The following is a 72,089-nucleotide window of genomic DNA, read 5'->3' on the forward strand; positions in this document are numbered from 1 at the left end:
TTGTAATTGTGAATTGTGCTGAAGACACATCTTATACTAATGTTTCATCATTCTCATTTACAACCTGAAATTTATTAATACTAAATTACTTACTAGACACCATATCGCTTGACAAAAAAGGAGGTACATATCCAACGTCAATTTTTCATTACCTTCATATTCTAAAAGAGTACTGCAATTAATTTTAGTTTTTATTTTCAAAATCTAAAAGCTAATCAATTATTTTTAAAGACGTGTATGATACTTCATAGTACAAATGCACTATTTTTAACAATTCCAGGAGGTGGACTTTAAAGTTGTATCCCTCTATATGCATTTAAGGTGACTTCATTGGATAGGGCCTTGAAAAGATAAGACTTAATTCTTTTTTACTGCATATATGATATTTGACTTTTTGAAATAAATATTTTAAATGAAAGAAAATCCAATAAAATATTTTTAAAACTCTGATTGGTTAACCTATTTTATCAGTGTGAATAAAAATGCCTTTTAATTTTCAATCATTTAAAAAATGTGTCACCCCTATATTTGATGCCAGACACTTTTTAGACATATATATTTAAGATAGTGTTTAGTATTATTAAGTGCTTAATAAACACAACAATAACACCTTTATAAGTTTAAGATAATTTAAGCTCATGGGGACTCAAATCAGGTCTAAATTTTCAAACTCCTTTGCCTCCATCTGAAACTGAAAGTATCTGTCTAAACCCCAGAAAGTAATGTGATTAAATAACTAATTTCAATAAAGGAGTTCAGGCCGGGCGCGGTGGCTCACGCCTGTAATCCTAGCTCTCTGGGAGGCTGAGGCGGGCGGATTGCTCAAGGTCAGGAGTTCAAAACCAGCCTGAGCAAGAGCGAGACCCCGTCTCTACTATAAATAGAAAGAAATTAATTGGCCAACTGATATATATATAAAAAAAATTAGCCGGGCATGGTGGGGCATGCCTGTAGTCCCAGCTACTCGGGAGGCTGAGGCAGAAGGATCGCTCGAGCCCAGGAGTTTGAAGTTGCTGTGAGCTAGGCTGACGCCACGGCACTCACTCTAGCCTGGGCAACAAAGTGAGACTCTGTCTCAAAAAAAATAAATAAATAAAATAAATAAATAAATAAAGGAGCTCAGAAGACCTACAATGCCTCTCCCTTCCATCCTGTTTAAGGGAGCCTACCCATTTTTAACTTTACATTACAGGAAATTGAAGCAGCTGTTCCCATGGACTCACAATCGTTCACATTTCTTTCAAAAGGGAGGAGGATGCTTTCCTTCAGTTCTTATGAGTGCTTCCTTGTCTGTTGAAATATCAAAGTGTTGATTTGGGACTCTCCAGTTCTGATTCAGGTCCATCTATCTCAGTGACAAGAGAGCACAAGAGCTCAGAAAAAATATATTGAGGGAGAAAGGGATTATAAGGTATTTAGACAGAAAATAGAGAAAGTAGTAGAGAGAGGAAAAAAATAAGTTAACACCCTGTAGACACTGTATATCACCCTCATTTCCTTCTGTGAAATTGGCAGGTACAATACATGCCTGCAGCACAGGTGCACTTTTTTCCTCCCATACTTTCTCTGACAGCAGTAACAGCTCAACTCTCTGCTCGGAGTAAGTAGCTGGTATGGCTGGGAAGTTGTGAAGCTAAGACTGGGAAAGGCACATGGCATTGAATCTAAGGGACTGTTTTGATCCCCTAAGATTGCTCTGTTTATTAGAATCTTTGAAGATTCTTTTCAGTTCTTTCTGGCTAAAGAGTGAAAATACTTGTTACTGACCTTCCCTACCTACAGAGAAATCCTCAATCAGGCACAGTTTTCAGAAGACTGAACACTCTTCACACTGACAAAAGAAAGAATTAGGGTGAGAACAGCAGTAAAAACATCAAGAGGAACTAGTTCTTACATGAGCCAAAGATGTTTATCAAATTATTTCTCAGTCCCTGGTATAGGGTAAATGTTTAAGTGTCCTATCTTCAATCTATATGTTGAAATCTAATCCCTAATGTGAATGCATTAGGAGGTGGGGCCTTTGAAAGGTGATTAGGCCATAAGGGTGAAGACCTAGTAGATGGTATTAGTGTCCTTTTAAAAGAGACGCCAGAAAGACTCCTTGTCCCTTTCTCCATGTGAGGACACAGGAAGAACAACTTTCTATGAACCAGGAAGTGAGACTTCACAGACTCAAGATGCCAGAGCTTCAGTCTAGAACTTCCCACCCTTGAGAATTTTCATAAACTACCTAGTCTGTGGTAGTTTTTCCACAGTACCAGGAACAGACTGAGGCAGTCCCTTTAGTTTAGTATTTTCCTTTCATATCTCTCATGGAATTCCTATATGAAGATCTAGAAACATGTTTATATAGAAAAAAATGTATTACTTTGACTGAGAGTTATAGTCACAACTACAAATTACAAGACTTTGGCTTCACTCTTGGTAGCTGTTTGAAATGTAATTCCTACTAAAATAAAAAAAAAAAATTAGAGAACTAAGGCTTCTTTGGGGATGACTTGAATTTGAAATCAAGTCCAGGTTGCGATCAAGGAAATAAAATTGATATCCAATTGATTGCTACAAGCCTATCATTTTTGGAGTTAAAGAGGCATTATGATGAGCTATTTCTTATATAAGCACAGTGATAAGGGGTGTCATGAACTGAACTGTGTCCCCCTAAAACTTATATGTTGAAGCCCTAAACCCTGATGTGACTGCATTTGGAGATACAGTCTATAAGAAAGTAATTAAATGAGGTCATTAGACTGGGTTTTCATTCAGTACTACTGGTGTCCTTATAAAAGGAGGAAGAGAGATCAGAGTTATCTCTTTCTCTTTGCACAAGCACAGAGGAAAGGCCATGTGAGCACATGGTGAGAAGGCAGCTTCTAGAAGCCAGGAAGAGAGACCTCAGGACAAACTGAATTTGCTGGCACCTTGATCTTGCACTTTCGCCTTCAGAACTGTGAGCAAATAAGTATCTATTGTTTAAGTTATCCAGTCTGTACTATTTTGTTATGGTATTCCTAGCAGAGTAACACAAGGGAAAAAACAGCCATCTGTAAAATAAGCTGTGACTAATATGGGCATTTCCTCACCTTGCAAATGCTTGTATAGAGCAAAGATGGTGTTCAGTGCAGGTTTTGTGAGTTATAGTAAGTCACTGACTTCTCTGGACTTGACTTCCTCTGTAATATAAAGAGATTGAGTTCTATACTTTTTAAGTGCTTTTTTTCTTGCAAAGCCTGTGAATCTATGATCAAACATTTATTTTAGCTTTTTTTCCCTATCCTTTGAACAGCATTTTGAACAAAGCAATAGACTTGAAATAGAGTGTGAATGGGATTTGCAATGCCTTATTGTACTATATATATCTTCCAGTTTTGTTTTAGACCAGTAATATAAAGATGCAAACTATCGAAATACACTCACTAAGTGTATTCATTTCCAAAGGCAGCGGTTACAAATTTTCACAAACTTGATAGCTTAAAACAACAACAATATATTCTCTCATAGTTCTGGAGGCTAGAAGTCTGAAATCCAAATTTAGGCATGACTGTATTTCTTTTAAAGGATCTAAGGAAGAATCCTTTGCTTCTTTCAGCTTCTTGTGGCTTTAGGACAGGGATCCTCAAACTTTTTAAACAGGGGGCCAGTTTACTGTCCCTCAGACCATTGGAGAGTGAGCACTGTGGGCCCGGGATGAGTCGGCTGCAAAGCAGGACAGGCAGCCGTGGCAAAAACACCACACCGGAGGGCTGGATAAATGTGCTAGGCGGCCCACATGTGGCCCTCGGGCTGTAGTTTAAGGACACCTGCTCTAGGAATTTCTTGGTTGTGGCTACATTATTCCAATCTCTGCCTCTGTTTTTACATGGCCTACTGTTCTCCGTGTGTTTCTATGAATATCTTATAAGGGTATTTGTCATAAGATTTATGACCCATCTGTATAATAGAGAATGATATCATCTTTAGATTTTATTTATGTCTGAAAACACCCCTTTTCCAAGTAAGGCCACATTCACAAGTTGTAAGATGTGGGCATATCTTTTGTGGGACCACCATTCAATCTATTACACCTGGGGGAAAAATCTGTTAGAAAAAAGCTTCTTAGGTGAAGAATTAGATTTAAAAAATAAACATTTACTTTTGATTTTGTATGCCAACATTTTAAGCTATATTTAATTTCATGTAAACTTTTTATTTATAGCTAGTAAATTGGTAAACATTATCAAAAAAGATCAAAACAAATTTTAAAAGTAAATTTTTAGTTAAATGAGTTTCTAGAATGATGGGCTTTCTAAAATTTAAAATGATGTCTGTGATACTAAAGGCAACTTAGATTTCTAACAGTCAAAAAGAATTTTGATATGATATTTTTGCTCTAATACTACAATTTTAGTTTCTTTTCTCATTTGCATATAAAACATGTGAGACTATTAATGTATATATTTTTGCACTGGAAATTTTCAGATTTCATTTTTGCCTTAAGTCCTAAAGTTTCCCAAATAAAACCGGAGAGTCTCATTAGCTAGCTATATTAAGATTTTCTGTATGAAACATCTGTTTGGAGGAAGATGGATATATACAAAAACAAACAAACTGAGGGCTTGGGAAAATGTTGTTATCAAAATTCGGCTTCCTTGGTTAATATACATTTACTTTATTCCCAAATTTACATCACTTGGAAAATAAAATACAGTCACGTACCACATAATGATGTTTTGGTCAGCGATGGATAACATATATGATGGAGGTCCTGTAAGATTATGATAGACCTGAAAGATTCCTATCACCTAGTGATGTTATAGACATTGTAATTTCACAGCACAATGCATTACTCAAATATTTGTGGTGATGCTGGTAAACAAACCTACTGCACTGATAGTTGTATAAAAGGATAGCACATACAATTCTGTACAGTATGTAATATTTTATAATGATAATAAATGATTATGTTACATTTATGTATTTATTATACTATAATTTATTGTTGTTTTAGAATATACTCCTTCTACTTATTAAAATAAAGTAATTAACTGTAAAGCAGCCCCAGGCAGGTCCTTCAGGAGATATTCCAAAAGAAGTTGTTGTTATCACAGGAGTTGACAGTTCCATGTATGTACTTGCTTCTGAAGACCTTTCGGTGGGATAAGAAGTGGAGGTAGAAGACAGTGATATTGATGATCTTGATCTAGTGTAGGCCTAGACTAATGTGTGTGTTTGTGTCTTAGGTTTTTTTTTTTTTAAATAAAGGTAAAAACAGGAAAAATTAAATTAAATTTAAAAAATTTTACATAACAATAAGACCAGAGGCCATGCATGATGGCAGACTAAAAGCAGCCCACACATGCTATTCTCAAGGAGAAAACTGAAAGTTGCTAGTGGGTGCCCATGTATGGATAAGTCTTCTTAGAGAGGGCACCGTAAATTATCAGAGAAGCAAAGTGAAACAATTGGAGTGTAGGAGAGGGTGAGAGGATGATCCACTTGACAAAATCAGAAGGCATTCTGGGGGGGAGGCATCCACACGTGGGGAGGGACAGGAGGAAAGAACTCAGGCCTTTTACACTCCCCCCTTCGACACTGTGACCGGAGCTGTGGGGAGCCTCACCAGCACTGCAGACTTCCAGATTGATTAGGGAGCTGCTTGGAGTCTGTGCAATTAGACTGCACCAGAGAACGAGCACAGCAGGGGCCTGGTGGCTTTCTTTACTGGGTTACTGCAGCTGACACCATTCTGAGATCTTGTGTCCAGAATGTCTGGACACAAGAAAGACACTTGTGCTCATCTTTGAGCACAAAGATGCTTGTGCTCACAGGGCTCATCTTTGCTGAAGCCGGCTTCCCATCATCCCTGCTGGACCCAGGAGGGAACAGGGAAAGTAGACACTCTGGAGCACCCTATGAATGGAAGCTGAGTGCTCTTCCCAATTATGGAAGATTAGAACAGAGTGGTCCCTGTACATGCCACCTTAGAAGCTCCTCAGCAACTGCTTTGCTGGAACTTGAGCAGGGACAGAGTCCTAGCAACCTGGCAGGCTGGTCCCAGGGCCCCATCCCCAATTCTCCTGGAAATGCTCAAAAGTTCACTAAACATGAAACAGCACAGTAGATATCCACCAGCGTAAAACTACCCGAAGATTAAAGCTCAGAGCTCTTATAAAGCAATAACAAAAGAGAGGGAAAAAAATCCCAACAAGATAAACACAATAACATGCAACATGATGAAAGAAACAGTATCCCACATATCAATGCTAATACTGGACATTAATGGTCTCAATGCCCACTTAAAAAATGCAGACTGCCTAAAATGGATGAAAAAACAAAACTCAAGTATACGCTGTCTGCAAAAGCTCATCTAATTCATGAGGGCTTACACATACTCAAGGTAAAGGGATAGAAAAAATATTCCATGCAATTGGAAACCAAAAGCTAGCAGGTGTAGCCATTTCATATCAGATGAAATAGACTTTAAATCAAAAGCTAAAAAAAAAAGAGATAAAAATGGCTATTATATAATGGTAAAGGGGGTAATTTAACAACAAGACATAACAATCCTAAATACATGTGCCTTTAACACAGGAAATCCCAGATTCATAAAACAAGTTTTACCAGATCTAAGCAAAGAAATAAAAAATCACAGCAAAATTGCCTGAGACTTCAACAACTCACTGATGGAACTGGACAGATCATCAAAGCAGAAAATCAATAAATAAACACTGGAAATAAATGGGACTCTAAGACAAATGGATCTAATAGACATTTATAGAATATTCTAAACAAAAAGTACTGAATTATTTTCATCAGCATATGGGATATTTTCCAAGATTGATCATATCTTAGGCCACAAAACAAATCCCAGAAAATTTTAAAATATAGAAATTATGCCATGTATCTTCTCAGACAACAATAGAATAAAAGTAGAAGTTAGTTCCAAGAAAAACTCTCAAATCTACAAAAAATCATGGAAATTAAACAAGCTAATGCTGAACAATTCTAGGGCACTCAGGAAATTAAGATGGAGATCAAAAGATTTCTTAAACTAAATGATAAAGTTGACAAAAGTTTTCAAAACCTATAGGATACATAAAAAGCAGTGCTAAAGGGAAAGTTTATAGAGTTAAATGCTGATTTCAAAAAGTTAGAAAATCACAAATTAGCAACCTAATGTCACATCTCAAGAAACTAGAAAAAGAAAAACAAAACCAAAAGCAGAAGAAATGAAAGTTCAAAGCTCAAAGCTGAGCTAAATAAAATGGAAATTAAAAAAAATACAAAAGATAATGAAACAAGAAGTTGGTGATTTGGAAAGATAAATGAAATCAATAGAACAGTATCCAGATTAAACATAAATAGAAGAGAAAAGACTCAAATAATTTCAATCAAAAGTAAAAAAGGAGACATTACAACTGATATTATAGAAATATAAAATATCATCCATGAATACTATGAACACCTCCATGGATACAAACTAAAATATCTACAAGAAATGGATAAATTCCTGAAAATATACCACCTCCCAAGCCTGAATCAAGAACAAATCGAAATCCTGAACAGACTTAGAACAAGTAGTGATATTGAAGCAATAATATAATATCTTCCTCAAAAAAAAAAATCCTCAGATCACAGAGATTCACAGCCAAATTCTACCACACCTACAAAGAAGAACTGGCATCTACCCTACAAAAATTATTTCATAACAATTCCATAGCACTTATGAAGGCAGTGTCATCTTGAAACTAAAGCCAGGAAGGGACACAACAAATAAAAGAAAACTGCAAACGTATCCCTAATGAACACACATGCAAAAATCCTCAATAAAATACTAGCAAACTGAAACCAATAGCACAAGAAAAACATGATTCACCATGATCAAGTGGGTTCCCTGCTGATGCAAAGATGGTTCAACATACGCCTATCAATAAACAGAATTCATATCATAAACAGAAGCAAAAACAAAGTCCATATGATCATCTCAATAGATGGAGAAAAAGCATTTGATAAAATCCAGCACTGTTTCATTATAAAAATCCTCAAAAAAATAGGCATAGATGGAACATATCTCAAAATTATAAAAGCCATACATGACAAACCCACAGCTAACATCATACTGAATCAGGAAAAGTTGAAAGCATTCTATTAGTGATTTTGGACTCCCCCAATATAACTGGGTCCCTGGGCGGTGTGCATTGCATGAGTTAGGAGAGACAAAGATACGAACACAAAAAAGTAAGATGAAAGGGTGTGGGGAGGTCAGGGGACCACCAGTATTCACATGAGCCAGGTGGTACTGACTGAAGTCTAGCATCTGTGAAAAGCTGGTGGGTTAGCAGTGAAGCATATAATCTAAATCTAAAAAATTTGCTCTACCTACTAGTGTTGTGACAATAAATAAAAATGCAGCAGTTTTTGATAAAAATGTAAAGTTCTATATTAAAATACCTAATAATGAGCTGTACTCAATTCTTATGGAAATCATTAAAAAATACTTTTAAATTTTACTTCTGAGTTTGGAATGTGTGAATATGTGCCAAAAGATAAAGTTGAAGAAGAATTCTATAAGTACTCAATAGTCTGTGCAGCAGAATAATGGCATTAGAGCTGATGACACAAACTTACCACACCTGAAGATTCACTCTCAGAGACATTAGTTGACGTAATTAGGTGGTGGAGTGTTCTTGGAAGATAGTCTGGAGAAAGAAAGAGAGATGTTGGGATTAGAAAGCCCAGGATGGAAATGTGGTAACATTCACATTTGAAGCATAAAGAAGACAGAACAAATGGCGAAAGTCACTACCCTAGAGCACAGGAAGAGTGTGCCATGAACCAATCTAGACAAACATTTTAGGGAGAATGAGATACTATTATCAAGTGCATAGACTGGTAAAAGAAAAAAACGAACTGACCAAAAGCTTATATATATTAATATTTTATATATACATATGAAATTTATTCACCTGATCAGGTCAAATCAATTTAATATGATTGAATTAATATGAAAGAAAAGTAGCCAAAGTTGAAACTTTTTTGCTATTTTAACTATTGCTCTATTGCATCTAATTGGACTTGCAACTTTAGAACATGTTATATATATGTTCTCCAGTGTTTTATACATGCATACAGTTGTTTTATGACTTCAGTCTTATAATGGATATAAAGAGAAAGAGAGGGAACTGATGAGGACCTGCACTGAAATGGCACTAGAAATGACATGATGGCAAAATTAGAGGTGTGTTTTTAAAGATAAAAAATGTGGCAACATTTGTAATGGATTGGGTATAACATATGAAGAAGGGGGAATAAAAATGGCCCATTACTTTTTCACCTGAGAAAGTGAAAAAAAGGCACTGGTACAGAGAGAAATGGAAAACTTTGGGAGGAGGGGAAAAAAGGGCAGGTCAGTTGATGAGCCACTTTTGGTCATTTCAAATTTGAGAAAAAGAAAATATGTATCAATCTGCCAAAGACTTCTCCACAAGGGGAAAGTGGAGGCTGGAAAGAAGCAAAGAGTTAAAGGATGTGGATAGATTTATTGGTTAAAGCAGAAAATATTTTATTATACATAACTACATTATAATAGAATGAAAATTTAACCTACATGATAGCTAGAGATTTTTATTGCCTTATTATGAGATGATTCACTCAACTAAGATTCAGCCTAAGCAAAGAAAAATGGTTCTCATTTATTAAGAACCTACTATTATCATTTCTATTTGATGAAAGAGGCAAATGAGATTCCAACTGTTTATGTGACTCTCCCAAGTTAGAAAGTTCTGTCAATGACAAAGGTAAAAGTGAAGCCCATAGGTGCTTGAGACTAAAGCCTGTGCCCTTTCAACTGGCTGGAAAAGAAAAAGTAAATTGGCATATAATATAAAGATGAAGAAGTTGAAATTTGGAGACTTTGTGGCTGGGAGGGGAGCAAAATCAGAAAAAAAATTTTGTTATATATAAAAAAGAAAAACGTATTTTTCTTTTATTATAGCAATTAATTCAACTAAATTAACCTTGTAGGGATACTTTCTTTGAGTAGTACATCATGGAAGATAGTTTTCTGATGCTATTTAAGGTGTTTTATATTTTAGTCCCTAAATAATAAACTTATGAATAAATTTAGGCCTTTTTTCAAGGATTTGAGACCACATCATAAACAGTGAGTATACTATTATGAGAGTCACTTATTTGGTTTATAAAATAAATTTTCAGCGTATTCTAAATTTCCAGACCTTTCCAAGTTACATTGATTTAGTTAGGTCCAATGCCATTTGAAATTAAAATTTAGTAGTAAAATGGAAAAAATATTAAATACCACCAAGACACTTTTCATCAGAAATATAGATTATTATACCTCTACCTATGCAAATGTAGACATAACTTCATTCACCTTGTAGGAAATTCTTAACAACTATGTGCATTAAATCTTATTCTATTTTCAGTATGCATAAAAGCACTCCTTAAGATAGCTCTAACAGCATTATGGGAAAGCATTTTGTTATTAATTAAAATGAGATAAAAATAATAGCCTATAGCTGTGGAATCTATTTAGTAGATATTAATTATATTACCTAGTATTTCTGCTCTTCTACCAAAAGTGTGCATGGTGATCTTATTTGCTATACCTTAGTATCCTGTATGAAACACTGATTTGTCAGTAATTACTATTATTTTCATCCTCATTTTTATACTTTTCCAAAAACAAACATTTCCCCCTCACAATGAAAAATGACACTAATAAATAACTAATACTTCCTATTTTCTATTTATTCATTTTCCAAGGGATAGGTTATTGGCAAAGAGAAGAAAAATACTCAGATCCTAATTATCTCAGGTTCTTCCTTACCTCTAATATACTCTACTCAGATCATTTTCATTGAATTTGATTTAACTTAATGACCTAATCAGTTACAGAGAGAAACAATACCAATATCATGCTTTTAAACATTTTAAATAAGATGCCTATATGAGTTGGGACTCTTAATAGGAAGTAAGAAATTCAACTCAACTAAGTCTCTGGCAAAAAAGGAGACTTTCTTTTTATTTGCTACCAATACCAGAAAGTTTCTTAGGCTAGCACTTGCACAGCTGGGGCCTGGTGCTCAATCAAATCTAGAACCTCCATCATCCGGCTCTCTAGTTGGCTTCCTTGCTTTCATAAGCACCTTTCATAAGGAAATAGATACGGTCAACAGAAGACCCAGGCCTACAGCTTAGCAGCTGGCCAGGACCATTGGAAATCCTTCTGTAAAAAATGTCTTTTTTTCAATCATCTTAGCTGAGGTCTCGGGGAAGGTCTTCATTTACTTGGGTTGGATGAAAGGTCTACTAGCAAGCCATCACTCCAGTCATTTGACATGACAAAAAAAGGGTGTAATTATTGTACACAAGGGTGTACAATAATTACAAATAAAATATTATAATGTTATTTGATTTAGTGTAAATAAAAAATCTCGCATCTTCTTACGGCAAATACATATGTTTGCTCTTGCAAAACGACAACAAAAATCTATGTTGCACTTCAGTTTTCTCTCAGTCAAAAAATTAATAGGCAAGCTCAGTGGCCAACTGCAGTATTGAGTTTATTTCAGAGACGAGGTAACATGATCCCCATGCTCTGCCTAGATAAGTAGTTCTCAGACTTGGCCTTCCACTGAAATTACCCGAGGAGATTTAAAATCCACCTTCCCAGGGTTCAGTGTCAGGGATTCTGATAAATGGATCTGGAGTTTGGGCCTGAATATCAAGAGTTTAAATGCTCCTTCTGGTGGTTCTAAAGTACAGACAAAGACAGCTTCTGTTAATGTTCTCTGCTGCTTTCATCTCAAATCCTTTCAAAGTATTATGAATTAATAAATATTGACATATTTCATGCCTCAGAAAAACAGTTTTTCTTAGTTGACTGAGATAGCATATTTGAAGATGATATTTTTCTGTCTTTTCACAGCACCTTTTGCTCTCCTACGTAGGTTGTAGCCTTTAGCACACTATGTACCATGTTCCTTTTAGCTGCTTGCTTTTATTCTTCTTTACATTAAACTTGTAGCACCTGTGCCCTGTGCACTGTGCCCTGTACTTTTATGTCTGCAACTCTGGTATCATCTGCAGTATTTGTTATTTAGAAGGTACTTTATGAATGTTTGATCCATAAGTTGTTATGGCCAGCTGAATTTTCTATTCTTATAGTTGAGTGTTCATGAAATAATAAATTATTACCTCTGTAGGCTTAGGCTAAAAGAAGACAAACTCATTTTTTTTCTCTCGCTAACTAGAAAACTAGTCGAGATAATTTAAAGTGCTCACAATCAAGCATTGAGTAAATATGTCACCTTAAAATACACACTGTAATACAAAATAATAAGTGAAAAAGTTAAAGTTCTTCTTATATGAACACTATTGGCAGCTAAAAAATGTCATCTGCACCAATTTAAGAAGCCCTACGAAGTGTTTAGAAACAACTAAAACATAATGAATGTTTTATATTTATCCTTACGAACTTGAAATTGGTTTAATATTTTGAATATGATAAGAATTTAGGTGATTTTCTTCTGAATGATGTTTGAAACACTATGATACACAAAATAATACTACTCTTACCAACATGTTAAAACCAAAGAAAAGAAAATGAATTTTCTTTTACCTATGTTTCTTTGTTTCCTTGTTTTTCTTTGTGAATCAAAATTTTAAAAACAATGTTAGGGAAGAACTAACATATATTGAGTGTTTATAAATTTATAAATTTCCAGATTGAAAGTCACTTTCATCAAGTATTAACAAGATTACTTGACATATATTTATTGAACATGTATTATGTGCAAGGCATTATGCTAGATTAATTGACATTTTAAACTTAGTTAATTCCTACAATAATCCTACAAAGTATTGTTATGCCCATTTTGCTGATGAGAAAAGTAAAGGTTGGAAGCATAATAACTAAACAAACAAATAATAAAAATCTTGCCTGATATTACACACCAAGGAGAAGTTTAGAAGTAGGACTTAAATCAAATATGTCTGATCTGAAATCCAAGTTTTTTTTATGTCATCATAAACATAATTCTTAGCATGCCTAAGCATTGCTAAATGTTAGGTCTTTTCCCACTCCCCATCTTCCTCATTCTTAATTTTGCAAGATTCCTTTCATATGTTAAGTGAAATGTGAACTTTCCCTTGCACTGATGGCAAGCTAAATGCACTCTGGAGAACTGTGCACAGGAGGGGCCCTGACTTGGCTCAATCCCCCTCTGAGGCAGCCTTTCTCCTGAGACACGTGCCTGTGACTGACTGTGTGTCACGGCATTGTCACATGTGAGGACAAACAATGAGATTTGTGATCGAGTGACTCGATTGAAACTGAAAACTACAGATTTCTTTCTGTTCTCCTTTACCATATATTTAGGATAAATAGGAAATAATGTTTTATAACTGATTATCTATATGAAGATTTAACAGGTTGATTCCTAATTATGACCTTATATCATCAAGCAAAACACAATTTGTGTTTAATTATGATACTATCAAACTTACTTGTGTGACTTTTGATAAAACATTTAAAAAAATAAATGCACAGTATACTATTATGGATAAAATTCTCCTCATTTGACTTTTCTAGATCAATGATTTAGAATCAGGGGCTATTTTGCCCCTCAGAGGACATGGAGCCATATTTAGAAACACTTTCAGTTGTCACAACTAGAAAGGGGGTGTTGGAAAATATCCTACAGTGCACAAGCCAATTTTCCATAACACAAATTTTGATGGTCCAAAATGCTAGTGGGGCCAAAGTTGAAAAACTGTATGTATTTGCATAATCAAAACCAATATTATATTTCAAATTGATTGCCAACTTCTTTTAGCTACTGTACATAGTGAATTAAAGAGAATAAGGATAAAGTTATTGGCATTTACAAGCCTTGAGAGACAACCATGACTTAAAAGTATAGGAGACAAAGAGAACTTGGATAAGCATTTTCTTAAATATTGAAAGCAGAGAAAGGTTCATAAAAAAGAGGTAGCCAAATTCCATCAGGCAGTGGCCAATACGTCGCCCCAGAAGTTCGTTCTTAAGCAAAGAAAGGATCAAGAATGGCCTTTACCAGTCTTCCATGAAATTTTCCTGGAAGCTGACTTAATGAAGGAAGAATTTTGATGTACAAGTTTATTATCTGATGGCTAGTCAGGGGCAGCCAAAGCCCAGGTACTGACTCATCTTGAAAAGAACAAATGTGACTGGTTAAGACAAATCACCACTGCCCCACACAAAACAACAACAAAAGTTAAACTTTTTGAACTTGTAACTTTTGTGACCTGGATATCTAAGTACTTTATATTTGCTTTTATAATCGTCACCTCACTCTGAAGTAACAGAGGCTTTAACACTCCTTTTTAAGTCAAAAGAGATGTTATCCACAGCAGTGCTTTCCATTTATGAGAACTTAACATGTCTCCTGCCCTAACAGTCTAAAAAAAAGACACACCGGTAGAAAGCAAAGTCATTTGCTGCTGCTTACCCCCAGGAGGAATAAAATCCTGTTCATTATATTATCTAAACTAAAAATAGCATAAGTAATTTACTTTAAACTGAGACCTTAAAATTTAACCATCTAACCATGTCTCTTTCTTGAGAGTACATAGATAACATTTTTTGTGATACATCAGAGGGTTACAGCTGAAAACAACAGCTTCAATTCAGAAGCAGGTATTAAGGTCCTGTCCACAAAATTCTCACTCTCAGATCCCTGTTTCTATATTCAACCCAAATTTTCTATTTTGAAACATGTAACTGTAAGCCAATTTTAGTGGGCTAGAGAAACTGCTTATGCTTTACGGTCATTTCTTTTACTCCTCTTTTCTTAATAGTTCATTCAAATAATACATTACCACAATACAAGACAATCTAAAATATGCAACCCAAAAAAGAAAAAATGAAATTACCCCAAAGACTCAACATCAAAGATAAGCACCGTAAACACTTTTGTGCATATTCTTCTGGAATGGGACATATAAAACATTTAAAGTTCTGTCTCATCCAATTTCACTTAAATATATTGTCAATCAATGAATATATGTTACATCATTTTAATGATACATGGTATTTTTTATAAGCATGAATTATTGTATTAACTTTGAATTTTTTAATTTCCAATATTATAAATGATGTTTTAATGAACTTCCTGTTGCATATATTTCCTGAGGACAATTCCCAAACAAATGGAATTGTTGGGTGAAAGTATGAATTTTTGTTGATATTAAGCAATAGTTCAGGGAATTCCTCAGTCAACAGGGCCAAAAACAGGGCAACCTGCAGGAATGAAAAAAGAGACAGTAGAAGAGAAAGAACAGGGTCAGGCGACTCCAGGCTTTCCAGACCAAGAGGTCTGAGAGTAATTACTCACTCATGTTTATTCATCTCAAGGACAAAGGATCATTGCAAATCATACAAACATGTTCTAAAGACATCCCACAGGCAAACAATGTTCTATAGATTTCCATGACATATCAAAGCTATTGCTAGCCTAACGCTAAACAAGAACATCAATTTGGGATTGCTTTGATTGCAGCAAGGCTAGTTTTCCAGCAGGTTGGGGTTCCTGATTGCAGTCCTGGAGCAGTTTTCTGCCCCAGGAGAGAAACTGTTTTCAGTTCCTCCTGCCCTTGGGATGTCCTTACCATTTGGAAAACAGCCACACCTATGCAGACTGTCACATCCGCAGGCAGAGGTCCTTATGCCAGCAATATCCCTAGGTCACCCTATCATTTCTAAACTGACCCAACACAATAGTTCAACAGAAAGTTTATATGGAGTTTATTTCAGTTTATTTAGGAATTTGAGTAGCTGCATGTTAAAATCTCACTACCACTCTCCATTTTTGAATTTTATTATTGCAATAAAACTTCAAAATTGTTGAGTAATAGTGATACATTTTTGTATACGTTTCTTCTAATTTCTACTAAGTATATTAAATTATATTTTCTTAATAATTTTTAATTTTATGAATTTGTAAGATTTCTTTGGAAATATATAATGATATTGATTTTGTTGCAACTAGTATTTTTTAATCATCATTCATTTATTTATTCCACAAACACATATTAGCATTTACTATAAGTTACACAGTGTCCTAGTAACAAAAAAATAATTGGTAGTAAAAAGCTAACAAGGTCCCACTCTACTGAGCCTACAGTCTGGGAGTTTATTGTTAATTAAATAGAGAATTATTATACAATTATGAATAAGACAAATGCTTTGATGGCAAATATCTCTGTCCTTTGACAATATAATTCAAAACATGATTTAGGCTGAATAAGCTAGAAAACGATTTTCAGAAAACATGATGCTTAGAATGACCTCTGATAGGTGAATTGGTAAGCAGAGAGCATTGTGAGGGACTGACAAACCCAAAAATAAAGAAGTCAAACTTCCCTATATGGTTCTAAGACGGAGGCAAGTTGGTCTCTGACGGTGCAGTGAAAACAGGCACACAAAGCAGATAACAAGACAAAATTACCATCTGGAAAACTCCAGACTAGTAAAGGGTTTAGTATTGCTTTCCCCTAGAAACCACTATGACAAGCTGCCAATTGATGCCAATATGTAAGCCACTCTGGCACCAAATTATAAATTGGATTTTTTTAATTCAAAATATTAAGGGGGTAAAAATGTTTTAAGTCACACGAATTGCTTTTGTAATGCTTGAGTCCCAGCTATAGGTGTGCCCATCACCCAAATAGTGTTCCTTGTACCCATTAGGTACCCTTTTGCCCCTCCCCCGCCCTCCCCTCTCCCCTGGTTGATTACCACTGAGTTTTACTTCCCTCTGTGCACATGTGTGCTTATCAATTAGTCTCAATTTAATAGCAAGTACATGTGGTATTTGTTTTTTGATTCTTGAGATACTTTACTGCTCAGCCCTAAAAAAGATGAATTTATATCTTTTGTAATAATCTGGATAGAACTGAAGACTGCTCTCCTAAGTGAAGTATCTCAAGAATAGAAACTGTACTTTTTAAAACTCTTACTGATGGCATTGGCAGCATTGATATCTTTGAAAGAACTGTGCTTCAGTACAATGGGCAACAAGCCACGCATTAGCTAGGGGGAAGGTTGTACTTCACCATCCAGATGGCAAACTCAACATGGCTAAAACAAAAGTATCTATGTTGAAGAAAGCTTTCTTAGCAGGGAAACTGAAGGTACAGATAACTAAGGAAAAGCTGAAGAGCAATATGCTATCATATTTTCCTGGAATTCTGATAGGTTGATATTTGGGACACTAATGTGTTATCTATTCATTCAAATAACAGACACATTGTTTTCACAGTTTTATGGTCGGATTGACAAAAATAAAAGTAAAGTTCTTTTTTTTTATTATCGAGATTAGCTCTTAGGAATCATTTCTGCAGAATTGGCTGTCCATTCTTCTCAATTCAATGTAGTGCCTGAATATTCTTACTCCCCCTAATTTCTTTCTTCTCAGGATGATCGAAGTAGTTAGCAGGATTATGTATTATCAGTGGTGTGCTGGGAAGTATTTAACAACCAATTCTCTAGAGGGGAAAAACAAAGGAGGCCTGATTTTTAGTGTTTCCAAGTTTGTGATATGAATGTTCCCATGGTGGCCAATTTTGAAGCTTCCAAGTTGACATCACTGAGTACAGAGTTGGAAAGCGATACCCGCCTTTGGCTCTAGTGAGCCGGTTTGAGACAGCTCCACTGTACTACTCTTTATCACTCTGAAATTGGGGAATGCTTGTGGCTTGAATACCTTCTACTGTCCTCACTGGCCTCTGATCTATCTTTTTCTCCTTGATATTGAGAATTGGCTTCTGTCTTTATCATCAACATCAGTGGCTAGTATATTTTTTCTGATTCTATGGAACAGGAAAAGCATGATGACTATTCTGGAGGTAGCATGGCCAACCCCCTGGATAACTCTGCACTAAGTTTGGCTCTTGGTGGCTTTGCAGCTTCTGCCATGGAATCCATAAATCCCATAACAATTTCTGGGCTGTTGGTTTAGTATTTATTTCTCTCTGGGACTTTGATTCTGGAAAGCTTTGGATATTATCCATGCTCTATCCAATATACTGGCTCAAGTGTACAGTTTACACTGTCCAAATTTCTGAGACATGTATCATACATGGTTATATTGACCAAAAGAAAGGAGCAATTGAGTTCTACATGGTAAGGATATGTCTTGACAACTATGGGAAACTAAAAGATAAGTAAATGGGGAAAAAACACAGAAGCTATTTATTTTGAATAGCATGAGAGCTGTAACTATCACCACATATGTTGCAAATATAAAGGCTAGAATACTGTCAACTTGTTGTTGTCTTATAAACCTGTTTAAAACTACATTAAGGATTTCCTTGGCAAGATAAAAGTCTCACATCTTTATTGCTGGTGATGAGATGGTGTCAAGGTGCTAGCAGTAGATACAAGTTTCAATTTTATTAATAATTGGCTTCAGGATTTCAAAGATAGCTCTGATGGAGACATATGAGGCTATATTTCCTCCATGGTGTTTTTTTGTTTGTTTGTTTGTTTGTTTTGTCTTTTGGTATCTGAACAAAAGGTTACATTGACCATTAAAATAAATAATGACTTGTTCAGTGAAGGGATAAACAAAGGAAGAAAGAGAGTATGAAATATTTCAGAGGCTACAAAATAATAGAGGAAAACATTTAGTCTCAGAATAGCCTTATTAATAATTTTGAGGACCCCAAAAAGCTTTTCTGTATTTGGTTATATCTCTCAGTATTTCTACACTGTATAAAACTGATAAAGTTTAAAAATAGTTATTCATTCATTTAAAATATCTATAGTAAACCTCTTAAATGTAAGATAAATAAGATATTTTGATAAATAACTGTTTTCCCAAATAAAAAAATATTGAGAAGAGTGGCACCATTTTATACTTTCGTAAATCTCTTAAATGTCTGGTTTAATAAATAACAGCAAGCGTTTCATATCTATGTCTGTATTCACACTGTTGTGCTATTTTGTTTTCTTGTGTATGTGGAGAAAATCTGGTCTCATACAGCTACCTCTCCATTGAAAGGTAAGGGAGATTTTAATATCTGATATTTTTTAATGTTCTTTTTTGATACTACACCAAAATTTGTCAAGAGGTAATTACTTACAGGTGAATTACCAGGTGGGATCTGAAACCATGTCAATGAAAATTTGTGCTTCGTTAAATTAAGATTAATTGGTCTGACTAGGTGTGTTGGCTCTTACCTTTAATCCCAGCACTTTGGGAGGCTGAGACAGGAGGATAGCTTGAGGCCAAGAGTTCAAGGCCAACCTGGTCAATATAGTGAGATCCCATCTTTACAGAAAATAGGAAAAAATTGCTAGGCATGGTGGCTAATAGCTACTGATGAGGCTGAGACAGGAGGATCACTTGAGCCAAGGAGTTTGAGACTGCAGTAAGCTATGATCGTGCCACTGCACTCCACCTTAGGCAATAGAGCAAGGCCTTCTCTCTTGAAAAAAAAAAAAATTAATTGATCTTTCTTTTATTTTAAATGGAGGATTAACATAATGCCGTCTCTACTATCAGTTCACATAGTTATGCATATATTTCAGAATCTTGACACATTACATTGTACATTTTCAAAATATCGTATTCACTAATATCACCACTGATACAAAAAAGTCTTTAAGTATAGTAATGTGCCGCATGATGATGTTTTGGTTAACCACAAACCACAGACCACGAATATGATGGTGATTCCATAAGATTATGACACCATATTTTTACTATATCCCTTCTTTGTTTAGACATGTTTAGATGTATAAGCACTTACCAATGTGCTATAATTGCCTACACTGTTCAGTACAGTAATATGTTGTGCAGGTTTGTAGTCTAGGAGCAGTGAGCTGTGCCATATAGCCTAGGTGTGTAGTGGGCTACACCACATAGGTTTGTGTAAATATACTCTATGATGTTCACACAATGACACACTTGCCTAATGTGGCATTTCTCAGAATATATCCTCATTGTGAAGTGACACAAAACTGTATTAGGAAGCAGTCATGGTCCTGGTGGCTGATACAAGCTTTTTAACATGCAATTTTTTTCATTGAAAAACCAAATTTTATCATTAAGCAAATACTATGAGTTTTTTCATTGAGGTGATAGGCTCAGTTTTTTAAAAATTTATCTTCTCCAAATCTGAATAAAAATAGTTTGTTCATCACTTGTCCTTTTCCATAAAATGGCGTTTCATGATAAAAAGTTTAGCTCAAAAGTAAAAGTGTCTTGAAAGTGCTTTTCCGCTTATATATAGCAGAATTGTTTAATGTGTATTTTTAATTTTATCATGTGGTATGAAGGAGACTTTTGAAAACATTTAAATAAATAAGTTGAGATTTAATCAAAGTAATAATTTTTACTGTTTCATCAAGGACAGTATTAAGTAAAACTACACTAGTATTTTTTTCATAATATAATTGTGTTGGGAAATACAATAACTTCTAATAAAGCGTGGTACACTGCCTTGATATTTTCTAAGACACAGCAGTGTTACTCACCTTGAGTGTATATGTCAGAACTAAAATGGCAAAAGCATATTATTATTAGAATTGTTTAAAATTTTTAATTATTATAAGTACATAATAGTTGCATATATTTTTAAGGGACATGTGATGTTTTGATACAGGCATACAATGTGTATTAATAAAATCAGAATTTGAATATCCATCACCTAGAGCATTTATCATTTCTTTGTATGAGGAATATTCCAATGCCATTCTTTTATTTATTTTCACAAACCCCCAGAAAGGGACTCAGGAACTTCCAAAGTTCTGCAGAGAATCCCTGTCTAAAAAAATCCCTTATTTTTCCTGCTGCTTCCTCTCTGATCTCATCCACCTCTATTCTCCTATCACTTCCCCCACTCCACCCACATTGACCTGATTTCCGTTTCTCAAATACTCCAGACTTACATTTGCCTTTACAAGCTGCACTGGCTGTTCCCTCTGCTGAGATCTATCTTCTAAGATATCCAAAAGGCTAATTCCCCGAGGGCTAAGGCCTAATTAAGCAATTGCTCAAACATTACCTTATAAATGAGGCCTACCCCACATGCAATTTAAGACTGCAATTTTAAGAAATACAAATTCATCTGTCTTCTATATTTTCTTCATAGCATTTAGTACATTCTAGTGTTATATTTGTTATATCCATTTGTTTTTTTTCTCTTGCCTTACATTAAAACAGAAGCTTTATGTAAACATGGTTTTGCACATGGCAGTTATCAATAAATAATGTTGAATAAAAGGATGAATTATTTTAATTCTATAGCATCCTTTTTCATGAATATAATTGCTCATTTATATTTCAGAACATATTGATAGTATAAAGATTAATACTGTATTTTAATAATATATTTTAAAGTTTCTACACTTTACCATTACCCCTCTAAGTTTCTTCTTATTATTGTTTTCTTTTAATTTATCTTTCTTATTAAAGATTTCTTCAAACACCTGATGAGCTTTTTCTTTCTGTTCATGCTTAATAGTGACACACTTAAAGGCTTACTAGATGTTCTATGTGCGTGTTTTTGTGGTAGGACTTTATTTTAGATTGAAATAAAATGGTTTGTCTGGAGTCTCCCAAGCAGTGATGTAAGCATATCTTTCCACTTCAATAGTCAATTTCTCTAGAGAGGAATTTTCTGATCCTATCCTGGATTGTATACATTTACCCAAGCCTGTTTAGTATACATTTTGCTACCAAGTTGGGAAGATTGCTAGTGATCTTACTCTTAAATGTATAGACTTCAATTCAATCCAGGGATCAGCAAACTATTGCCTATGGGCCAAATGTAGCTTGTTTTTGTAAGTAAAGTTTTATTCAAACACAACAATTCCCATACATTTAAATGTCATCTAAGACTTCTTTCATGCTACAATGTCAGGGTTAAGTAGCTGCAACGCAAACTTTCCAAACTGGAAATCCTAAAGCGTGTTAACTGGCACTTTACAGAAAATATTTGATAATCCTTAATTACTGTTTCTGGTATGGTTCTTCTCAGCTATTATCCATGTTGCCTATGTCTTGGTGTTCAGTCAATCTGGTTTACTTCCATAGCAGTAACATGCATTTATTTGCCTGCTACAAGTTTAGGAAGCAGATATTGTCTTTACTGTATGAGCGAGGACTTGAGAATTAGCTGGCTCATCAAATAATCCTCCTTTTTCAGACTCACCCTCACCTTTGCCTTCTCAGGCAAATGATTCATCCATTCCTATATCTTTCCAGGATAAAGTGATGTAATTACTCTTACTTTTCTTTTTTCTTTATTGTTCTTTTATTCATTGCTACTGTAAGGCATTTTGGATCTTATTTCTTTTTCTGATAAGACAGTTTTTATGTACTTTAGTGATTCTAAGAATGCATTCACATCTCTGGTTGCTTGATTGGCCTTTTCTAGTGTTTTTGTAAAACTCTTATTTTTGTTTTCTGGGTAAAATATATATAAAAATTATATTCAATCATCTATTATGCTTAATTTGAAATCATTATTACTACTTTTAATTTTATACATTTTAGATATTATTTTTAATTTGTAGACCACTTAATCTTGAACCAACTTTCTATGAGATCTTTTAAAAATTCACTTTTTGAAAAAATTATAAGCTTTCATCTGTAAGTATTGTGTGTGTATGCTTAATTTGTTAAAGACTAAGAAGGCATATGTAAATTTGCCTTACAAGTTTATGAAGTTGTATTTTATATTTCCCAATGGTATGCAATTTAGTGAATAAAAATTCATGACATTTTTAACTGGACCATTCACTTCAACAATAAAAATTGGTTCCTGGGACCCATTTAATGCTTAAAATTTTTATTGTGCATAAAAGGAAAATAGAGCTTTTATTATGAAAAGCTCTGGATCATAGTTCTCTCTCTCCTGTTCTCCGGGAGAACTACTTTTAACTTAGTAATACTGTTTGATATTTTGATATTTATATTATTATATCTCATATATATTATTATATATTAATATATCTTATATATTATTTGTTTTGAGATTTATAAGTTATACTAACACTTATATATAATTATCTTTTCTGGCAGGCACAACAATAACCCCCAAAAGCTGATTGCCTTAACCTCTGAATCTGTTAATATGTTTACATACATGTCAAATGGGACATTGCAGATGTGATTATGTTTAAGAATCTTGATATAGAAAGATTATTCTGAGGCCTTGAAATAATAATGTTGAGAAGAAAGCAGAAGAATATAGTAATTACTTTTATATGTGAAAACTTTGCTTAACCTTAGTTAGCATATGAAACAAATATCACAAAATTGAAGAAAAAAGGTAAACTGCACTGGATAGAGCTGGAACCCATTCTGCTAAGTGAAGTACCCCAAGAATAGAAAAATAAGCACCACATGTACTCACCAGCAAACTGGTTTCACTGATCAACACCTAAGTGGACACATAGGAGTAACATTTATCGGGTGTCAGGCAGATGGGAGGGGGGTGGAGGAGATGGGTATATAAATACATAATGGGTTCGATGAGTACCATCTGGGGGATGAACATGGTTGAAGCTCTGACTGGGGGTGGGACAAGGGCAATATACGTAAACTAAACATTTGTACTCCCATAAGATGCTGAAATAAAAAAAATTGGTATTTATCAAAAACCACTCACTATTAATAGAATGGAAAGGAAAGTCACTGTGAGAGAGAAGACATTTATAATACAAATAATCAGTAAAGGACAAAGATTTGGAATATGTAAAGGAGTCTTAAGAATCAATGAGAAAAAGAAAAAATACCAAAAAATGGGCAAAAAGAGTGTTCAGTCACTACATAAATAAGCATATAAAATGCTAAATATACTTCATTATTCAAGGAAATAAATGCTATAATGTAATACCACTGCACACCTGCCAGAATGGTTACAATGAGAAAAACTGACATTAAAGGTATGAACTAGCACGGGAAGCAACTGGAACTCTCACTTCTCTGGAAATTGTAAAAATTCGTACCACCACTTTGGAAAACAGTGTGGAGGTACCAGAGTAAAATAAATGCTTACCCTATGAATTAGAAATTCCAATCCTAGAAATATTTAATAAAAATAAATGCAGATATTCACTTAAAGTTTTGTTTTAGAATATTCATATCAATGTATTTTGTAATAATTGAAATCTGAAGACTACCCAACATTCATCAACAGTGGAATAACTAAATAAATTTTGGTATAACCATACAGTAGGAAGTCTATTTAGCAACACAGATAAGTGAATTAATAACTACTAGAGAAATCTTAGATAAATCTCACAAAAATAATTTTAAGCAAAAGAAGACAGACAAAATCGTTTTAAGTATGTTTTCATTGCTGTAAGTTTAGAAACTGGCAACATCAATCACAATTTGATTTCAAAAGTTAGGAAGTTGATTATATTTGATTAGGGGTAATGAACAGAAAGAAGAATAAGCTCAGGGCTTTTGGGATACCAGTAAGTTTCTGTATCTTATGCTGTGTGCTGGTTACACAGATTTTTTTAGATCCTGCTGATTTATCAGGCTACACTCTTAAGAGACGTGCAATTAGCTGTTTGCATACTCTACTTCAGTAGAAAACTTACTAAAAAAAAGGAAAAAAAATGCTTCCTCTTTCCCTCTGACAAATTTGCTGGCCTAGGAGTTTTACTACAGAGTTATGAAATACACTTAATGAATAGAAATATGAACAAATTAAGAAAAAATAATCTTAAGCTTCATTTGGAACCAAAAAAGTACATTTTGGTATAAAATTCTCATATATTTTTGAGTGTCATTTAAAATATTTTTTAAACTGTTAGAAATTTTGCCTTCATCTAATAAAAGATAGGCACAATTATTTTGAAATCATAGTTTAAAATTATTAAGTAATTTGAAAATTAATCCTTCTAGAAGTTACATATGTAATTAGAGAAATATACAATTAGAAAATTGTATTTTACCTCTTGACTTTGAGGGGGAAAAGTCCCTTTATAACATTTTATTACTCGTTATAATAAACGAGTAATAAAATGAGTGTGCTAGATTTAGTGATCTCTTGAATTCCCCTCCAGGCCTAAAAAGCTACAATTATAAATTGGTGAGTCCAAGAAATACTGCAGAAGTTTCAATACATTTCTTTTTAGTGTTCTGTCCATTTTCAAAGACCAAGCTTCAAATTTTTGTTAGCCACGTTAAAGGGTATTGTTAATGCTTTTTTTCTCTAATTACTTTTGCTAATACAATGCATTAAAATATAGTTAAATAAACAACCTGCATTTATAAAATACATTTGCTCATCTGACTGAATTGTTCCCATGGTCCTCGCAGCTACATGGTCCCTGAGTGGCTGAACATAATTTACAATTTTGGTGTAGTTTTGTTCATTGATTTAGAAATGTGCAAAGGAGAGGACCATAATTTTAAAATGCATAACCGCTGGTGTTCAGAAGAGAGAACACTGTTACATGTTTTGGAATTTTGGGATCCTATTCCATTCCTTATTAATCTTGGAAATGTTGAAAAACAAACAAGAAAAGCCAATCAACAGACAAAAGCATAAGGATATACAAATAATTACTAAGAATAAAACTGAAACCAGACAAGTACTCACCAAGACCAGAAGGACAAGCTGTCCTTGTACCAGAAAAGACTTGCCAGAAAAGACAAAAGGTCTGAAAGTTTGTATGGCCCCAGGCAGGATGGAAGGTCCTTTTTTAGGGAAGCTTTAATCAAACTAAATTCTGACTAAAGTCAGGAGGAAGCCGTTACTAAGGGAGGCAGCTACACCTGAGAGAAGACTTACCTGGGCAGAAAAGGCGATCATGGAAGCTGAGAGCACAGAAGGCTCAATTGTGGGTCCCTGAGGTGGTTCCAGAAGTCCAAACTCCCCCAAAGTAGTCTTTCTTCAGATTAGTACTTCTGACACTAGATTGTGTCAACTTTTTTTAAGTTGACACAATCAGAGAGAAAACATCTCCTAATATGGTAAGTTTATTTGGGTGTAAGCAAAAAGGATTATAATTTGAGAAGCACAGCTATGGCAAGCCATACGTGCATCGAAAAGGGAAGGGTAAAGAAAAGCTGTTAGTGGCAAAAAGGAGAAGTTTATCTAAGCTCCTTGGACACAGAAATCGTTGGTTCTGGAAGCTCAAAGGCAGAGTCACTTCATTGGTGGAGATGCTCTTATGGGATAGGTGTTCTTTCAGGAGTATATTATCTGAATTGCTGCAGTCCTAAAGAAACTTTCTTGGATTATTTTAGAAAGTCTTTGAGACATTCCTTATCTCAGACATGCAAGCATGAGCTCTCCTTTGTGCTTTCCCATCTCCAATTTGTTTGGTTCTAATAAGAGTGATTTTGTCCTGGGATCTGCAACTTTCATATACTATATGTATGATGTATATTAAGTATGTGGTATTACATATCTTGGTATGTTCCCTATATACATATGTGTATATATATGTATATACAAATACACACATACCACATATGTAATATAATGCATATTATATATTTAACTGTTTCCAATGAATCTTTCTGTGTATATATGTGTTCAACTAAATGTATACATTTATATATGGTATATACATTACTATACTATTTACTAATTACTATACTATTATTATGATATATAATGCATAACTGTAATACTCTATGTAGCACATTTAACTCTTTTTCTAATACATCTTTTTCTGCATGTATGTGTGTGCGATTATTAACATAGGTAAATATTCCAAACACATGAACTGGAATATAAATAAATGATTTGTTTCAAATTATTAAAACCCCCAAACAAATGTGCAAAATCTGCCAAGGCACTCATGGAGTGCTTTAAAATCCAGAGAAAATGAAATAAGGATTAAACTTGAACTGTTCTGCAGAGGATAGGGATTTACTATGTGAATAGTTAGGAGGGCTTCAATTCAAGCAAAACATTAAATGATAGTGTCAAACTCTTTGCCTGGAGCATATTTATCATCAAATTTCCTTTCTTGATAGTAGTATTAAGGATGCATTAAGGAGAGGATAAAGTACATTTAGTGCTATAGGAAGAAAAAGTTAATGATCCTAAAATATGATCACAGCTGCCTGTCCTTGAGTATTTAAAATAATTTTTCTCACCTGGAAAGATACAAAAATGCTTCTAAAATGTTATTGAATTTCATATTAGATGTAAATCCTTTAATTTCCCAAGAGCATAAAGTGAGCAAACTCACAAACCAGATATGACTTTCATTGTCCTGTTTTATGACTGACATCAATTACATTTTTAGAGTTTATCAGATCAGTGCTGAAGGAGTCATTTATTCTTCTGAAGACTTCTACCTACATTGGTGGTAGCCTGTAGCAGAGCTTTGGTTACGGCCTCATGGTGCAAGCTGCTTCATTTTCACTTTGATCAAAGTTAAACTGAGAAGCAGAATTCACATGCTTTCCCCCTCAAAGATTTTTTAAAAACAAAAGTAGTTGCTTAATTGAAACAACTAAGTATATTTTTAACAAAATTTCTTAATACGTATTAGCAAATGACGATATAATATTAAGAAAAAATTAATTAATATAAACATAAAGGTATCTCTTTTATTATTTACTCTTGTCAACCCCTATGAATGTTATTTTTAGCACTATTTTCCTAATTGGAAAGAAAGAAAGGTTAGTCTTGACTGCATTTGGGCCTATTTCATGTCTCTCTTTTGATAGAAAAACTAATTCTCAAGTTATAACTGAAAATGGGGAAATGGGTGTTTTCTTTTCCCTTGAATTATCCCAGACCTATTGGACACACAATATATCAATTTCCATAGATTTCCAAAGATCTGGGTTTCTAAAAAGCCTTACATTCCAAAGGATAAAAGACAGGGTATTTCTGAAAGCTTTAACCACCTCGGTATGGTGCTCGCTGGCCGCGAAACCTTGCCCACCGCCGGCACTCATAGTCTGTGCCGTGCATTGACCACGAGTCCGTTTTGTTCTTGTGTGATGAGGAAAGCTTTAAGGCACTGAAAGCTTGTTTTACTTTACAGCTTTACTTGTAATGTAAATTAGAATAGGTAACATATACATGTATGTTTTCATTACGTTATTTTTAAATGTTCACAATTTTATTTTGATAAATGAAAAATTAGAAAAGTCAACTTTTGTTATTAACACTACAGTCGGCGCTTGGCTGTGCGCGTTCATCTGTGGCTGTCAACTACAGTCAAGGCTTGTACCGAAGTGGTTAAATCCTGAGATAAGCTATGCTCCTTTTAATTTTTATTTGTTTGTATGCTTTTCCTTGTTTTATTTCCTTTTTTGTCTCCTTTCCTTTCCCTCCCTCTCTTTCTCTCTCCTTCACACTTTACTTCTTTCCTTCCTTCCTTATCAAAGCCAATGAATCCTGGATTTTTTTGTGTGTTTTTTTTTTTTTTAATAAAACTGACCCCAAAATAATCAAACAAGAGTTTTGACTGTTACTTAGTGATTAATTGTATTATATACACACACTCCTGCATTCTATCTTTATTTGGGGAATTTCCTTTTACTTAAAGTAGAATTTCTTCGTATTATGTTTTATTATTGCAAGAAGGGCACGCCTGTGGCCCTGGCTTGAGCGAGGCAAATGCATTTCATGTAACCAAAATGTTTGTGCCCACATGACATCCTGAATTGGAAAAACAGAAGGCACTCAGTATAAAAAAAAAAAGAAAAACACACTTTAGCAATAAATAGTTACCTTTGAATTTTTTTAACATTTGCTTAATGTCTCATCAAAATTTTTGCTGGAGAGTACTCAACTTTATTGTCCAAGAAATGTATTTCATGAATATATGATTTGATAATTTTTAGAAATATCTTGTGGTCCCTAAATTATACTCAAATTTCTTACATGGAAAACCTTATAACAGTACTTTTTATTTTTTAATTAATTAATTGATTAATTATTTTGAGACAGAGTCTCACTCTGTTGCCCTGGCTAGAGTGCCCTGGCATCAGCCTAGCTCACAGCAAGCTCAAACTCCTGGGCTCAAGGAATCCTTCTGCCTCAGCTTCCCAAGTAGCGGGGACTACAGGTATGCACCACCATGCCTGGCTAATTTTTTTCTATGTATTTTTTAGTTTTTCAGCTAATTTTCTTTCTATTTATAGTAGAGACGGGGTCTCACTCTTGCTCAGGCTGGTCTTGAACTCCTGAGGTCAAATGATCCAACCACTTCGGCCTCCCAGAGTGCTAGGATTACAGGTGTGAGCCACTGTGCCCAGCCAGTATTTTTTAATTTACTAAATTTCCTATCCTGAATTTTGGGTGAGATAGATCACCATCATTACCAGAAACTATAGTTATTAGAATGTAAATATGTGTTTATTTAAATATATTTTTAAATGATTATTTTTAAATGAATGAAATTATTTTTAATCATTTCTAAAGTTTTGAATAATTTTTCAATGATTGATTCTCACTTCAGAGGGTTTTGGAAGTCATTTGGACATAATTATAAAGTAAAAAGTATATCTATTTCTGTGTCTTTCTGTTTACCAAGGGGCTCAGCTATCTGAAAGTTGCATTCCCTTTAAGTATGTTTTATAATACAAATAAAACTCTAGCCAATAATTATAATATTTTCTTTGAAAAAAATACCCTTTCTCCTTTTAAAAATAGTCTGATAGGGGAAAAGACAATTTATATCTGATCCCCAGAACCTCAACAGATAAAAAGTTTCAGGAATTATGGTTTGTCAATGTATTTCTAAAGTATTTAGTTGGTTATCGTGCCGTTTCCTATGAAATCTATTTTGACTTTCCAACTCCACAGAAGTTTGGCTTCATTGTTCCTGTTCTTACCTGAAATATACTTCCTACCACCATAGATAGGGATTATGTCTCACTGGGCTTGCTTCCCAGGAATCGCTCTGTCTAGAATACAGTAAGTTATCACAAATATTTTCTGAACAGACACCCAAATTGGAAACATAAACTAGTCCATTATAAGGCTCAAATAACACCCCTGCCTCATTAAGTATATATTTCCCTTGAAGAACTGATATGCCTGGGTGAGATGAGCAGAATTTTGCACAGTAAGGTTGCTTTTAATTTGTCTAATACTATGACCATAATTATCTTATTGGTCCTTCATGGTTCCACCATTTTGAATCAGCTGTTATTTGGAGTTTTCTATCCTGACACAATTGCATTCATGCCTGTATTCAAACACTCATGGATATAATAAATTGCCTATCTGGTATACCTGGTGGAAAGTTACCCACCAGCATTCTCCCGTCCCCACATGTCATCAGGAAACACCTATCACTATCCCAGTTGACCCTCTTTTTGGAACATACTCTTCAACAAATTCTTCTCTATTTTGAAAGATAGGAGTCACCATCCTTTTTACTGTATCTAAGCAGTTTGAGTGAAAGGAGGAAAACTCTTGGGACAAAGTAATTATGTTGAATTGCATGGCTGTTCTAAACAGAACTAATTATAGTTCAATTAAATTTAATGCTCAAATAGAATTATCATTTAATTATTTCAATAATAAATACCAGTTGAAATATAAATGTGTGATTATTTTATATTAAAAATAGATTAGGTGTTACTTTTCAGAAATCAAAAGTGACTAAAAAAATATAAAGATTCTAGGATGATTCAGCCTTCTGAGAGTTAGTAATTGGTATATTTAGATTTCAAAAAAAATTTGATGTAAGTTGATCATGAAAAAAGGAACTCACTTGAATTGTAAGGTATATTAAATATATCTACACATGTTTAGATAAAGCTGTGATGCACACATTCAAGTTTCCCAAGTTCACCCAGCCAAAAAAAAAAAAAGTTTCCTAAAATAATAGTATTAAAAAGTTACCGGCAGTGAAGTTGAGTTTGGTTACCTTCCAGACCCCTTAACATTAAACACTGTTAAACTGAGCAAAATATATGAGGCAATTGTTTTCAGGCATTGGAGAAGAGGGAAACTCACACCATGAGCCCTGTATTGTCAATGTATTTGCCCAAAGTCTCCACCCACAGATAACTTCCTGACTGTGGGACAGGGAGGTATCTCACGAAGCACTGCTAAGCAGAAGGGGCAGAGCTCAGAGCTCTAGAGCATGACACTGAAAAGGAGAAAGCAGGTCAATGTTGAATTCTGATTAGGTGTTTTCTACAAGACCTTAGATAAAGTGTGAGCTGCACTGATTCAGAGGAGAAAATATGGGCTGAGCAGAGAGCAGTTGTTAGGGAGGTAAGAGTGGAATGGATATACTAAAGATCAACCAGTTTCTGGAGATATTGGAGTTCTGGCCCCGTCAGAATGGAAGGACCTCACTAATATCAGGTAATCCAGCTAACACACCAGAAAGAGCAAGCCTTTGGGGAAAAGCTCATGCCCTAGAATAAGGCCTACTGTAGCCTCACTCTAAGAAAATCTAAAAACAAGCCTGAACACATTCACTGAGAAAATAAAGTTCAGCTTCTGAGTCCTGCCAAATTTGAGGGCTGGGAACACTTTGGGATGGCACATATTTGCCTTAAAGTATAAAAGCAAGCCTGTACAAGTTCAAGATTACTCGCCAGTGCTTAAACTGCCTCCTGAAATAAACATCAATGCACGTAAGAGGAAAATAGCAGAAACTAGAGCCTCTGCAATGCCTTAGCTACTAGTGAAAAAAAAAAATTGAAAAGGTATTTAGATCTGGATTAAATGAGAAACAGACAAAAGCCAAAATTCCCAAATGTCTATTTTTGTTCCAAATATACTCAACTTCATTAGCTACAGATAAATGTTATGTTGGATTTTGGATAACATACTAAAAAAACTGTGCAATGTTAGTTAGACCTCATCTTTTACATAATCATTTACGATTTTGTGAAGACTTTACTGGTAAAGTACATTTACTAGACTTTAAAATTTTAGCAGAAAATTATTTCTTCTAAGTGTCTTTTGCCTACAATTTGTATAGCTTATTCCATTTGTGGTGATGCTTCAAGTAAGAGGTCACTTACTCTCCATATGGAGCCATAAGTGGGCTGACAAGATTTCTTGTTAAAAACAGTGATGAGAAATCATTATAAAATTTTTAAAAATTCATAAAATCAAAAATTTAATAAAAGAGTAAAATACGTTTTTCCAGATAAATACTTGTAATTAATCAGTAATAAATTAATGATAGATTGACATTATTCTTGTGTCATTTCACCTTCATGATATCCTAAATGAGTAAATAAATGAAAAAAAAAGAAACTATGGACATATAACAAGAGAAACTTAGTGAAGGCAAACTTATTAACATAAATGAGGAAGGTGGTTGTGATAAAAAGGATAAAGAGCTCGCAGAAATGACATCAGTAAAAACCTTCACATTAGGCCGGGCGCTGTGGCTCACGCCTGTAATCCTAGCTCTTGGGAGGCCGAGGCGGGCGGATTGCTCAAGGTCAGGAGTTCAAAACCAGCCTGAGCAAGAGCGAGACCCCGTCTCTACTATAAATAGAAAGAAATTAATTGGCCAACTGATATATATATATAAAATTAGCCGGGCATGGTGGCGCATGCCTGTAGTCCCAGCTACTCGGGAGGCTGAGGCAGAAGGATCGCTCGAGCCCAGGAGTTTGAGGTTACTGTGAGCTAGGCTGACGCCACGGCACTCACTCTAGCCTGGATATTTACCTGGAAAAAAAAAAAAAAGGAACCTGATGCTTGAATCTTCCCTAACATACTCTTGCCAAATAAATGCCTAACTGGAGTGAATAGCTTCAGTGACAGAAAGATCACTTCCTCATGACAAAGCTTATTTGGGGGCATCTCTGATTGTGAGCAGGGAACTGGAATCTATTTCTTTGTCACTACAGCTGCTGCTCCTCATCCTAACCCTTGCCAGTTGTCTAACCACCATGCTGGTTGGTTCTGCTGCCCAAGACATCGCCTCCCCTGATTAGCCCATCATCCCTCTGCTTCCAGCATCTCTAGCTTATTCCCACACCATGTGAAAATAGCTTTTTGGCTGACCATTGTTTTCAGTTCGGTTCTTTAGTTTTTCTTCTCTTTATTCCATTCTTTATGAAAATTTAAACATCATTTCCTTCCATTATTCTTACTACTATAGAGATTTTGATTTCCCCTTCCCAGTAGTAAATCATTAGGCACAATTTTCCATTTTATAGTAAGAAATGTTGTAACAAATGAAATAATGTTTCTGAAATGTTTTATGATATGCTAATGGTTGTTTATAAGTATTTAATTTTTATTTTATCTTTTTCCTTCATTCTCAAAATATTTTTGAAAAACTATGTCACTGGAACTCTGAGAGGTCCCAAGGGAACACTAATGAATAAGACAGATGTTGTCCCTGATGTTACAGAACTTACAGTTCGGTGGAAAAAAGTAGACAGCGAACACATAATCACACGATTGATCACACTTGTGATAACTAATGAGCTGGGCACAGCAGAGAAAGATCTAGTCGAGTCTGAAGGGTCACAATGGCTATTATCAGTCACATATATGTATATAAAATATTTGGAATGCCTTGCAACTTATATAAATTATTTTCAAAAGATACTGAAAGGAATTTTGGTATTCAATTGCATTAAGTAGAGTTAATGAAAAGCACAGTTTTATTTTTTATGTTTTACCTTTTTAAAAAATAAAATAGTAAAAAGAAAGTGAGTCATGAACATTGTCTTTTCAGAGAAATAATAACAGCAATGGGAAGAAATAAAATTACCATATGTGCCAGTACTATTCTAAGCTTGCCCTCACTCATATTCTGTCTTCCTCTCTCTCATTCCCACCTTTCTTTCTCTCTCTCTTTAACTCTCTGTAATTTCATTTAATTTAAATAATAAAATAAGTAGTATAATTTCCTTTATTGTTCAAACTGGCTAAGTAAGACTTTGAGACTGTTAGTAATTTGTTCAGGAAAGTCAAATCTGTAAGTGGCTTAGCCTAAAATTGAAATCCAATTCTCTCTGTTAAAAAATCTATTCTTTTCTGTGGTGGATTGTGTTTTTGCAAACATTTATTAAGTACTTACCTTGGACTAGGGACCATTTTAAACAAGAGGGAAATAAAAATGACTTGATGTGAGCCTTGATTGCAAGGTGGTGTCACAGATGGACACAGAAGTACAGGAGAGCAACATTTTCTAAAAGAGACGAAGAGTAGCACTGCCTAATTGCTTGGGTTAGAGGGTTCAAACACCACAGAAGAGGCTGGTCTTAAGATCAGTCTTGAATAAAAGTCAGTTTGCCCTCTAGAAATTAGCCTCATGTAAAAGATATTGCAGACAGGAGGAATAGAAAACATTGCAAAGTATAATTGGGGAATCATAAGAAGCCTTATATAACTCACAGAAGGCATTATTAGAAAACTTTCTAGAAAAAAAATATATGGTGAGCCAGAGAGCCAATATTCTTGTAAGTGATGATGGAGTTTTAGATAATTCAATTTAATTTAATTGCTTATAGATTCTCAATATGGGAAATAATTTAATATATTCTTAATTTTTATTGTAAATATTAAAGGAATCTGCTCTTTCGATTTCTTTCTTAATATGCGACTTATCTGAACTTTGGAAAATTTCCTCAATTGGATAGGAATTTACATCTGTTTTGAGGGAAAAGAAATAGATGGCTCAAAGTAATCGATTACACAAATTGAGGTTTCAGGTTTGCTTTTTCTGTCTATTTATTTATTAAATGGCTTTCAGAGAATTTGTTTGACATGAAATCAAAAGAGGTTTGTGGGAATTGTATTATCTATTTCATGACAATGCATAATAAGCTGCTGAATGATTAGTTACCTCTGCTGTTGAATAGTCAAGGTGAATTTGTGTTTATTTCACTGTCAGCAGAACACATCAACTTAGATATTCTTTGCATATTTTGACACTCCAAAAGGTTTTTTTGTTCCACAGATAACCTCTAAATGCTGTGTCACAATCTAATATTACTCATTTTTTTCTGGTTTGGCATATGTTCCCCTTAAAGGACATTTTTGTGAATACCAAAAACCAGTTTGAGCAACTGAAATCATTATTTGCTCCTATCTGTGCTTAGATCCATATTTAAGCCATCAACCTTTGATAATGAGCCACTTATTTCCAATGGAGACATTGTCCTTCTGTTTATAAAGACTAAAACAACAGGAATAAATACATGCTACATGGTAAAGAGGAGATTAAAATTAAATGGTGTCATTGACTGAATTGTGCCACCCCTAAAATTTATATGTTAAAGCTCTCACCCCAAATGTGACTGTATTTGGAGACAGGGCTTTTAAGCAGGGAATTATGGTTAAATGAAGTTGTCAGGGTGAGGCCCTAATCTAACAGGACCAGTGTTCAGTATCTATATAAGAAGAAGAAGAAGAAGAGATGGTAGAGATCTTGTTCTCTCCCTATGCACAAAGAGGAAAGGCCATGTGAAAACACAGTGAGAAAGTTGCTGTCTGCAAACTAGGAAAAGACCACTCGCCAGAAATGAACTCTGCTGGTACCTGTTCTTGTACGTCCTGCAGCTAGAACTGTGAGAAAATAAATTTCTGTTTTTTAAGCCATACTGGTATACTATTGTGACAGTCCTAGCAGAATAATGCAAATGTTAATTAGGCATTTTCGAGGACATGGGAATGAGAAAAACTTAGCCCTATGCACTTAAAGGGCTTCAATGCGGAAGCATGTGCATTGGCAGCTCTGTGCAGGTGGGCTTATAACGCATAGAATCTGTAAAGTGGGTTTAGCTCTGCAGAGCTAGTCTTTGTGTAACTACAACACAACCTGGAGTTGTGCTCCTCTAGACTGAGCATTAGTGGTTACTCTCTATATCCACCTTACCATTAATCTCTTGCCAAAGAGTCAACAGAAAACAAGTCCTAGGTGCAGTTTACACAACTGTTTTCCTGTTCAAGTTGCCAAGAATTTGGAATAATGAACTGACTTAATTTTATAGCATCAAAAATGTCACAGATAAGGGCATCAAAATGTCTACACTTACCAGCTAGCATATTATTTAAAGTAATTGATTTGGAAAATATTAGTCAAATCTTTGTATTACTACTTTTAGTGGTTTTGTAAAAGCCTGTTTATTTATCAATAAATTAGTAAATAATAACAGGTACTCACTGGATTTTGTGAGAAATTACATAAGGCAACTAGTATGGTATCTGATACATAATGAAAGTTCTACCAATGCTTGATATGAATTATTACAAGAAATACATGTACAATAATATATATTTTGGTGTATGTAGGAACATATATTTTTCTTCTGTTATAGTTATACTTCATCAGTTCTGTGTATTATTGTTATAAGAAATATTTTACTTAATTCAAATATTCTAATGGTGTTATATAAAGCACCACTCTGGAAAATGAACAGGAGATACATTTAGAAAAAAATAAAACACAGAAACCCTGAGGAGTATTTACTCAGTGTTTTAAATGTGCTACTCAAAGAAATCATGACATTGAATGACATTGAACTTTATGTTTCCAAATCCTATAAACAAAATAACCAGTTCCTGAAATATTATTAAATATAATTATCTTCATATTACATTAAAATTTTAGACTTAATTGAAAATTCTAAAAAATTGATTTTATAGACAAATAATTCTATAAATATGGCATTGCTGATTTTTTCCTCCAAAGCTATTGTTAGTAATTACAACCATGAAAATCTTAAAATATTTAATAGTTCATCTCATTTTGTTCTTAGATCAAATTTATAATGGGAGCCATTTTCTCCATATAAAAATGAGAAACTTATGAGTCTAAGAAAGTTCAAGTTTTTTGCCCAAGTTTGCTGGTAAGTGGCAAGGTTGTGAGGAAAATCCAGGACTGCCTAATTCCAAAGCCCATGGAATGTTCCAAAAGCAACATTTTATTGTTGCTAAAAATTTAGATTTGAAAAACTTCATATGATATGCAATTCCTTTTTTCCATATTATTTTAGATTGTTTTAATTCCTTTTTTGCATAACTGATACTGAATTATCTGTAAATAATTTCAATTGATAAGATGTCTGAAATGTAAGCAAAAAATTATAGTGTACTAAATATCAACATTATTTGTAATATATGATTATTCCCAAATATAAAATAAATCTCAACCGAGAAATCGTATTTTTTAAGAAAATAGGTCAGGGTAAGTAGTAGGGTTAATGTCTTCAGCTCTGATTAAGCTGAACTTTCTAACATCTGGAATTACAAGTTATGCACAAGTATAACATAAGTGAACTTTAGCACACCAAAATTATAAAGAAAAGTCAGAACCATTAATTTACTCAAGATTAAAGAATTTTTAGCAGAAATTTTCTTCTGTTCAGATAATTATTTCAATGTAATGTCAAAGATTCCAGATTTTACAAACATAGATAATTAAAGTAGATGATGCTAATACCATTAGACTTGGTTCTTTGGTGATTAGATAAAAAGTATTCCAAGAAATTCTCTTGTTCTAATCAATGGAAGAACATGCAAAAGGTGAAATAAATGTGGTATGATTTTACCTAGTTTACATGTGATTAACCTTTAAGAGAGAAAATACTGGTTCTAGTATTTGCTTTCAAATTAACAAGTGTTCATTTTTAAATCAAAGGAGTTTCTTTGTTAGCAATATGGATGAAACATGTATTTCAAATAAAATTATCTCTTCTGTGGCAAATAAGACCATAGAGTTTAAAAAGAGTTCCTAAAAATATACAAAAATAAATGAAAATATGTGAAACTATAAATGAGGTGAAAATTTCAGGATTCTAATAGAGTTGCTAGACAAAATACAGAAAACTCAGTTAAATTTGAACTTCAGTTAAACAATGAAGAATATTTTAGTATATATTATGGGATAAATTATACCTCCCCATACCATTCATACTCTGTCCTAACCCCAGTACCTCAGAGAATGTTACTGTATTTATTAAAGCAGTAATTTAGTTAAAATAGAAGTCATTAGGGTGAGCCTTTATCCAATACGACTGGTGTTCTTACAAAAAGAAGAAATTTCAACAGAAACGTGTGCAAAAAGAAGACCATGTGGAAACAGAGAGAAGACAGCTGTCTCTAAGCCAAGGAGAAAGGGCCTCAGAAGAATCCAGGACTGCTGTTGCCTTGTCTTGGTCATTTAGCCTCTAGAACTGTGAGGAAGTTTTTGTCGCCTAAGCCACTCAGTCTATAGTACTTTGTACAGCAGCCCTAACAAATAAGTACGGTATATTTTATTTGCTAAATTTGGCACTCCTAATTATGAAAAGTTGTCATTGCATACAGTAAAGATAATACGTACTTGCAAAGGACCAAGCTTGCGCTTTAGTTTCTAATTTATTGCCACTAATGTTAATGCTTGTCATCCTTTCTCCAAATTCTAATAATCCTTTCATGAAAAGGAGAACTCTGTTTTATATTTACTCATATTTTATGTTTAAATTACTTCTTAAAAAAATTCATGAACAAAATTCAACTATTGTTCCTATGTTTAATTGTTAAGTAAATGTAGCCCATACTCTCTGGACGTAAAATATAGTCTTTTAGAACCTTTCAACCCTAAAGTTCTGTGATTTTATGATATTGACATGAAGAAAAAAAAACAATTTTATTCATATATTTCTTTATTTATCATGTTGTTTCTTCTTTTCAAAACACTTTTTTCCTGCTTTTAATAGCAGATCATATTTGTCAAAGAAAAGAAAGTAGAGGGCAGAAGAAAATTGAATAAAAATTATTGTTAACTCCATCACCCCAAAAAAACCATTTTAATATGTTTTTGGTCATTTCCTTCTATTCATTTTCCTTTGAATATATTTTGTAAAACTTTATATTTGTACTAAGATATATATTATATATAATAATTTAATTAATTAATTTATTCATCATTTAAAATATATGTTCATATATTTATATATTATATAGATTATATTTTATTTATCATATATGGGTATGTATTTATTGGCGTAGGTATATATACCTCCTCAGATATCCTCCAACACCCTAGTACGCACACACATGCTATATGGAAGCATCTATATGGCTGACAAAATAACGTTTAGTGCTTTTACCTTCTCTAGTGGCCATGTGAATATACTTCTCAGATTTCCACTTGCAGGGAGAAAATTCATCATACACTACAGTATCTGCGCTTTCAAGCTCATTACTTTATGAGGCCACACTTCCTTCTGGTTACTTCCAGCTGCTGACTAAGCATGGTAAAAACACTAAAGCAGGACAATCCCTTGGGATCAGGACCCTCTAATGAGTGATTTTGGTTTAAGGACTCCTCAGTGGCCTTGCTGAATATTTCTTAGAACTGCGCTAAAACTAAGATGTTTCTAACAACCCCCCCTCCCTTCGTTCCTCCCTTCCTTCCTTCTTTTCCTCAGGGTCCCATTTTTCAGTGGACTTTGACTATTGTAGGAGTCACAGTTACACTATTGCTTCAGGGGCACAGGCCTATTCTTGGAAATACAACAGGGAAGAAGAGAAACAAGATCCTTATTCTAATTAGGAGGAGACAGACAATATATGCATAAGTACATATAAATGTACCAAAACATTTGATAAAAATATAAGCTATTGTGTTACTATAGTGAGTGACTGGGGAGCTATTATGGATTGGTTGGGTAAGAAAAACAGTCCTCAAAAAGGTGACATTCAGCTGGGCGTGGTGGCTCACGCCTGTAATCCTAGCACTCTGGGAGGCTGAGGCGGGCGGATCGTTTGAGCTCAGGAGTTTGAAACCAGCCTGAGCAAGAGCGGGACCCTGTCTCTACTATAAAAATAGACAGGAACTAATTGGCCAACTAATATGTATATATAGAAAATATTAGCCGGGCATGGTGGCACATGTCTGTAGTCCCAGCTACTGGGGAAGCTGAGGCAGGAGGATTGCTTGATCCCAGGAGTTTGAGGTTGCTGTGAGCTAGGCTGACGCCACAGCACTCTAGCCTGGGCAACAAAGTGAGAATCTATCTCAAAAAAAAAAAAAAAAAAAAAAATAGATGACATTCTAGGGATATTTAGGAATTAGCTAGCGTAGTCACTACATTAATAAAATAGAGTAGTATTTTTGGATGTAAACCAGGGTTATATGTCTGGATATGAGATGGAAATCTTTGGAGGATTTTAAGAAAGTTGGTTCCAGGATCAGACTTCTGTTTAAAAAGACTATTTTAGCTGATGAGAGATTATCAGAGCATCAGAGGCAAGAATAAAATAATTAGAAAGCTATTCCAACAGTTCAGAAAAAAATTAAGGTGATCTCAACTGTAGCAATGGACATGGTAAAAAATAGACTAGTTTGAGTCGTGAAGAAAACAGGCTAATGGTATAAAGATAGGGAATGAAGGAAAGAGAGATATCACAAACAACTCCTAGATGTGGAGTCTAACAGTGAAGTAGTTGGGGTACTGCTTGCAAAGATGGGGGGAAATACGGGAATCTATTTTAGACATATTTTTGCCTCTTATACTAAGAATATATCTGTGCTCAGGCACATGCTTTGTGGCAGGGCTAGACTGCTGCCCAGGCAGAAGGTAAATGCCAACAAAAGAACCTCCTGATGGTAGAGGTGATGCTTATTCATGCCCGGATGTGGCCAACATCACAGCAATCCGGTGTCCTCTGGCATTAGGAGCAGCCTCAGAGCTCAAGAGCACACAGGTAAATTGGCAGAAGGGCCTGGCACTGAAGCACATGTGTGAAATTGGCATTTCCGGAGACATTCCTGTTTGTGCAGCTTGCCCCACCCAACCAGTATAACTCAAGCTCAAATCTTCCAACCACAGGAAAGTCAGGCTACACATGGGGTAAGGACTTAGTGGTAGGAAAGAAGTGAACCCGTTTATTCATTGTGGCCCCTCCAGACATAATACATGTAGCCAATGGTACTTAATAAATAGTATTAAGTATATAGTAGTATTAAATAAACTACTACATAAGCTAGATCCCAGAGCACCTCCTCTCCCTAGTATATTGTGTTTCTAAAATGGGAATTTGCATTATAGTCATGTTAAAATAAATTTGTCAGCTATCAAAGAAGTAATTTATGACATACTCTTAGTAGTATGATGTAGGCATGGGCAAATTTAGCCACATGAAGTTCATGTCTACACACTCAACCACCAGCTGCACTAAATTGTTTGCATTGGTATCACCACATATGCATTTTCACTTAAATTAGCATAATCCAATGCTTCTTTAGGTGTTTTAAAAACGATCACACCACCGCGCCGTACTGAAAGAAATGTAGGCCCGAAGAAGACTGTCATAACCAGGCTATGCAGCTAATGGCAGCAGACATTTCCAAATCTTTCAGAATAGATCCCAGAAATGTCATGGCTAGAAGGCCATGTTAGTATGTCAGGCAAACGCATAATTCAAATACTGAATGTCTGTCAAAAGCCTCTGGATGAATGTCAATACAGCTGTTTAACTTTTAACAACGTGTAGTTCAATTAACTTAATGAAATGAAACTCCATGTTTAACCAAAGAAATGTAGTCAAAATCCTAGAATTGCTCATGTTCTTTGAGTCCCTTTCTTCCGTCAGGAGGTTCTTTCATTAATACTTACCCTCCGCCTGGGCAACAGTCTAGCCCTACCACAAACCGTGTGCCTGGGAATAAATATATTCTTAGTATATCAAGAGGCTAGAAATTTCAAAGAAACTAAAAAATTCAAGGCCTTGAACCTGTATAGAAAGTAAAATATCACTGCCAAGACTAAAGTAATTCAGAAGACTCTTCAAACTTAAGAGTTCAAATGAAATTTAAGACTTTATTATAATACTAAGAAAAGAAGTTTTATGTAATAGTGGATAAAGATATCCTGTTATTATTTGGGATTTTTTTGATAATTTTACTTATATTATATAAAATGTTTCCATTGTTATTGAATAACAATTATTTATACAAAATAAAAATAATATTTTAAAAAATAATTTGTTTTATGAAACCTAGGATTCAAAGAATGATAATTTTGGAATTAGCTATATTTATTGCCAAACTCCTGTGTGGTTTGGGGCAAGGGATTTCGTTTCTCTTACTTTTTGTTTCTTTCTGGATGGCTTATTTCTCAGAATTGTGCAAAGCAAGTGAATGAAATTAGTGAACTATGAAATATTGAACATGTACAATTAGAAAATAGCCTTTAAGTATCTACTTAATAAAGATTTCCAGTTATTAACATTATGGTAGTAGTTAGAAAGCAGTGCCATTTTCTTATTGACACTTTACTATTTAATAAAGTAATCTAAGCTATATTAGTACAAAATGTTTTCTATGGGATTTCATAAAGTGATTTCATTTTTAAATTAAAAAAATGTAGTCTGTAAGGCTTTTAACTTTTTCTGATATAGCACTTTGGCAAAACAGTTTATTTTCTCTTTTATATTGCCTTTCTCATTTTATATATTTCAAGCATTTCTTATATTCTCATATTAAAAACATGATTATAAAGGCTGTGTCATACTCAATTGCATGGATGTGTTATAACATGTATAAATATTGTCTTATCATTTGACAGTTATATTACTTTTAATTTTTACTCTTCTTGATAGTGCTACAATGAACATGGGAACACATAAATTTGTATGTGTGCTAATGTGTGTGCCTGTTCAATTTCTTGGAAAAAATTAACAGGCATTTTATTACTGTGTCAAAGGTATGAACATTTATAAGATTTTTATGCATTTTACCCAATTTCCAATAGTAAGTCTATTGTAGTTGACATTCCCACTAGTAGTATGAGAGGAGGCTCATTCAATGCACCTCCGTTGTGCCACTCTATGTTAACTGTGTCCTCTATTGACATCCTTGAAATTTTTCTTGATTTCAAAATGCAGTGTTCTACACTCTCTCGCTCATTTATGAGCATTATAGGAAGTATCATAGTAATAAATCATAATCCTATGCTCTGATACATGCCCGTTCTTTTTTGGAGATCTGATCTATTTTAAACTTTTCACACATCACCTTTTTCACTTTGCTTTGACTTCCAAGGTTTTCATTGGAATTCTCTGATCTCTTGAAATTGCCTCTTTTCTAGCTTATCTTTTGAAATGTCTCTCATATGTACAACTTTTTGCAGAGTTCCTTTGTTCAGGGTTACGTGGATTCATGTTTCGGTGTGACAGCACTTTCCCAGATAGCTACCATAATTCAATTCATTTTCATTTATTTGAAGCTTGCATATTATTTATACCTTGCTAATTCAGAAAAAAAATTATGTGTATTATTTTACTCCACAGGTAAAATAAAAACTTCAATATAAGAGTAAGAACAATTATAAAATAATGAACAGTTTGGGGGTATATATATATATATATATATATATATATATATTAGATAATCTAGGATTAAAAAATCTTTTATATCTGAGAATGACACTTAGCTTTGAATAATTTGCCAGTCTTAAATCTTCCAATTCACTGTGCAAATAGTTTCAGGACAGAAAACTACCAGAAATGTTGTGAATGATATTTCTTTAAATTAACTGCTTTCGTTGTGCTGCCCCCCAGGGGGAAGAAAAGTAAAAATTTCAATGGCTTTCCCTTATCCTACTACAGGAGTTGAAATTACTTTAACCTATTGTAAGACCTTTTATAATTTGATCTCATACAATATATCTAACTTAATTTGCAACACACAACCAGTACTCTAGTCTTGCCAATTTTCCCATTATCTCATGATATTGTAGAATTTTGTGCTTTTTAAATTTTTGCTTAATTTATCATTCATCCTGGAATTCCTCTCACCTCTACTTTCTTTTCCAACTCTTTTAATTTCAACATCTTCCTAGTTATCTTTTAAGCCTCACCATTTCTGCAGAAAATATTCTGCTATTAAAGTTTCCATTGATTCCTTTCTCCTATTTATTGATGTGTACATCATATATTCTTAATGATCTATGATTTTAGGATCTTAGTCGTGGGTATTTAATATTAGCAAGATAAGCATGGCCTCTGTTGTCTTAAATTAATATATTCTACTTGATATATGTATCATATATACTACATATAAATTTAAAATATAATAGCATTATAACCCATATTTAGAAACATAAATGGAAAGGACAGAGTAGTATGATGGCTTAGAACATGAACACCTAAACTACTTTTAGGGGCCATATAAACCTTTTTTTAACAAGCTGACTTTCTTTTAATAGCAATGGTTTTTGAGCTGAGGTCTATCAAAACTTCTGAATCTCTTCTGAATCTCTTCTGGTATTCAGGCATAGTTTGAACAAATGATAAGTGATTAATACTCATTTATAGTTTCTATGTTATAGAAATAAAAATACATATAGTTATATTTTAATTTACTTGAAAACTATAAAGACTTTTAAAACCACATTTCAGATAAAAGTGCTATTGGCACATTTAAAAAAAGGTGAGCTTCTGTGGAGCTAAATTTGTGAAATCTACAGGCTTTAAGTGGTGGTTCCCAGAGGAGTATTTTGTGAAAAGGAAGAATTATATATTAAAAGGAAAAGCACAACCTGATTCTCTGGAAGGATTTGTGTTTTGCCATTGGAAATGCAAAGTGCACATTTCAGTTTAATTTGGATCAATTAAGATACTAGAAGAATAATAAAGGTGATATTTGTGAAGAGTCCTGAGCTGGTTAATGGGTGACCAGAATGCTTAACAAATTGGTAAAAGAATGTCTGTCTAAGTTGGAAACAACCAAGTTTGAACTGACGAAACAAACAAAAAGCAATGAGAGAGAGCCAGACTAGTAGAATTGGGCAAGTAGACAGTAAGTGTAAAGAGTCTCAGGAATGACAATACCAATGAAGTGAATAAATAACCCAAATGGTTAAAGACTACTACCCAAAATTAGAACAAAAAAGATAGATGTGTTTCTAAATATATAATATCACAAAATACAGTTGACTCTGAAAAGACACAGCTTTGATCAATTTAAGAGATGTAGAATTATAATTAAGATAGATTAATCAAAATTATTCATATTTAGCTTTTGAAGAAGTAACCACATTTTATAAATTAATCAAGAAAATTTTTTAATTAATACATAACATTTTTGTATTTCAGAATATTACAGGGGTATAAATATTTTGGTTACATAGATTGCTTTTGTACTTCTTGAGTCAAAGTTATAAGTGTGTCCATCACACAGATATTGTACATTGTACCCGTTGAGTATGATTTCACTCATCCCACCCTCCCCCCTCCGATCTGCTTGATTTCCACTGAGTTTTACTTTCATCTGTGCACATGAATGCTGACCAGTTGGTTTCAATTTAATAGTGAGTACATGTAGTGTTTGTCTTTACATTCTTGAGATACTCCACTTAAAAGAATGGTCTCCACTTCCCTCCAGATGAAGGAAAAGGTATTAATTCATTTTCTTTATGGCTGAGCAGTACTCCATGTTATAAATATATATACACTACATTTTATTAATCCATTCATGAATTAATAGGCACTTGGGTTAATTCCACATCTTTGAATTGTGAATTGTTGCTATAGTAAACATTCAAGTGCAAGTGTCTTTTTGATAAAATGGCTTTTTTTCCTAATAATTAGTAGTGGGATTTCTGGATCAAATGGTAGATCTACTTTCAGCTCTTTGAGGAACCTCCATACTACTTTCCATAGAGTTTGTACTAGTTTGCAGTCCCACCAACAGTGCATTAAGTATTCCTATGTGTCCACATCCATGCCAGCATCTATACTTCTGGGACTTTTTGATAAAAGTCATTGTCAGTGGGATTAGCTCTTCATGGCTTTTGCCCACTGTTAGTGGGGTTATTTAATTTTTTTTCTTGATTATTTGCTTGAGTTCTTTGTAGATTCTGGTTCTTGAGCCTTTCTTGAATGTATAGCATGAAAATATTTTCTCCCATTTTGTAGACTGTCTATTGTTGTCTATTCACATTGTTGATTGTTTCCTTTGCTGTGAAGGTTTTTAATTTAAACAGGTCCCATTTATTTATTTTTGTTGTTGCTGTGATTGATACCAATCCATTGGTATCTTCTCCATAAGTTCTTTGCCTAGACCAATATCTAGAAGAATGTTTCCAAAATTTTCTTTTAGTATTCTATCTTAGGTTTAAATCAGATAACCATCTTTAATTAATCTTAGTGAGCGGTGAGAGATATGGATCCTGTTTTAATTTTCTACCTGTGGCTATGTAATTTTTCCAGCATATATCATTGAATAGGGATTCTTTCTTCCAGTGTATATTATTATCTGCTTTGTTAAAAATCAGATGGAAACATGTGGATGGTTTTATATCTGGGTTCTCTGTTCTGTTGCATTGGTCTATGGCTTGATTTTGGTGTCAGTATCCTGATATTTTGGTTACTATAGTCTTGTAGAATAGCTTGAAGTCTGGTAATGTGATGCCTCCAGATCTGTTTCTTTTGCTTAAGGTTGGCTTGGCTATTTGGGCTTTTTTGGGTTTCCAAATAAAGTATAGAATTATTTTTTCCAGATCTTTGAAAAATGATTTTGGCATTTTGATGGGGATTGCATTGAATCTGTAAATCAGTTTGGGTTATATGGACATTTTAACAATGTTGATTCTGCCAATCCATGAGCATGATGTTTTTCTATTTGTGTACATCATCTGAAATTTCCTTCTTCAGTAATTCATAATTCTGTTTGCAGAGATCTTTTACCTACTTAGATAAGTATATTCCTAGGCATTTTATTTTCTTTGTAGCTATTTTGAAAGGTATGGAATCTTTCATTTGATTCTCAGCTCAACTGTTCTTGGTGTATAGGAATGCTATTGATTTGTGTATATTGATTTTGTAAACTGAGACTTTGCTGAGAATTTTTTTTTTATCAATTCCTAGAGTCTCTTGGAAGACTCTTTGGGGTTTTTCTAGGTACAAGATCATATCATCAATAAAAAGCAATAGTTTGACGTCCTCTTTCCCCATTTAGATATCCTTAATTTCCTTCTTGCAAGATTGCTTTGGCTAGGACCTCCAGCACTATGTTGAACAGAAGTGGTTACAGTGGGCACACTTGTCTTCTTCCATTTGCATGGAATATATTTTTCCACTTCACCTTAAGTCTGAATGAGTCCTTGTGGATTAGATGTGTTTCCTGGAAACAGCAGATATTTGGCTTGCATTTTTTAATCCATTAAGCCAGCTGTGTCTCTTGAGTTGGAAGTTCTAGCCATTCATGTTTATTGAAGGAATTGGTAAGTGGGATGCATTTCTGCTCATCCTTTTGGGTAGAAATTTATTGTTTTAATTCTTGTGCTATAATTATATATGGTCTGAGAGCTTTAGCTTTTGGGTGTTTTTACACTGGTAAGTGTCTTTTGTGCTGTTTGATGTATAATGCAGCTCTGAATACTTCCTGCAGGGCTAGTCTGATCTTGAAAAATTCCATCAGTGTTTGCTTGTCTGAGAAAGTCTTTATTTCTTCCTGATATATATAAAGAAACTCAGTCTTTCAGAATACAAAATTCTAAGCTGGCCATTATTTTTGTTTAAGAAGACTGAAGATGGGTCCCCAATTCTTTCTGGCTTGTAAGGTCTCAGTTGAAAAGTCTGAACTTAGCCTGATGGGTTTTCCTTAGTTAGTTACCTGATGTTTTTGCCTTACAACTCGCAAGATTTTCTTCTTTATGTTACCTTTGGCCAGTCTGATGACTAGGTGTCATAGCTATTGTTTCTTTGCTATGAATCTCCTAGGTGTTCTTTGTGCTTTTTGTATCTGGATATATAAATTTCTAGCAAGACCAGTGAAGTTTTTCTCTTATGCCCTTAAATAGGTTTTCCAACCCTTTTTTTCTTCTTCACCCTCAGGGATGCTTATGATTGTTAGGTTTGGACTCTTTACATATAGGAAGATTTCTTGTAGGCTTTGTTCATACTCTTATTTGTCTGTTCTTTATCGTTGACTAGCTTGTTTAATTTAAAGGTGGTGTCTTCAAGCTCTGAGATTCTTTCTTCTGCCTGGTCTAGTCTATTCTTAAAACTTTCCGTTGTGTTTTGTATTTCCTTGAATTAATTTTTCATTTCCAGAAGTTCTATTTCTTTTTTCTTAAATAATTCAATTTCTTTAGTGAATTTTTCATTCATTTCCTGTATTGTTTTTGTGGCTTCTTTATGTTGTTTTCCATTTTCTCTTGTTTTTTGTTGAACTTCCTTATAATCCAAATTTGAAATTCTTTATCTGTTGTTTAGATATTTTAAATTTGGTTGGTATACATTGATAAAAAGTTGTTTTTCTTTTTGGAAGTGAACTTTCACTCTGATCTTTCATACTCTGGAGTTTTTTTGCTGATTCCTTCTCATCTGGCCTGTTGACTGAGTCCTCGGGATACTGGGCCCAGCTTGCAGTCCTGTCCCCATTCCCTAGAGGTCTTGCTAGGGAAAAGAGTGCTGGTCCTGAGTTGCCTTGGGATGTTCAAGCAGGTTTGATGATCCTCTCAGGTTTGCTTCTGTCTTGCTATCTTCACCTCTCCCCAGCTTATTCTCTGAAATGGGGGGTGGTACTTCTGAGTATGAATTAGTCATGCCCTGTTTGCTTGAATTGGACAATACCATGATGAGCTATAGGGTTGTTTTCCCTCTAATTGAGGTTTGTATGAAAGAACCAGGTCCTTAGATGTTATTTTGTACCTGTGGTAGAGTCTGGTCCGCCAGGCACAGTGCTTGAGTACCCCAAGTTTTAGGAGGGGCCCTGGAGTTCCCAGTAAGTTGCTTGATCTTCACCACCTCTGAGGTTGGGGGAGAAGCAAGGCAGTTTGTGGTTAGGTTGCAGGAGCCTGAGAAACTTTGCAAAATCTCAATGGGGCTCAGAAGTTGCTTTTCCCACTGCAGCTGCTGGTATGAACATCATGATAAGCTCTCCCAACTAGGAGAGCTGTTCATGGGGGAGAGGGTTAAACTTATAGTGCTGAGGCCCCAGGCTAAGATTTTTCTACCATTATCTACTGCCAGTTTTTCTGTGGGGAGCGGTGAAGGGCTCCACAAAATTGCCACTCCTTAGAGCCCCCCCACCCCCAGCACATTCCCATCAGGTCAATCAACATTTATCCCTCACCACCCAAGTCCAACTTTCAAACCTCTTCCCAGTCTGTGTGTCTGACCCACCAGGGTGTGTCTCTGCAGAACACTGGCACATAGAAAGTTCCAAAATTGTTCACCCTGCTCCACTTCAAATCCTCAGAGGGACAGGAGTAGGACCCACTATCTGTGGGGACCTCTTCCTGTAGTACACATCCACTGGAGAGAATCAGCTGCTAGGAAACATTTTTGCTCAAGCTGCTCTCCCTATGTAAAGAGTAGGGGGAGGGATCACAGCACTGCAGTCAGCCACAACACTTGAGTACAAATAGTTTGGTTGCTATGGAACCATGCACTAGGCTATTCCTCTGTGAATGCTACACATTTATCCAATGTGGCGGTTCTTCTGTACAGAAGATTGCACACTTCCAGATCTCCATTCCTCAGCATCCTACTATACTCTCCTGTTGGATATGTCTGCATCGGGTTCCTTACCACCTGAATCCAGCTCCCAGATTTCTCCCCTTTATCACTCTCAAGTTCAGTGTTCACCAGTGTCAGCTTGCTTATCTGAACCATGGGCATGTGGCCCTGCAAACTGCCAGTGAGCTGAAAGTTCCCAAATTGTACACCCCTGTTCACCACAATTCCTCAAGTGCAGAGGTGTGGGTCTCATTCTTTGTGAAGACCTCAGCCTGGGATGCTCACCTGCCAGAGAGAAGTGGCCATTCAAGAACTTCTTGGCTCAAACTATGTTCACAGTTATAATATGGAGGGTGGGTGGGACTGCTCCCAGTCATTGGTCATCCTGAGCTCAATCTGCTTTCTCACTTTCAGTGGATAGGTGGGTGTGGGGGAGGGAGTATCTGGGTGAGAAAAAGCCAGAAAGGGAAGGGGAATCCCCCTTTATTCTTTCACTGGGCTCTGAGCCTCTCTGGGTCTCTGGGTTTGATTTTTGCTGATATCTTCTCTTCTTTAACTTCCTTCTTCTCGACTTTGCAATTTTCTCTGTGGGTTCATCAGCAATCTCTGACATCTCTGTCTGTGGTCCATACCTGAGTTGTGAGTCTTGCCCCCTATCCTCTATCCAATATCCTACCTTCCTGTAGGAATGGCCTAACAAGGGATGTCTCTAGTCAGCCATCTTGCCAGAATCTCCCAGCATGAAATATTGACACTATTGAAAACTCTGGTTAAAAAGCATTCATGATTAACACCAAGCAGCCAGACATGGAAAATAGAAAGAAAAAAGCTATTGTGAATAATGAAAAATTTATAAAAGAAACTGAAACAATTTCACGAGATATTCTTGGAAAGATTAGTCAGTTTACATGTGCATCTGTCAGAATGTGGATTATATGAGAAGTTCATGTCATGTTTTCAAGAAAGTAAATGTCTTAGGTATACAAGGTTCAATTTTAAATTAATTGTCAAGATTTGGGGATTTGGGGATAGCAATAAATTGTGTGCACTCATACTAGAATATATAAAGACATTAAAACTCAATAATTAAAAGATAATAACACTACTAAAAATGATAAAAAAAATCTTAATAGATGTGTTTTCAAAGAAGATACACAAATGGTTCAAAAGCACATGAAAAGAAAATATGCTCAGTATCATTAGCTGTCAAAAAAATGCAAATCAAAACCACAGTGAGATTCTACTTCACATCCACCATGATGGCTATAATAAAAACATTTAATAAGTATATTTTTGATAATGATATGGAAAAAAAGGGAACCCTCACACAATATTAGTTAGGATGTAAAATGAGATATCCACATTGGAAGCCATTCTGGCAGTCCTCAAAAACTATATGACCCAGGATTTCACTCCTGGGCCATATACCCAAGAGAAATGAAAGCATGTTCAAGCAAAAGACTGAACGTGGATATCATAGCACCATCACTTATAATCAGGAGTCCTCAAACTTTTTAAACAAAAGGCCATTTCACTGTCCCTCAGACCACTGGAGGGCCGTTCGAAAGTGCGGCACACATTCCACACATGCGCACTGTGGGCCCGGGACGAGTTGGCTGCTATCAGGACAGGCAGCGGTGGCAAAAACACCCGGTGAGCCAGATAAATGTCCTTGGCAGGCTGCATGTGGCCAGTGGGCCGTAGTTTGAGGACCCCTGCTTACAATATCCGAAAGCGGAAACAAGCCAAGTGTCCATCAACCAGTGAAAGGATAAATAAAAATGGTATCCACACAATGGAATATTTGGCAATAAAATGAAATGAACAATGGAACAATGGAACAATGCAGATAAAGCTGAAAACAATATACTTAGTGAAAAAAGCTACTTACAAAGGACCACATATTACATTAATCCATTTATGTGAGATATCTAAAAAGGAAAATCTATAAATACACAGAGTAGGTTAGTGGTTGCCTAGGGTTGTGGAATGATGGTTAAGTGAAGTAGAGTTTATTTTGAGGGTAATGAAAATGTTCTAAATTGGTTTTGGTAATGAATGCACATGTCTATGAATGTATCAAAACCATCAAATTGTATAATTCAAATGGGTGAACTGTATGGTATGTGAATTATATCTCAACAAAGTTAAAAATTGTGTTTGCATGAATGAAACATTGACTTTTCCCTGTGACTATCACTAAATTATATCCCCTCAGCTTTGTAATTTAAAAATACACTTTAAATAAAACATGGCAGAAAATGGTAACTATTAAATCACCAATGATCATGTCACTAGTAAGGTTAAAAAGACTCTGCAGTAGGCCAGTTAGCTTAATCATAAGCAGAATGAAAAATGTCATGTTCAAAGCAGTATTTCAGACTGAATGAAGTAGTTAAGGTCTAGAAATGGATCATCTTATTCTTGTGAAATTCTCTATGAACTGAGAAATTATAATTAATTTTTTTGTATTTGCCCAAATTGAGATGATACTGAGATTCCATACTGAAAATCCATATCTTGAGATTTCAGTTATCACAAACCAAGGGCAATATTCTTGCAATGAAGCACACTGATGGTTTGCATGAAATTTTTTAAACAACTTTAATTCTAGTTGACAAATAAAAAACACTTCTAAAGTTTCTAGTTTCCAACTATTAGTTCTAAATATTTTATTTTAAAAATGTACAATGTTTCTGGTGTGGAGAATCATGATCATATTCAAGGTTGTTTTCAGCTGTTTCTGTTTTTGATGTGTCAAGTGAACAAATTGGGACCTTGTTAAGTGTCTAATAGAGTGTAGAATTTTCTTTCAATTGTGAATCAGTAAAATAATATGGTGAAGCATGTTCTTCATAACCTTAAGTCACTAACATTCTCTTATTTTTTAAAAAATAAAATTATTCTCTCCCTGTTATTTGTACTGTTTTAAGTAGCAGAGGACTCCAATTCTCATCACTTTATGGTTGGATAATTCTGTTAATCACAGATGAAAACAAGTACTTGCCATGTTTTTATTTCCCCCTCCTTTTTTTTTTGGTTGATTTGAAAGTTCTAGATACCACACCTATTCTTCTAGAAGTTTGTCCATATTTTTGATACACACACTTAAACTTTTATTTATTAAAATATTCTGGAATTAATCAGATTTGGAGTCTTTTCTCTTAGAGAATCAAGATATTTTAAATCATTTTTTATATTGCTGTCATCTATCAATATCTAATGATACCACTTGTAAATTCATACATATATAATTCTAGATACAATTTATTATTAACATTTAAACTTAAAAAGCATTTTATTTTTACCTTACTATATATTTTATTTTACTTTTTTTGCCATAATAATTCTTCTTAAATAAGATTTTGTAAAAGAAGACTAAGAAAACATATTCTAGGTTTTTTTAATCTAAAAATTTCTATATTTCACTTTTGTTCATGAGTGATAACTTAGATATACATTTATAAAATAGACTTTTTATATGTAGCACTTTGAGGCTATTTTATTATTTTCCATCAAATATTACCAATGCAGACATGATACAAATAGTCTCATTTTCATTCTATTGCTGGTAATTTGTCTTTAACCTCTTGTAGCTCTTAAAACTTTGTTAGTCTCCATGGTTTGCAGATTTACTATGGTGTGTCAGTGTATGTGCTTTTTAAATTCTTTTTTCCTTTCTTCAATTTTCTGCTCAACACTTGCAGGGTGTTCTCTTATAAGAAACCTTGAATTTTTTTCAATTATAGAAAACTATTTACTCACATAATTTTATACTGTTTAATTCTGCAATTCTTATTAGGTGAATATTGCAACATAAGCTCATCAGGAATCTCTTGACTTTATGTGTACATATATTTGTGCTGTATCTGGGGAGAATTCCTCACCTTGATCATTTGGGTACAAATTCTCTCATTTATAGTTACCATTTAGTTTATTTGTCTCAGATTTTTAAATTATTTAATTAGGTTATACTTAATTTTTGAGAACTATTTATAGTTTATTATTCCTCTTTATTTTCCCATAATTTTCTTGTGTCAAATCTGCATTTATTATTTCAGAGAGGTAATATATTTCTTTATCTTTCTGAGGTTTTGTTTGAAAATCTTGTTCAGATTGTTACATTAAATATTTTCTTTCAGTTTAAGTTCTATTTGTTGAACGCATTTTCTTACCACTTAGATCATTTACCTTCCTGAAGTTTTTGTCATGTTGGACTGTTCTCTTTTGCAAAATAATTATTACAAATAAATTTGAGACTTTAGTGGTTTCCTGTCACCTAGACAGTCTCGGTTCTCTAGAATTGGGATAAATTCGGCTTAATACTGAGTTCTCAATCACTTTTGTTTTATCATAAGGAAAAGTGCCTTGTTTAATTTTTTGGTGGAGTCTAATTGATCATAGCAGCTTAATGCCTTCCAAAGTATCCAACAAATGGATTTTAAAACTGCTTATGCATCTCTAGTGATGAGGTGCAGAGGTTCTTTGTAAGACAGAAAGACAAGATGTATCACTAACTTGTAGGCTTTAAAAAAAAAGCCGGGACATGAAGAACAACTCTGCCAACAAAGCATTGACATCCAGAGCATATAGATTATATTCTGTCTGAATGCTTTATTTTGCTTAGTATAAAGGCCAACAAAACAAAACAAAACAAAAGTATCTGGCTTTAAAAATATCTACATTCAGATATTAATCAGTTTATATTTGCTCTACACTGACCTAAGGGTACAGTTTTGGATTTAATATACGTTTCTTTCAACTATTTTAAATGCCAAAAAAGATAATATAAAACCTAAAGGTCTCTTGTGAAATGTTTACACAGTTTTTTGCCTGTCAGAAGAGAATAAAGAAAAATGTAGCAGCTAAATGTTGGATGGTGCAGTATAAAATGCTAATCTTTTATTTTTCAAGATAAAAATTGAAAGACATAGAATGTATTGAACAGCCACAGAATACATTTAGGAAAAAAAATCTCTAAATAGACGCTTTAAGGTTTACAGCATAGTTTAGTGCATGTGGAATTCTGATCTTCTCTCATAATTTGTAGGGTAGGAAGAAAAATGTTTGTGTAAGAAAACTGAAAACCAATAGACCATGCTTGTGTTTTGATTCGTAACTAGCACTGAATCCAAACTTTATGGAGGAAAATAATCTACCTAATTTCAATAATCAATGCCAAAATGAAACTACACAAAAATTATGATGTTATTATACTTTTGACATGACATGGGAAAAAATCATCAATCTCTTATTAAAATGTTCTAAAACATCAAAATGCATTCCAGCATATGCCTTAAAGTTCTTAGATCTGGTACTATCAATAAATGCATATAGTTCAATGCATATAGTCAATAAAAGACATAATGACAAAAGGAGAGAAGTTTAGCAAGACCACCAGAATGGAGGATTGGATTAATATACAAATATTACAGCACATTTTGGGGAGGCTGGATAAACAGGGGCATGGATGCTACTAGTAAGGACAAAATTTCCCTGGCAAGTGACATCAGTAGCCTCGCCTCTGACCTCTACTTCATGCATGAACTTTTAATTATTCTTCAATATTAGAGAGACATAAAACCATATTAATAAAATAGGAGTAAGTCTTAGAGATAAAAAATAAATTGGACATCCACGTACCACTATCCAGTTGAAAAGAACAAACATTATTTTAAAATCACTTTGCACACATATCCTATTCTCTTTCCATTTCAAAGTTAGCCTTAATGGAATTTTAGATTTTGCAGTTTTACTCACTATTTTGAAAGCTTTAATACCTAGGTTTGTATCATTAAAAAGTATAGCATTTAAAACATTTAAAATAATTTTGAAAGTCTTTGAGACTTCACAGAAATGGAATAAGACAACATTTGTTCTGTAATTTGCCTCCTTTCTTAATTTTGTTTCCAATGTTCATCCATGCAGCTGAATGCTATGTTAATTAGTCACCTTTCAGATGTACAGAGTTCTTTAGAATGACTATATTACTCTATCCATTACATTCTTGATGGCTATTTCTAGGTTATGTCCATTCAAACTGTGGGTTTGGATGTCTTTATATATGTCTTTGGATATGTATATATGGAGGAGTTACTCTTGATGTAAACCTAGGTCTGATTTGCTTGTTTACAGGATATTTGCATATTCAATTTTATCAGTTAATGCCAACTGGTTTCCTAACGTAGTTGTACAAATTAATATTCACATTTGTATGTGATTAGTAGGTGATGCCCTTGCTCCATATCCATGATAGTACATTATTATTATAGCATGGTAGTTTTTAATATTTATCAGTCTACTGCTTGTGAAATGGTGTTCATTCTATATTATTGTTTAACTTCATTGACCATGTGATTCATCTTTTTCCTTTTCTCTTCTTTGCCTTGCCTTTTAGTTTTTAGTTTAGTTTATGAAACATTTTTTGATTGTTTTCTCATTCTACTTTATTCCCATTAAAATATTTTTTGATTTTTTTTTCCTCATTCTATTTTATTCCCCTCTACTCATTTGGAAGTTACACACTTTATTTCTCTTCTTTTCATGGTTACTCTAGAAATCTTAATCTGCCAATTTAAAATATAAAACATTAATATTTATCAAAAACTCTATCGTCCTTCCAGGCATTGAAGAAATATTAGAACAATTGAATTACCCTACCTCTAATTTATAAAACTGTACTGTTATTAATTAGTTCTGTTATGTTTTATAAACTCTCAAACATTATTATTATTTGACACAGTTAATTAGAATACCCATATAGTTGCTATTTTCCTTATTCATCATCTTACATTTTTAGACCTTTCATTAAAATTATCATTATGTCTGAATCATACACCTTGGAATTTCCTATTCAAACTCTGAGATGACTATTGGGTTTTACCTTCTGAAAACATCCTTAGTTTAACCTTCATGTCTTCCTCATATTGAATGGCTTTTTTCTTTTAGTTTTTCCGCTAGTTTAGAAAATTTGAGTTGGCAGTCTTTGCATTTGTTGTGAGCTGATATTCACTGGAATTTTAGCAGTGAGACTTATTTCAGACCTGATTGTGAAGTAGGTTCTTGTACTTCTGAAAATGATGTGTTTTTTCAACTGCCAAAATTTGGGACACTGACTACCTAAGAAACTTTTAAACAGAATTTTGCCTTGATTTTCTTTTCCTTCCTCATCATTCCCCTAGTGTGAATTTGATTGCAAACTTGGGTTATGGTTATGACATTTCATAAGAATTTTTTTTCTTTTTTTCTCCCTCTACCATTGGCACAAGTGTCTTGAGACAGGCAAATTTTTCTCTTCTGAGCCCCCTGGGTAGGGATGAGGGAGTTGGCAAGTGATAAATAAGGGCTTTATTATTATTATTATTATTTTCCCCTGGGGCTAGTAATATAACAATTTAGGGATTCTAGCTTACCAGAAAACTAGGTTTTATCATCTGTGTCTTTTCTCCCAAAAGGATGTGGAAAGTGAAGCTGAAGATCACAGTTGGGAAAATAGCCTTGTGTTGACAACTGAGTTTATGGTTTATTTATTTCTGTGGGTCCACTTAGATTTTGGCCTTAGGATTTCATTTTCCTGATCATCACTAAAGTTAACATTTTTAAAATACATGATAATCCAGCATTTTTAACTGTTTCCCCAGAAGAGTTAATCAATTATTTATTAAATCAGCTGTAATTCTAGAAAGGTACATATTTCCATATTTTCATATACTTATATTTTAATAAGTTTATATCTTTCAAGAGGAATTTATATTTTCTAAACCTCAGTGGTAAAGAAATAGGGAAGATTATAAGGAAGTCATTATAAAAACCTGCAAATCTTGGGACTCATGTTTATTTTTCATGTTAAGAGGAATGCGTGGCAAAAATCACTAGATTTTTTAAATAAGTCTTCAGAAGACTTTTACACCACAAATTATGGAACTGTTCAATTTAGATCCAGGGCAAAAGTAGAGTTACTTTTCAATGCATGTCATAAGGTGGGATACAGAGTGGATGAGGAAGAATTTGCTTATCTTTGTCAGAACCCTTCAACCATTTGGCAATCATGTCAAGGCATGTCTCTTGCTACAATATAGAATTTCCGATGAAAAGTGGTATGAGTGAGTGTCACTCGCATGGTTTTGTGAGTGATACAAATAGACTCATGGGGTCTGGACCAGGAGGAAAACAGCACAAATTATATCAAGATGACTGAAACTGATGGACTGATTTAATGAACATCTAAAATACTCTTTGAGGTTCCAGAAATAGCAGGCAATAAATAGCCAAGGCCTAATTTGGGGATGTTATTCCAGTGTAGTCTTGTATAATCATAATTTATGCAAAAATAAACTATAATGTTATTATTTCATTAAACACTAACTGAAAACTGAATTATTGTAGCTAAGTTAGAATTAAATAAGACTGTAATTTTGGGGAAAAAAGAAGTGGATTGGAGGGATGTCAAAACAAAAATCATGTTTCTGCATTACTATATCTGGAAAGAGCATCTGTGCATTTCTCAGGTCCATGCAAGGAAAGACTGAGAAGACTATTTGAGAACCTGATATATGTGATTTTTTAATAGATATAGTTTTTTTTTCAATATGGAAATGGGGAAAAAAGAAAGAATGCAGAGTAACATGGCCCAAAAAGTTGACCAACTCAGACTTTTTATGATGTCATACCAATAGGTCAGCCTTCGGAAGTAGAGGGGAATATAGATTTGAATTTAGAATAATAAATGGAAGAACTACTGAGAAAAATAGGATTTATCTTGGGGGAAAGCTGAGCCAACTCAAGCATAGCGTAGCACATGTGGTGAGGCAGCATTGTGGCTGTAGGCTGTGGCCAGAAGGACTCTCAAGTTTCTTCTTATTTATATTTTTCTTTATTATTGTGTTGCTGACACTAGTTATGAAGACACTTCAAGCAACAAATCAGCAGGGAAAGAAGCAACTAATGAACTGATCTCATTAGTTTATTCCTGTTTTTCCACCATAAATAGGACTTACATTTTAAGTTGAGCAAATTGTTAGCATTCCTAAACTTTACCTAAATTCTAGTAGTACAGTGGCCAAACCAGGACAGGAAAGGTCATTTATGACACAGCTGAGTTATTTTATTTTACTATCAAGTGGCTGAAATCTCATTTTTGTATACTTAATTAGACTGAAGGGGAAGGAGAGGAATAAAGAATAAGGAGAAAAAATGAATATTTAGGATAATTTATTGATGGTTTTATGGTAGCATGATATATACACCAAAATGTATCTAGTCAATGGCCTATTGTTCTCACTTCTTACAACTACGTTTATATGCATAACTCATTTGCTTTTATTTGTTTACAGAATCTCTCTATACCTCTTTTCCACCAATTTTCTTTAAGATACTTGATACAATGATTTTGGAGCCACACATCTATTTGAATAGGTGCAAAATGTTTTCAAAATCCTTGCTTCATCATTTTCTTTTGGCCATAGGAAAATAGTGGAGAAAACAACAGCAAAAATTGGACACAAAAATCGCAATTATGAAATACTTATCAGTTTGAAGGCCTTGAGTTCAATTATCTCTGGGAAAGTTTCAATGCTCAAGGATTTACCTTGACATGAAGATTTTCTTTTCACAATCATCACTATTAACAGTATAGCTTTCAGCTTTATTGAAACAGTAGGGAAATTTGAGTCAGTTTATACTTTCCTCACTTTCAAAGAGAAATCAGTCAAATAACAGTCTTTCAGAGATAACGTTTTGTCAGCCTAGCACTGGAGAAAACAACAATGATGCTTCAGATACATATTTTTAAAAATGCACTATTTCAATTTTCAGACTAACTTAGGTTAGCTCTGAAACTTCAAGCAGAGTGGAAATAATCATAAGTCTCATTCTTACAGTAGACTGACTACCTTTTTAAGTTAAATGTGACAACTGTGTTCTCTGAATACCATTATTTACAGTCTATCCTGAAGTAGTACTGGAATATATGGTATTAAAAATAGATATGCTTATATTTAAATTAGATTTATATGTAGTATTGACATTTTACATTACAGAGAGATTTATATTCGCTTCATAAAAATATACTTTCCTTTTCTAAATGTTAGTCTTTAAATATTTTGTTGTTACACACAGAATCTATTTTTAGATCTTTCTAGAAAAAATATACTTATTTATAAAAGAAAAATATCTCAGATCTTAAAAACCACTAAGTTTTATTTCTTTCTGTCATTGATGTCCATTGACATTTGGTAAGTCACTGTGTTCCTGCTGGTCATCTGGCCATCAGCTCAGATGTTGCTGGTCACTACTCCAGGGGCAGAGTTAGTTATGCATCAGCACTTGCACTCACAATTGGAAAGTCATATACAGTCACTTTGCTACATCCACTTAGAAGGGGCCAAGAAATGCGTTTTACCAAGTACCTAGAAAGGGAAGAACCAGAAACATTTGCAGAACAGCACTTATGATGACTATAGCCCATTCTTCTGATCACCAAATATCTATGTTATGGTCTAAATGTTTATGTTTCCCCAAAATCCATGTGTTGAAATCCTAACCCCAAGGAGAGGGTATTAAAAGGTGAGAACTTTTGAAAGGTTTTTTGTAAGGCAGAGTCCTTATGAATGGGATTAGTGCTCTTATCAAAGAAACCCCAGAGAGCTTATTGGCCTCTCTAATCATGTGAAGACATAGCAGAAGGTCCTACTGATGAGACAGTCAGCCTTCACCAAACATTAAATCTTCCAGTGTCTTGGTCTTGGATTTCCCAGCCTCCAGAAGTGTGAGAAATACAATGATGTTATTTATAAGTTACCTATTTTATACTATTTTGTTATAGCAGACCAAAGAGACTAAGAAAGACTATTTGATTCACTCTGCTTTCTTCATATGCTACAGCAGTCCTCAACCTTTTTGGCAACTGGGGACCAATTTCATGGGAGACAATTTTTCCATGGACCACCAGGGTTCAGGAGCAGGGATGATTTTTAGGATGATTCAAGCTCATTACATTTATTGTACACTTTATTTATATAATTGTCACATTGTAATATATTATAAAATAATTATATGTCTCCCATAGTGCAGAATCTAATGCTGTTGCTGATCTGACAGGAGGCAGAGCTCAGGCATGATGTGAGTGATGGCGAGTGGCCGTAAATACAGATGAAGTTTCCCTTACTCACCTGCCGCTCACCTCCTGCTGTGCAGCCCAGGTCTTAAAAGGCCACAAACCAGTACTGGTCGATGGCCATGGGGTTTGGGACCACAGATACAATGTATGTTTACTTGGGCCTCAAATGAATAAGATGTTAAGCCCTAATTATCACAATATCAATCTAAAAACTGAGGATATACCAGTAATGCATGGTAGTCTTTGCATAAAAAGGTGATTTTTGAAATTTTCTATATCAGGACCAGAAACGGTTCTTTCTTTCTTTTTTTTTTTTTTATTTCGGCATATTATGGGGGTACAGAGGTTCTGATGTAGATGTTATCTGCGTTCACAGCCAAATATATAATGATGTAATAGATACTGTAAAACTGCAATCAATGCTAGGATTTAGAAAGGGGAAATGTAAGACATATATATAGCAATTTATATCAATTCTGTAATCACTGCTGGGCTAACTTTTTGATGTAGTCCTATCCTGGTAGTGAGAAATATTCTTTGAATATTTTCTGATTCTGTTCTGTGAGATTAGTCCCTTAGTCTAGCAGTCTTTGTAATTTGTTGCACCTCTTTCAGAGAACATAACATTGTTATTATCATCTGTTTCCATATCTGAAGTTCAAATTGGAATAATATATCCTTATTGAACATTGAGTGATATTCTCAGCCTGATTTCTTTCCAGAGAAAGTAATTTTAAGCCTTGGACATTCACTATCTCTCTCTGAGTAACTTATTCAGCTTCATAACAATTTTAGAGTAGGTAGTTCTGTGTGACAATAACTATAAGCACAGTTTTGTTTGGGACCTCTCTTTTACTTAATCACAGATAACTTGAGCATATAAAGCTTAAGTGGGCATATTACACTGTAAGGCCTTTTTCTGAAAAGTTTTGTCAACAACAGAGATTCTCTGGGAACCACATTAATTATTCAGAGAGTTTAATATTCAGCATAATGGTCCTCCATTTGATTTAAATCTTCTTCAAGATAAATTTCAACTGATATTTTTGCTTATGACATTCTCATTTTGATCTTCATTTCCTTAGGGTTGAGAAGTAATAGACTTTCCAACTTAGAAACTTCCCTATTTCTGCATTCTCTTTGTATACCCTTTTGTCCCTGTTTTTAAATGGTCTAATTATTTACTGAAGTCTTTTCTTAATATGCTAGCTTGTCAAATGCAGCTAATAGAATCCAACATTAGCTACTATCATTCTGATGTCCACCCTCTTTCCAGACCACTATGACATCCTTAACTGTATACTCTGAATTCCGCATTATTTCAGATGATTATTTAATCAAATATTTTATCACTGCATAGTATAGATCTCCATTCTTCAGTTCTTCACCCTATCCTTAAGACAGTGTCACATGTTTAAATAGATTTGTTTGTTTTGTTACAGCAATATCCCTCTTCTACTTCTGATTTCTGCATTATTTGAGCTAGACCAGATGATGCTGTAGTAACAATCAATCCCACATTTTAGTAATTCAAACAATAACTGTTCATATTTTGCTAATTCTACATGTCCATTATAGGTCAACAACTCTGGTCACTTGGAAACCAAGCCTAACAGAGGGCAAACACTTTGAATGTTATTAGTCATCATGCCACAGTGAAATAGGCCTCTGGAAGATCTCACTGGCAATTAAATCTTTTCTTGAGAAGTGGTATGTTTCATTCATGCTTATGAGTCTTTAGCTAGATCTTGTCATATGGTGTTTTCCACCTTCAAATGAGGCAGACCTTGAATTCTGATTTTGAGACAAGAAAGCAGGAGAACTGAAAACATTTGGTGGGCATCACTAATGTTTACTGTATATGTTTTCGTGATGGTCATTGAGGTAGATATCACACATAGGATTTTAAAAATATCAATGCAATATAAGCAACATAGAGACTACATGCAAAACCATTGTTTGAAGATGAAAGTTCTCCAACCCAGAAAGCCTAAGTGGGGAAAGTAGAGAATAACATAACTTCCAAATTTGTAAAATATTTCCAGTTAGATGACTGTGGAGAAAGAAGTCAGTGCTCTAATAAATTTTATGAGGTACTTACACATTAGGTAGTTCAGAAAACCCTACTAGGAACTGCAGAGCAGTATTTTCCACAATTTTAACACTGTGCCATCACTACTGTAGACTGTAAGCAAAAATGTATAAAAATGTTGGTCAAGACAGATACTATCAGCATGATGTTGGCCTGGGCTGATTTAAAAGGTTGAATGCAGCTACAAGCCATAGGTTATGCACTCTTGGCAGCACTATGTTCCAAACATTTATTAGTTTCCTTGGCATAGAAACTTACCCATTTTGTTTCAATTTATACTGAAGGCATTGAATTCAATTCAATAAATGTGCTACTCCATGTCTCTATATTTTTGGTCTAGTGGGGGGAGGGCTAGCCAATGTTGGCTAGCCAACATTAAACTATTCAAATAAATAAGACCTCCAAGTAGTTCAATGACTACTGTGGGAGTGGAGATAAACATGGACAAATGGATATTAATATATAAAATTTGAGTGGCACAAAATGGCCTGTGTATTCAGCAGGGAGTAATACGTTGAAGAAATAAGAAAATACTTTTTACAGAATGTACTTTTTGACAGTGGAATTGAGAAATAGAAATGATGTCAATACATAGAGGTAAGCCTAAGTATGGGGAAGGGAATCAAAGACAAGGAGGCAAAGAAGCACTGCAGAAGTGCGAGGAATAGTAAATAGGTGAGTTGGGCAGTGGAGAGGAGCCCAACTCACCTATTTACTATATTTGTATTTCTCTACATTTTGCTCCAAATGTTAATGTATATTATAAAATGTCATAGTAATTTTCTTTAAATATATATTACATAAAGAAATTGAATATTGATACCAAAACAGTAATTGAGGGAATAATATGCTGATTTCTATTCACAGTTAATTATTACTCAGAACAATTGAACTTATAGACAGTAAGAAAAGTATCAAAATTAATTTTTCCATAAATAAATATGATACATGTTATTTTTAATGACTACATGTAATAGGAATAGCATATCTACTTTTTTCATCAAAGAGTGAATGTTGTGGTTTAGCTTTCAAAACAACCAAAAAGCTAAATAAAAAAAGGATATGTACTGAAGTTGACTGAAGGTTTGTTTCTTCACATTATGCCTTGTGAAAATTTCAAACAAGAGTCATATCTATGTATTACTTGAAATTGTAAAACATGAATCATGAAGACTTTCTCACATTTCAACAAACCAAGTTTCAACCTTCTAACCTCTAATCAAAGTGTTGGATTACAACAAAAACCTTATGAACAATAGGGATAATATTTTAATACAAAATAATTTATTCTCATAGTATTGTAGTTAGATAAAACACATGCTTACCACATGCAAAATGTCCTATGTAGTTGCCTTCTTTTTAAGTGTTGGAGAATTGATTAGAAACATTTAAGAGATGAATCAGATAATACTCATAGTTCATTAAAATACATTTAAATGTGGTGATCATTGTACTTTTGTACTTTTGAACTGGGTATGGATTCAACTTTTTAATAGTAATCACTAAATGAGGAATTACACTAAACTAATCTCAAATGCCATACTAACCTTTAGTTTGCATACTTTGGAAAACATCAATCACAAGTTAAGACAGTCAACAAGTTAGGAAACAAAGAAATTCTTGTTGCATTACATGGAGCAAAGACAACTAAGTTCTAATTACTGTAACTGTGTGTGTGTGTGTGTGTGTGTGTGTGTGTGTGTGTGAGAGAGAGAGAGAGAGAGAGAGAGAGAGAGAGAGAGAGAAGAGAGAGTAAAAGAGAGAGGGAGAGAAAGAGAAAGTGCCTTTATATATGATTTGAATTTACATTCTTCTAATTATGAAGTCAATCAAAGTCCATTTTATTTTCTCTTTAGCTTTAGAGTTTGTCTTAGTCCATGTGTGCTGCCATAACAAAATATCTGAAACTGATTAATTTATAAATAATAGAAATTTACAAACTTATCCATAGAGATAGAACCTCACAGTTCTGGAGGCTGGGACACCCAAGATCAAGGTGCCAGCAGGTTCAGAGTCTGGTAAGCCCTCTTGCTGTGCTTTCCTGTGACAGAAGGCAGAAAGGGATAACAGTCTTAGACTAGTCCCTCCCAACCCTTTTATAAAGCACAATCCATTCATGAGGTGGGAGTCCCCAATGAGTTAATCACTTTCCTAAAGGCTTTACTTCTTAATGCTAACCACAATTCAGATTAAGTTTTAACATGAATTTTGAAGGGGACACATTCAAATCATAGCACAGTTCTTCCAAAAAGAGAGAGAGAGGGAAAAAAAAGACCTATTTTTCTTCTGAAAGCTGTAACTACAATCTCATTGGACCAGAATTTTGTAAACTTTAATTTCAAGAACTTGAAGCCAAGCAAAAACAAGAGTTGTAGACCTTACTAATGAAGAAGATAGCATCATATCATGGTCACTTCTGTGGCCACTGGCATAATTGGATATCATAGCCTCATTTCTGTTAGGCTTGTGGAAGGACAATTGAATATAAACCATAAGTTTCTGTACTAATCCAAGCATGTTTTAAATATAACCATGGTAAACAGTGTCCTTTGCTCTGTATTTGGATTGCTGTGGAACAATGTAAATGGAACGAAAGTATCTGCCATTCATATGAATCATGAGGCTTTTTGTCCACACACATATTCCTAGAAGCATAATATTTACAACTCTGTAAGATAAACCTGTGTAAGGAATTTAAGTGGTAGCAAAGCAATAGAAAGTAAGTGTGATTTTAAGGATATATGTCATTAGGGAACATTTATGAAAGTTTTTATAAAATTAAAGAAAAAATTTCTCTCCAACTAAAGAATATTATGTGATTAAATATGTGGTGTGGCTCTTCCATTTTCTGCATATTTCATTGTGGGTATTTCAAGTTCAGCATATTATTAATACAGCAATCAATATAAAGTCTATTTATTAAAATATATATGACAAAACAACTGATAAGGTTTCATAATAAAAACTACCTCAAATTTTATTGAATACTTACTATGCACTAGTCTGTATGCTAAACCTTATGCATGATTTTACTAACATCTCATGATGAAAGCATGAGATATGTATCTTTCATCGTCATCCCTGTCATCATCATCACCATTTTACAAATGAAGAACCTGATATTAGAAAATTTAACCACTTATCTAATGTTACACAATGAATATATGAAACATAATATTAATAAGTGATCATATAGGTACATAATTTAAAGTTTAATGTCTTTAGCATTATTAATACTTTAACATTTGAACTCTAAAGTGCAAACTCTTTAATCTGTGGAATAATTTTTGATTTTGTTTGTCTCCTTCATAATATCTTATATCACTCAAGGTATCTTACTATCTGTATACAATACACATTCAACAATGGCCTGTTAATCGTTATATATTCAAAATTGTATGAAAACTTGAATCTGTTACAACCAGTATGGTATTAGTTATATACTTTTGCCCTTTTTTTTGTATGGAGGGCAATTTTAAGATATAGTTTATTATTTAAAACTTTTTTTATATAATTTTATTTTATTTTTCGCAAATTCTGTGGGTACAAATATTGTTAGGGTTACATTTCTTGTCCCTACCCCCCTCCCCACCCTGCTCTGCCACAGCTTCAAGTGTGTCCAGTCTTCAAGTGTTGCGCCCTGCCCCCACCATGAAAGTGCGTACCCTTCCCATTCTGCCCCCTTCCACCTGTTCACCTCCCATTAAAACATTTTTTTTTTTAGACATTTTGATTACAGTGTGTTTCTTTGTCTCTCCCTAAAAAGGGATAGAGGTAATCCCTTCTCCCCTACAATGCTCATCACATCCTTAAGATGCGGGTCTCTCCCCCAGATCCCTGTTGAACACTACAATTATTTGACCACCATAGTTTTAGGCTGTCAGTACCAATTTGATGGCGAGTAGGTGTGTAGCCCATTTTCCAGGTCTTGTGTCGTCTCGCTTTGTATTACAGGCTTAAGCTTAATCCAGGATAGCATAAACGGTGATAGTTCACTATTGTTTCTTAGAATTGAGTAATATTCCATTGTGAGTATATACCACATTCTAGTTATCCATTCACGAATTGACAGGCACTTGGGGAGTTTCCATGTCTGTGCAATAGTGAATTGTGCTGCTATAAACATTCGGGTGCAGATGTCTTTATAATAGAGTGACTTATGTTCTTTTGGATAGATGCCCAACAATGTTATTGCTGGGTCAAATGGTATTTCTATTTCTAGTTGTTTGAGGTATTTCCAAATTCTTTTCCACAAAGGTTGCAATAATTTGCAGTCCCACCAGCAGTGTAAGAGTGTTCCTGTCTCTCCGCATCCTCGCCAGCATTTGTTGTTTTGGGATTTCTTGATACAGGCCATTCTCACTAGGGTTAGGTGTATCTCATTGTGGTTTTGATTTGCATTTCTCTAATGATTAGAGATGTTGAACATTTTTTTATATGTTTGCAGGCCATTATTCTGTCTTCTTTGGAGAAGTTTCTGTTCATTTCCATTGTCCATTTCTTGATGGGGTTCATTTTTTCTTGTTTATTCTTTTAAGTTCTAGATAGATTCTTGTTATTAGACCTTTATCGGAAGTGTAGACAGAAAATATTTTCTCTCACTCTGTGGGGTGTCTATTTGCTCTAATGATCGTTTCCTTGGCAGTGCAGAAACTTTTTAATTTGATCAGATCCCATTTGTTTATTTTTGATGTGGCAGTGATTGCCTTGGGGGGTCTTCCTCATAAATTCTTTGCCTAGACCAATATCTGATAGGGTTTTCTCAACATCTTCTTCTAAGATTCTTAAAGTTTCATGTCTTAGGTTTTGGTCTGTTATCCATCTTGAGTGAATTTTTGTGAGGGGTGAGAGGTTGGCATCCTGATTTGCTCTTCTGCATATTGCTAACCAGTTTTCCCAGAACCATTTATTGAAGAGAGAATCTTTTCCCCCTAGTATATTTTTGTCTGCTTTATCAAAGATTAGGTTACTGTATACAGATGGTTTGATCTCTGGAATCTCAGATGTATTCCAGATATCAGATGTTTCCGTTCTTGTGCCAATACCAGGCAGATTTTACTATTATTGCCTTATAGTACAGATTAAAGTCAGAAAGACTGATCCCTCCCAGTTTGTTCTTCTTACTTAAGATTGCTTTGGCTATGCATGGTTTTCTCTGGTTCCATACAAAGCGAAGGATTATTTTTCTAGATCTGTAAAGAATGCTGGTGGTATTTTGATGGGAATTGCATTGATTCTGTAGATCACCTTAGGTAATATTGACATTTTAACAATATTGATTCTTCCTAGCCATGAGCATGGTAGATTTTTCCATCTGTTTAAATCATCTGCAATTTCTTTTTTTAGTGTTTCATAGTTCTCCTTAAATAAATCTTTCGTATTTCTCATTAGATATACTCCTAGATATTTAATTTTCTTTGGAGCTATAGTAAAGGGTATTGCGTTTTTTATTTGAGTTTCTGCTTGATGGTTTTTGGCCTATATGAATACTTCTGATTTGTGTATATTGACTTTAAACCTTGAAACTTTACTAAATTCATTTATCAGATCTAGGAGTCTCTTGGATGAGTCCATGGGGTTTTCTAGATATAATATCTTGTCATTGGCAAACAGTGAGAGTTTGATCTCTTCTGACCCAACTTGGATGCCCTTAATACCCCTCTCATGCCTAATTGCTATAGCTAAGACTTTGAGCACTATCATGAATAGGAGGGGAGAAAGTGGGCATCCTTGTCTAGTTCCGGTTCGAAGCGGGAATGATTTCAATTTTTCCCCATTTAGAATGATGTTAGCTGTATTTTTGTCATAGATGGATTTGATAAATTTAAGGTATGGGCCATCTATGCCTATTTTGTTAAGGGTTTTTATCATAAAGGTATGTTGGACTTTATCAAATGCTTTTTCTGCATCTATTGACAGAATCATATGCTCTTTGTTCTTGGCTTTATTTATAAAGTGGATTGCATTTATAGACTTGCGTATGTTGAGCCAGCCTTGCATGCCAGGAATAAACCCCACTTGGTCATGGTGAATTATTTTTGTGATGTGCTGCTGAATTCTATTTGCTAAAATTTTGTTTAGGATTTTTGCAACTATATTCATGAGGGATATTGGTCTATAATTTTCTTTTTTTGTTGCATCCTTTCCTGGCTTTGGTATCAAGGTGATATTGGCTTTGTAGAATGAGTTAGGAAGGGTACCATTCTTCTCAATGGTGTGGAATAGTTTCTGTAGTATAGGTATTAGTTCATTCTTGAATGTTTGGTAGAACTCTTGGGTATAGCCATCTGGCCCGGGACTTTTCCATTTGGGAAGGTTTTTAATTACTGCTTCAATTTCTGAACTTGTGATTGGTCTGTTCAGGAACTCACTTTCCTCCTGGGTGAACTTAGGGAGGTTGTGTGATTCCAGGAATCTGTCCATTTCATCTTCATTCTGTAGTTTTGGGGCATATAGATTTCTATAGTAGTCAAACATAATGTTTTGTATTTCTGTGGAGTCTGTTGTGATCTCTCTTTTTTCATTTCTTATTGAGGTTATTAGAGTCCTTTCCCTTTGAGTTCTTTTCAGCCTAGCCAGAGGGCTGTCAATTTTGTTGATCTTTTCAAATAACCAGCTTCTCATTTTGTTGATCTTCCATATAGTTCTCTTATTCTCCATTTCATTTAGTTGAGCTTTGATCTTAGATATTTCTTTTCTTCTGCTAGGGTTGGAATTGGTTTGCTCTTTTTTTTCCAATTCCTTGAGTCTATTCATTAGGTTGTCAGTGTCTAATCTTTCTGTTTTTTGGATGTGAGCATTTATTGCTATTAATTTTCCTCTCAGATATGCTTTTGCTATATCCCAAAGGTTTTGGTAAGATGTGGCTCCGTTGTCGGTTTGTTCGAAGAAATTCTTGATTTCCCTCTGAATTTCTTCCTTGACCCAATAGTCATTCAACAGTAGGTCGTTTAGTTTCCATGACATAGTGATGTGTTGTGTATTTCTGTTAGAGTTGAATTCTAATTTTATACCACTATGGTCAGGAGAAGACACAAGGTATAATTTTTATTTTCTTGAATTTTTTGAGATCTGCTTTGCGGCCTAGTATGTGATCAATTTTTGAGAAGGATCCATGGACTGCTGAGAAGAATGTAAATTCAACTTTATTTGGGTGAAATGTTCTGTATAGATCTGTCAGACCTTTTTGTTCAATATCTTTGTTTAGGTCCCTTATTTCTTTACTTAATTTCTGTTTGGAGGATCTATCCAGTTCATTTAGTGGTGTATTGAAGTCCCCTGCTTCTATGGCAGTATTGTTTAGGGTAGTATTTAGCTCCGATAAGGTTTGCTTTATGTAATTGAGTGGTCCTGCATTGGGAGCATAAATATTAAGAATTGTTAGTTCTTCTTATTGGATCTTCTCTTTCACCATTATGAAGTGGCCTTCTTTATCCTTTTTAACTTTTGTTAATTTAAAACTAATGTTGCCTGCAAATAATATAGCAACCCCTGCTTTCTTTTGACTTTTGTTTTCCTGGATGATAGTTTTCCATCCCTTGATCTTCAGCTAGGAGGCATCTTTATGGTTTAAATGTGTTTCCTGTAGACAGCAAATACTAGGCTTGTGGAATTTTATCCACTCTGCCAGCCTATGTCTCTTCAGAGGACAGTTTAAACAATTTACGTTTATTGAGAGGATTGAAATTGGAGGAAGATTTCCATTCATATTGATAGGTGAAGTCCTGTTGCTTTCACTTAGAGATTGAGTCATCATGAAGTTCGAGATCTAGACTTTAATTCTTTGTGAATTTCATTTTGAGGAGTGTCTATTGCCCTGTTCACTTTGGAAGGCAGGTCTGAGAATTTCCTGTAGTGCTGGTCTGATCTTTGCATATTCCTTCAGCGATTGCTTGTCTGAGAAGGATTTTATTTCACCCTCATAGATGAAACTTAATTTTGCCAGATAAAGTATTCTAGGTTGGGCTTTGTTCTGTTTGAGAAGATTAAGGATAGGCACTCACTCCCTCCTGGCTTGTAAGGTTTCAGATGAGAAGTCTGCGGTTAGTCTGATAGGCTTTCCTTTGTAGGTTATTTGTTGTTTACGCCTTGCTGTACAGAGGATTTCTTCTCTCACATTTACTTTGGTCAGCTTAATAACCACATTACGAGGCGATTGCCTATTCACATTGTGTCTCCCAGGAGTTCTGTGAGCTTCTTGAATTTGGATATCCAGATTTCTAGCTAGGCCCAGCATATTTTACTCCAGTATGCCGTAGAATAAGTTTTCCAACCCTTGTGAATGTTCCTCTTTCCTTTCTGGAATGCCAATCATTCTGAGGTTTGACTTTTTTACATAATCCCATACTTCCTGTAAGCTTTGATCTTGTCTCTTGTTTCTGTGCACCCTTTCTTCCTCTGATTTGTTTAGCGTGTAGGTATAATCTTCAGGCTCTGAGATTCTTTCCTTAGCATGATATATCCTGTTTTTGAGGCTTTCCACTGTGTTGTGGAGTTTCTTGAATGTTTCCTTCATTGTTAGAATTTCTGCTTGGTTTCTCTGAATTACTTCTATATCTTTGAAGAATTTTTCATTCATTTCCTGGATTGTTCTTGTGGTTTCTCTCTGTTGGGATTCTATTTTGTCTTCAATTCCATTGAGCTTTCTAACAATCCATATTCGGAATTCTTCCTCTGTTAGTTTAATCATATCATGTAAGTTGGTGTCTGTTGGTGGAGAATGATTATTTTCTTTTGGAGGTGACTTTTCTCTCTGATATTTCATGGTTCCTGATGTTTTTCGCTGGTTCTTCCTCATCTGGATACTTTGTTGAGGATCAGAGGTGCTGGAAGTCAATTATAAGCTGTGTACTTGGGTTCCAAAGGAATGATCCTTGGAAGACCTGGGGAGGATGTGTTCTGGTCATGTATCACCTTTCCCAAGGGTTCTTCAAGTCTTCAGGACTAGCAGTTTCCTTTGCTTCTCTGCCTTGCTACTACAGACTCTACTCTCTGGGCACAGAACGCCAACCACTGAGTGAAGCAAGATACCACTCAGGTTCAAACTTGTGAGATAGCTGCCGAACAAAGCACCAATCTCAAATTTCCACCCTTATAAATTCAGCTTTCAAGGCCACCTGCCCAGTTAGGGCAGGGGGGAAGACTGAGTTTACTACCAGGGCCACCCCCCCCCCAGTGTTTTCATGCTAAGGAGTGGCTCGGTGGAGCGGGGAAGCAGCTGCTGGGTTCGGACCCTCTCCCACTTCCTTCTGCTTCAGCAGAGCACTGGGAGCTCAACAAGTTGCCTTCTCCAGAGGCCTGAACAGATCAGCTAGTTTAGGGTAGAAGAGGTTCCAGGGAAACACTTGAGCACTGCCCACCATAGCGTCTCCAAGCTTCAGGGCAGTGTGGCGGAGCAGGAAGTGGCTTCAGGGTTTGGACCCTTTCTTTTCCCGCTACTGGTTCAGTGGGGTTCTGGCGGTTAAGAGAGGTGCCTTCTCCTGCCATTCGAAGAGT

The sequence above is a fragment of the Microcebus murinus genome, chromosome 3 (assembly GCF_040939455.1).
Source record: "Microcebus murinus isolate Inina chromosome 3, M.murinus_Inina_mat1.0, whole genome shotgun sequence".
Lineage (NCBI taxonomy): Eukaryota > Metazoa > Chordata > Mammalia > Primates > Cheirogaleidae > Microcebus > Microcebus murinus.